Source organism: Amphiura filiformis, chromosome 1, assembly GCF_039555335.1.
Source record: "Amphiura filiformis chromosome 1, Afil_fr2py, whole genome shotgun sequence".
In the NCBI taxonomy this organism is placed as follows: domain Eukaryota; kingdom Metazoa; phylum Echinodermata; class Ophiuroidea; order Amphilepidida; family Amphiuridae; genus Amphiura; species Amphiura filiformis.
Window position 1 is genome coordinate 2,484,676 of NC_092628.1, and position 65,610 is coordinate 2,550,285.

The 65,610-nt window shown below is 38.6% G+C and overlaps 1 protein-coding gene across 2 annotated transcripts; it reads right to left on the reverse strand.

The window, feature by feature from the left end:
- Positions 1–23,846: 23,846 nt before the first annotated feature.
- On the reverse strand, positions 23,847–59,637 carry LOC140169529 (GPI ethanolamine phosphate transferase 2-like). Of its 2 annotated transcripts, XM_072192801.1 has the most exons (15): positions 59,378–59,637; positions 46,444–46,669; positions 44,441–44,709; positions 43,302–43,511; positions 41,708–41,896; positions 40,615–40,756; positions 39,876–40,091; positions 38,254–38,471; positions 37,349–37,579; positions 36,060–36,143; positions 34,328–34,623; positions 33,096–33,284; positions 31,918–32,290; positions 26,457–26,623; positions 23,847–24,194 (listed from the first exon to the last, which is right to left on the reverse strand). In XM_072192801.1, exons 2-15 carry the CDS (start codon positions 46,580–46,582, stop codon positions 23,951–23,953), a joined length of 2,967 nt encoding a protein of 988 aa, XP_072048902.1. In that variant the 5' UTR covers positions 46,583–46,669; positions 59,378–59,637; the 3' UTR covers positions 23,847–23,950. The 2 variants fall into 2 exon arrangements, with proteins under 2 accessions (XP_072048902.1, XP_072048893.1); XM_072192792.1 differs by lacking the exon at positions 59,378–59,637 and having other exon boundaries at positions 46,444–46,750.
- Positions 59,638–65,610: the final 5,973 nt, after the last annotated feature.

A 65,610-nucleotide genomic window follows, 5' to 3' on the forward strand; every position in this document is an offset into this window, starting at 1 on the left:
AAGAAAAAAAGTCAAATGAATTNTNGTCGGCTCTACGAAAATGATATGATTTTCTTTAAAATGGTCTCAAACACATTTCAATTCGGAATAGTTTGTCACCTTGGATGTTGCATTACCTAGGTAACACGAGGAAATAGGTTTACCCTACGGATCTGTATGGACCTTGACCTATTCTGTGATTTTTTTCTTACGTAACAAAACTTACCTGATGTTGCAAATTTTGTTTCAGGTTTTTATCTCTGTGAAGTCAAAAACCTTTTTATCATGTAATGTAAGGAAAACCTCATAATTATTATTTGGCTTATTTAAATTTAAAATATATTTTAAATTTGCACACAAATGTACACTTTATAGAATAAACATTACCACAAACAAGTAGAAAAAGATGAATAGTTTGACAGAGAAACATTTTATGTTAAAAATAGGTAAAAATATATGTTTATATTAGTTCACCATAATAATTCACCATTCTGCAACACTATGATGGCGCTGTAGTTATTACGATATGTAGAGAAATATCTTTCCTGCAATTATCATGATTTAGATTATATTGGTACGGGGATTATTTAAAACTTCCCGATCACTCGTTAGTTTGATACTCAGACTGTACCATTTTGGTTATTTCGTATTTACCGGCAAGTATATGTGTAAGTCATGTAGAGTAGAATAAAATTCCAAATGTACACTTTATAGAATAAAAATTACCACAAAAAAGCAGAAAAAGATGAATAATTTGATATAGAAATATTTTATGTTAAAGATAGCTAAAATATATGTGTATAAATATATTAGTTCACCATAATAATTCACCATTCTGCAGCACTATGATGACGCTGCAGTTATTAAGAAAAATATAATGTTCTCCAATTTATCATGATTATATCAGTAGGGGAACTATTTATAATTTCCCGATCACTCGTTAGTTTGATACTCAGGCTGTACCATTTTGGTTATTACGTATTTAGCGGCAAGTTTATTTGGAAGTCATGTAAAATAGAATAAATATCGTTATGAATTCGGCAGAGTGACGAATCGAGCATTTTGAGCAAATTGAGTTATTGTATGCTTATGATTATGTTTCAGGTGATTTTCTTTAAAATGGTCTCAAACACATTTCAATTCAGAATAGTTTGACATCTTGGATGTTGCGTTACCTAGGTAACACGAGGAAAGAGGTTAACCCCCTCGGAACTCTATGGACCTTGACCAATTCTGTGATTTTCCTATGTAACAAAACTTCCCTGATGTTGCAAACTTTTGTTTCAGGTTTTTATCCCTGTGAAGCCAAAACCTTTTTATCATGTAATGTAAGGAATACCTCATATTATTTGGCTAATTTAAATTTAAAATTTGCACACAAATGTACACTTTATAGAATAAAAATTACCATAAAAAAGCAGAAAAAGATGAATAATCTGATATAGAAATATTTTATGTTAAAAATAGGTAAAAATATATGTTTATATTAGTTCACCATAATAATTCACCATTCTGCAGCACTATGATGGCGCTGCAGTTATTAAGATATGTAGAGAAATATATTTTCTCCAATTATCATGATTTAGATTATGGTATGGGGATTATTTATAATTTCCCGATCAATCGTTAGTTTGATACTCAGGCTGTACCATTTTGGTTATTTCGTATTTACCGGCAAATTTTGGAAGTCATGTAGAATAGAATAAATATCGTTATGAATTCGGCAGAGTGACGAATCGAGCATTTTGAGCAAATTGAGTTATTGTATGCTTATGATTATGTTTCAGGTGATTTTCTTTAAAATGGTCTCAAAAACATTTCAATTCAGAATACCGTAAAACCCCGTCTTCAAGCATATATAGTGGTTTTTTTTTTATAAAAGCTTAATTAATTCGAAGCAAGCGTTAATATACCAATATAATTGATCGGTCTTAAAATAATACTTGTTTGTATATGCTTGGATCCGTAATTTATTTGCTCAAACTCCATAATGGCGACTGGATTAATGTAGCTTTCATCAGAAGCACACTATATGCTTGTAGACGGGGTTTTACGGTAGTTTGTCATCTTGGATGTTGCGTTACCTAGGTAACACGAGGAAAGAGGTAAACCCCCTCGGAACTCTATGGACCTTGACCAATTCTGTGATTTTCCTATGTAACAAAACTTCCCTGATGTTGCAAACTTTTTTTTCAGGTTTTTATCCATGTGAAGCCAAAAACTTTGTAATGTAAGGAATACCTCATATTATTTGCCTAATTTAAATTAAAAATACATTTTAAATTTGCACACAAATGTACACTTTATAGAATAAAAATTACGGGGATTATTTATAATTTCCCGATCAATCGTTAGTTTGATACGCAGGCTGTACCATTTTGGTTATTTCGTATTTACGGTTACCGACAAGTATATAATGTGTAAGTCATGTAGAGTGGAACACAATTCTAAATGTACACTTTATAGAATAAAAATTATCACAAAAAAGCAGAAAAAGATGAATAATTTGATATAGAAATATTTTATGTTAAAAAAAGCTCAAATATATATTATGTGTATATTAGTTCACCATAATAATTCACCATTCTGCAGCACTATGATGGCGCTGCAGTTATTAAGATATGTAGAGAAATATATTTTCTCCAATTATCATGATTATATCGGTAGGTGAATTATTTATAATTTCCCGATCACTCGTTAGTTTATACTCAGGCTGTACCATTTTGGTTATTTCGTATTTACCGGCAAGTTTATATGGAAGTCATGTAGAATAGAATAAATATCGTTATGAATTCGGCAGAGTGACGAATCGAGTATTTTGAGTAAATTGAGTTTTTGTATGCTTGTCATTAGGTTTCAGGTGATCTTTCATTTCCACTAAAAATAATGATAAATCTTACTCTCCGACGTAGATATTGAAATTGTGATTTGAACATGAATTTGACCAAAAGATGAATCGTACAAATCAGGTTGATCTATTGTATAGTATAGCTGCAACTTCCTCAACCACACCAGTTATTTAGTTATATTTAGTTATGGCATGGAAATACCCGAACAATTAAGTTTCCGACGATACAGCTCTTTCAGGGACCCTGTAGATGATTATTTCTAGTATGATTAACTTAAATAATATTTTTTGGGGTCGAAAAAACGCACGCGCAGCCTAATTTTACCTCAAACCGCACATTTTAAGGACACCAAATTTTTACTGGACCCAAATTGCATAAATGGCTTTCCTAGACCGAAAACTGTGTAAGTAGGTATATTATAGGGGCAGGGGTGCAAATTGTGCGAGAGCGGGGAGTACCGCTCCTAGGAAATGACAGTCAAAATTGAGGAAATGATGCCTTGAGAAGAAAAAAGAAAGAGGGAAAAAAGAGGAAGGGAGAAGAAAAATAAAAGAATAGAGGAAGAAGAAAAAGAGGAAAGAAGAAAAGGAGGCGGCCGAGGAGTGAGGTAGAAGATGACAATGAGTCTGGGGAAACATATCTCAGCACAGATGACACGTTAATAGGTGCGGGATGTGAGGCAGTGAAGCCAATGAATGGAAGAGAGGAAATCTCAAGACACTGGTTGTGCAAAATTGTGAGGAAAGGAGGAAGATGTTGGTGTTAGGATATATTGTGGCCCACAAGCATGACAAGAGCATACTGGATACCAGTCAATTGATGGAAGAGCCGACTACCAGGCTGAAAGTACCAGGCCTTGGTGCATTGACAACCAAACGTGAGCTAATATCCGGTACACTGCTGCTAGAATAGCAACTCCCACGGTAAGTTTTGTTCTCACGTTTCTTTTATTAAAAACTGGGCAACAGCTCTCGTATTTGTGATCAGAATTTCAGTGAAACCATTCTCTGTCATCAGCTGTGTGCTGCTAGTCCAGTGGCAAAGTGCATGGTTTTTGAAGGTCATGCATTTTTTGGTGATTAATGTTTCGAACCATGTTATAACTGCTGAAGACCTTGAAATGCCCAAAAAACTTTGCATGATGGCACCTTGTTCCAAAAAGAGTTATGGCCCCTACTAAGTTATACAGAGGTCAAATTCCAAAATTGATTAGAATTGTTAAAAACTACCAAACATACTGCAGTTACTGTCCGTTTTCCTATACACAATACACAGTGCTCTTTCCCATTGACGCGTGACCTCTACAAATAGCCTACGTTGAAAGTATGGGGATATGCCTAGTTAAAGACCCATTCAGTGATCCCAGCGCAAGTGTAAAAAAATTAAAATTGTTTATTACTTGCTTAAAAGTGAAGGATAAGTCATTCAAATTGTCATTTGGTATTTTTGAAATGACACATTTGGCCAAAAATGAAGAAAACAGCAGTACTGACGAAGTTGAAGCCCCATTCATATACATGTAGCTAATTTCAGTATCTAACTGTCAGTATCTAAATTACAGATTCGTGTGAAATGTCTTATTTTGTCTTAAATACACGGCTTTCGGCTGAACCACTCACAGGCTATGTTAGCACATCTATGACAATGACAAAGGTACCAAAATCTGAATTTTCATGATGTTTAGGATCGTCCGGATGAGCAAATCACTGAATGGGCCTTTAACGTCGCGGTGTGAAAAATAACCGGCCAATATTAAAAGTACTCTTCTAAAGTTCTAGAAAATATAGTTTTGTAACATGTCCTATATTTTTAGCTAATTTAGATGTTTGGAAATATGCGTACTTTGTTGTTTTAGTTAATGTTATAGGTAATAGTACATTGCCTAGTTAACGTTGCTGTGTGAAAAATAACCGGCCAATATTAAAAGTACTCTTCTAAAATTCTAGACAATATAGTTTTGTAACATGTCCTAAATTTTTAGCTAATTTAGATGTTTGGAAATATGCGTACTTTGGTGTTTTAGGAAGGATATGTAAACGACAGATAACACCAAAAATATGAAGAAATTATTTCCAAACCGTGTTAAGTCTGCAAACCACCATGTTTCTCATTTCCAAGAACGCTGGTTAACAATAAGCACGTATTGTCTCATTTCGTAAACAAAGACCATGCAGAATTGTTCTCTAGCGCTCGCTTTATAATCGTTCACCCAACTGAAAGTATAATCCCAGCGCATTGCTCCATTGTACGTGTAAAACAGAAACATATGATGTGTGTATTTAACCAGAGAAGATATGATTTAATCAGTTGAGCTGTTTTCAATGAGTGTTATCTTGGTTTAATAGCTTTTAATGGGGTTTAAGTCCTGCAAAGGTCGAGTTGAATTCTACTGTAGACATGACTGCATCATGACTAAAAAATGAATATAAGTATTCATCTGGTCAAAACGATTCAGATATATGGTTATCCAGCGACTGATAAGCAAAATGGTCAGAGGTACCAGCATTTTTCGCTACGTGGTCATAACCTAACCGCTTTTCTAATTAGCAGCTAATTAGAAAAGCGGTTAGAAAACGGGGCTCGTGCATCAGACGCATCAACATCAGCGCGAGTGCATCATTTGGTCTAATTTTTCTCCAAACAAGAAATACAAGTTTATCATAATTATAATGATGTACAATGTATATTCATATACATACCAATTGGAATCTGTCAAAATTCGAAGTGCTTGTAGGAATACTCAATACAACAATGACCTATATAAGTACTATTTGGAAACTTGTCTTCGTCAATTGAAGTGATCCCCCCCCAAAAAACACACCAAACAAACAAACAACAAAACAATAGTGTTTCACAACCATGCATCTGATCATGATATTTTAGTCTGTATGCCTTCCTCGAGGCATTTAGATATTGTTTTTTTAATCTCTAAATGTAATGATGATAAATCTATTAAGTATACATTTTCAGAAAGGAAATGATGACAGGGCAAAAAAATGAGCAGTGCCACCGAGAGCCATTACGGGCCCGGGGTAAAAGGATCGCACGCGGCCCCATTTTTACGGGCCCTCTAATGTATCTCGTTGTTGCTTTTATGAACCCATTAAGATATGCTTTCTTTATTTTTTACGGGGCCATTAGGACCCCGGGCTCGGGAGTAACGTACCCCCCTTAACTCCCTTGTCGGCGGCACTGAAATTGAGCAGTTTTTGAGAAAATCACAAAATTTGATTTTACTTTACTGCCTCGAGGAAGGTATACAGACTATACGATGATGATGTTTCTTTTAGGAGGAACATCAGCTTCGGTTTGAGACGACAAAGACACATTTACGAAATGGATTTGGGTCATTGTTGTATTCAGTTATTTTTGTAAGTTGGGAGATGTGTCAATGCTAAAAAATCAGGTTTAACAAATTGATCAAATTCATCATCGAAATTTTTCTTTGGTCAAAAATATTTTCAAAACCGATGCTTTCAGAAACAGTTGCACACAAGATGCGCCTAATTTGTAAATTTATTTTTATAAAAGGTAATCAAACAAGGAATTCTGAAATTTTAAAGGAGGTCCATGACGTGAAAGTTGATGAGTAACAGAGTTTGGTACAGCCTATAGGTGTGAGGTGAAAACACTTTTTGTGGAAATGTAAGTAACCTAAGCTTCCAGCAACCATGTAATGATGATAATCTATATACTATATTGGTAAAAATTATGTACACATCGTATCAGGCTGTATAATGTGATGCAAAGTATACTTGATTAAACTTATCAAAGTCCATTTTTGTATCTGCTAATCTCGTTTTGTTTCTTTTCTAAGATACGATGTTTTTCATTTTCCAAAATACAGATAGACTTATTATATCTAGACCTATCTGATTATCAAAGTTTACAGGTTAGTCGCGGACATGAGAGCTGCAAATGTTCATTCAAAGACAGGATCGCATCCTATTGCATCATAGACAAAATAATGCAAAATATATGGTATACTCATTTATTGCTTGCATGATCAGACTCGGGTTTGTTGATCTCGATATTCTGTATTAGAATATTCTATCTTGCATAATGGTGTAATAAATTAATTTTGTTTTGAAAAGGAAAATCTTGAGAGAAGGGTTTTGTTTATTTTTTTATTTTTTCTCTGCCGGTATTTCATGTTTGTTGATGATTCTCTGGTCTAGGTGTACTAAGTACTAGTTGTTACTCCTGTTATATGTATATATGTTGGTTCTCTGTTCTTTATTAATATTATTATCATTTATACTTTTTTTTTTTAGGATGGTTGTAATTTCCTATAATATTAGGTGTACACGTATATCTTTTGCAGGCATGGATGATGTGACAAAGAAAACCGACTATGGATAATAATGTAATAGTTTGCTCTTTGAATTGTAGGGTTTACGTGATAAAATGAAACGTAATGATGTTTTTCATTATTTGAGCAAGAAAAAAGTTCGGCATTTATTGCCTTCAAGACGTACACTGGGATAAACAATGGGATAACTTAATAAGGGCCGAATGGGGTTACGAATGTTACACTGCTTGCAATACTACAAATTCCAGGGGAGTTGCAGTATTGTTCAACAACAATTTTGAGTTTCAGATTAAGAATGTGGAAAAAGATAACATGGGGAATTGGATTGCTTTAAATATGAATTTGAATGGTATGGATGTTACATTGATATGCGTTTATGGTCCAAATGAAGACAAACCTGAATTCTATGACAAATTTGAAGATATTATTACTACTTTTGCAAATCCACACTGTATAATTTGTGGAGATTTTAATCTTGTTCAGGATCCAGATAAAGACACTTTTAATTACACTAATGTAAATAATCCACGTGCCAGAACAAAGATCTTGAACTTAAAAGAAACATATGACCTGTGTGATCCTTGGAGAATTTCAAACCCTGAAATTAAACGTTTTACATGGCGTAGAACTAACCCAGTAAAGCAAGCCAGACTTGATTTTTTTCTGTGCTCTTCAGAAATGCTGAATATAATAAATAATTCTGATATTCTGCCTGGTTACAGAACAGATCACTCTTTGATTGTTCTTGATTTAAACTGCGGTGGTTTTAAACATGGAAAAGGTTCTTGGAAATTAAATAATTCTTTACTGGAAGAGGCTGAATATATTGAAACAATAAAATCTTCGATCCAAAATGTTAAAGAGATATATTCAGTTACTCCATACAATATTTATGAACTTAATAACATCTCTCCTGTGGAATTGGAGCTTATGATTAATGATCAGTTATTTTTTGAAGCCTTGTTACTAGAAATTAGAGGCATAACAATAGCTTATTCTTCCAGGCGAAAAAGAAATCTTGACAAAACAGAGGTGAATTTGACTAATTTGATTCGGGACCTGGAAACTGAACTTGATGAAAAAAGTATTGCTGATCCCAATTCTGATGTTCTAAATAACATTAGGACTAGGCTAAAAGAAGCAAACTCTGATTTACAACAGATAAGAGATACACGTTTGAAGGGTTCTTTTATGAGATCAAAAGCTCTTTGGATTGAACAAGGTGAAAAACCGACTAAATATTTTTGTAACCTGGAAAAAAGAAATTACATCAATAAGCAAATGCGTAGTTTAGAAAAGGTAAATGGAATTCAAGTATATTCTCAAGAGGAAATAATGGATGAAGTTAAAACTTTTTATGAAAACTTGTACAAAGCAAAAAATCATGAGGGTTCCATTTGTGATAATCTTATGATTAGAAAGCTTTCGGCAGAAGAGTCTTATGCTTTGGAAGGTAAGATTACCCAAGAAGAACTAAATTTGGCTCTAAAGAATATGAAAAATAACAAATCTCCTGGTTCCGATGGCTTTACAGTCGAGTTTTATAAAACCTTTTGGTCTGATATAGGTGTGTTCCTTCTTCGTTCTATAAATTATGGTTTTGAAAAAGGTGACTTGTCAAAAAGTCAAAAGCATGGACATATTTCTCTTTTGCCGAAAGGAAATAAACCCAGACAATTTATTGGGAATTGGAGACCAATTTCATTATTGAATGTTTCTTACAAACTTGCTTCATCATGTATTGCAAACCGTATTAAAACTGTTTTACCAACTGTTATTAATGAAGATCAAACTGGCTTTGTGGCAGACAGATATATTGGTGAAAATATTCGGCTGATATATGATTTACTTAGTTATACTGAAATCTCCAATATTCCAGGTATGATGTTATTAATTGATTTTGAAAAAGCTTTTGATACGGTATCTCACAATTTTATCAGAAAGACTCTTGATTTTTTTAATTTTGGTAAAGATGTTATTAAATGGTTTAATACATTTTATAGTAAAATCACTTCATCTGTAATAGTAAATGGTCACATATCTAACTCTTTTAATATTTCTGCCGGGTGCCGGCAGGGGGACCCTATGTCCCCCTATATCTTTGTTTTATGTGCTGAAATCTTGGGTTCCATGATCCGATGTAATGAGTCAATTAAAGGAATTGTAATAAATGATATGTCTTTTAAGCTCTCACAATATGCTGACGATACAACCTTAATTCTCGATGGAACTTCCGAATCATTAGAGCATGCGATGAATACATTGAATGATTTTAAAGATATGTCCGGTCTCAAAATCAATGTAAAAAGACCTCTGCAATTTGGATAGGCTCAAATAAGCACAGGAAAGAGCCAATATGCAAGAATTTGAAATTAAATTGGCATTTTGATGGTATCGTTGACATGTTGGGAGTTACGTTTAGTACAAACCTATCTGATATGGTGGATGTTAATTTTAACAAAGCATTGACATCAATGAGAAATCAAATCTTGATGTGGTCAAAACGTAATATTACTGTGCTTGGTCGTGTAGTCGTAGTAAAATCACTCGTACTTGCAAAGCTAAATTATATTGGTCAAATGTTGCCAAATCCAAATTCTGATTATTTTAAAACAGTAAATGAGGAAATTTACAAATTTATTTGGCAAGGCAAACCAGACAAAATTAAAAGGGAGCAAATGACGCAATCTTATGAAAATGGTGGTGTTAAAATGCCTAATGTTGTAAACCATTTAAACGCTTTAAAAACATCTTGGATCAGAAGAATTGCTTTTGGGGAGCAAAAATGGAAGCAACTTTTTTACTTCACAGCCAATATAACTCGGGATGAAATTTTCATGTTCGGTACATATAGATTTAAAGACATTAAGGATAGGATCTCAAATAAATTCTGGTATGATACATTATCCTCCTGGTCGCAGGTTATTTGTGCTTTCAATAACCAGAATTTGGACTATAACTCGATTGCTAGGCAATATCTCTGGTGGAATGATAAAATAATCATTGGTTGTAAACCGATCCATTACAAACATTGGAGTTTGAAAGGTATTCTGGTGATAAATGATCTTCTTGATGACAATGGTGGCTTTAAAACATTTGATTCTTTTGTGCAAACCTATGATATTCATACCAATTTTATAGAATATTATAGTATTATTCATGCAATTAAAGGTGGTTTCAAATTTAAGCAAAAACTAATGAAGCAAGATGGTTTTGTAAATCCAATTGTAATGGATCTGTTAAAGCCAAACAAAAGGGATGTAGATTATTTTATGAAATTTTGTTGAAAGTTCAATACAGATCTCCTACAGATAAGTGTAAATGGCAAAGTGAGTTAATGTGCAATTTTACAGAAACAGAATGGAAAGACATTTGTAGTCGCAATTTCAAATTTACAAATGATGTAAAATTAAGATGGTTTCAGTACAGAATAATACACAGAATTCTAGGAACAAATGCAATGTTGTTTAAAATGAATAAACGTCAAAACGATCTATGTGCATTTTGTAATGAAGAGAAGGAGACGTTATCCCACCTTTTTATCAAATGTCCAGTTTCGTCATGTTTCTGGATCAAAGTACAAATATATGTAACAGAAAATACCTCCCATAGCCTATTTGTTACATTGACCCCACTAGATATTATGTTTGGTAAAGATGGTAATTATCTGAGGAATTTAATTATTGTGTTAGGAAAGTTTCATATTTACAAATCAAAAATGAACGAAAGGAAACCCGATTTGATCATTTTTAAACAAGAACTGAAGTATTATTATAATACGCTAAAGTGTATGGCTTCTTGCAATTTAAAAACACACATTTTTGATAAACTTTGGGAAGGCTGGGTAAACATTGTCACGTAAGCCTTGTATAACCCTTTTCATATATTTCATGTTAATACAATTTCTTTTCCTGCCCTGTAATAATTATTTATGCCTTTAGAAATAATTTCTTCATTGTATACCATTAAATATTTCATTGTTGTTTGTGCTATATAATTTTTTTTTCTCTCTAAAAAATCCGGTAAATTTTATACTTGTATAGCATTGGTAATGTAAGATGTGTTGTGGGAGCTGGTGGATCCATTTTGTATGTTTTTTCTTTCCCACCACCAGCTCCAAGTTAAGTACAGGGAATAAAATTTACGGAAAAAAAAAAAAAAAAAAAAAAAAAAAAAAAAAATAATGCAAAATTAGTTAGCAAATTACCGAATAGGGTGCAACTTGCGGACTTGAGTCCAATCCTCGTTCGCGGAGTTAAGGGTTAGGGTTTTGGGTTGGGGTAGGACAGTCTTGTAATAAGACTAGTAGAGTTGCACCCTATTCGGTAATCGCTACTTAAAAAAGGTACAGGCAGCTAGTTCCTCTCAAAGACAGTGCCAAAGAAATTTCTACACTTTTTTGTCCATACCAAGTACCATTCATTTTGAAAAATGCGGCTGCAACTTTCCAAAGAATGGTAAACTACGTGGCAGACACAGATGGTTGGGAAACTTAAAATGTGGATGATTTGATTGGCAAACTTGAGAACAGCACATGGAATAACTCTATCAACTGTTTAAAGGAAGGGAAAAATAACTGTCAACAATCGTGAAATTATTCCAAAAGAAGTTCGAGTTTAGCGTTTTGTTATGCTAGATTTCGTAGCCATATCTTAACCCAAAGGTATCGTTCCTAAGTATTGATTATTTATTTACTTGCATTTTAGGTGTGCTAAAATGATGGTGGTGGGTAACAAATGTCAAAGATGTCACAGGTTTAAGTGATGCGTCCAGTGCATGCAGTTGTAGTAGTTGTAGTATTTGTAGCTGCTGCTTCCCTATCCTTCATTCCTACACCTCCTACTCTCTTACTTATCATAACTTCGCTTCATGCTTGCTTGCTTGAGACACTCCTATGCTGCAGATCAATTCAACTTGCCGCTAGCTACAGTGCAACAAGGCATAAATGCCCTAAACTGCAATTTTGGACAGATTGACACGTAATTTAAAATCTAGATTAAAGTGAAAGATGTCACTTACAACATTTTTTAATCAACCTCTGATCTTTACTAATGTTGCAAAATTTCACACATTTTCATATAATTAACATAATAATAAGAAATGTATGAAAAAAATGAATTTATTTTTTTATCGCAAAAATTAAATATGTTATAAGAATCAAACTTACAAGAAATATTGACTCTTGTCAAATCCTACAATTCTGTCAGAGAAAATCTGCATATTTGTATTAATTTTTTTAATTAATGGACATAATTAATTAATTAATAAATATTTTTTCCAATGATTTACCATAACTCCAAACATGTCAAGAAATATGTCAAATTAAAGCTAATGTAATGCTTTATAAATTGGTCAGAGCACATTTTGCAAAATGCATTTAGTATTTTAGTTATAAAATTCCAAACATTATATTCCAAATTTTTGCTATACACGCACAGGAGCTGTACTTTTAAAATCCGCGCCTAATGAATAATGAGTCTTTCACTCCATTGTTAAAGGTCTGTGCTCCCTGTTGCATTATAGAGTGACCAGGTCCTAGAGTGATGGTTTTGCAGCAGATGAGTGTTCATTCAAGCCTGTCAAGGTCAGTTATTAGCCACTTGCTGAATGGCTGGGCATTATAAGAGCTATCAAAGAGATGCCTTATGCAGCTGCCAATCACAGTAGAGGTTTGATAACATTTTGTTAAAAACCCAAAAGTGATATAAGGACAAAGCTGTGCATGTTGGTACTTGATTGTTTGGATTCCTATATGTTAAAAATCCCTTGTAGTAGTATTTTTGTATGTGTAGTGAATTTTGTTCATAAATTATATAGCTTTTAAATTTAGGGCATTTATGCCCTGTTGCACTGTAGCCCGTAAGGCGAAAAGAGAAGCAAAGTCTTCTCCTGCCAGTACACGGCCCCTCCTTACTCCTGCACGACCTCCTCGATCCTCGTGGGCCATTACCGGTAACTAGTATCTTGCGATACCAGACAGACATGCCCCGGGAGACATGCAGCGTATCTGGGAGCAGCAAAGGGCCCTAAAGGTGTGATACGCAGGCGTGGACACGCCCTGGTTACACACCAACCTTTGCTCCAGCTATGGGTCAAATAGTTAAAGTAGTTCACTACCTTAGGCGATCTGGGATCCTATCTCTAATAATCGGCACGAAGGCGTGATGAGTACATCATTGATACGGGCAGTGAACACAAACAGGGAGTCCTGGGACCTGTGCAGATTGCAATCTCTGGTTGGAGACAGAGATCTCAATAGCAAAGGGTGGACGAGAATGACAAAAAACCTGCTCATCTTCCAACGACCACTGGACAAATTGGAGAAGGCTAACTCCAATACCAAACCATACTTTAGGCATGGTAGGAGCTACGACCACAGTATTAATAGCAACAGAAAAACTATGACGGCACAACGTAATAACACTAGGATTAGAGTCCCTAATTCTGATTTTGGTTCTCCTGGTGCAGACATCGATTTATCAAATTTACAAGAACAGCGATACAGAGAAGAACTTGCTTCTAATCTGATCAAATATGACATAGACGTTTTGGGAATTCAAGAGCACCGCATCACACACGATGAGCCAATTAGATATGAAAAGGTTCTAGGCAAAACACTAATGACATCATCAGCTACAAGGAATAGAGCTGGATAGGGGGAGTAGAAGTGTTACTCAACACACATGCTCAAAACTCTAGCCAGCATTAGATCAAACACCGACCGAATACTAATTGTTCAATTCCAAGGGAATCCAGCAACAACGATCATAATCGCCAACTGCCCTACCAATGTAACAGAAGACATCATGGAGGGGGATTATGACAACTTGAGACGAGCCATTGACTCTATCCCTGCTCATAATCTCTTGATGGTCTTACGAGATTACAACGCTGGAATTGGAGAAGAGGATGCTAGATTCACACATCATGAAACAACAAACAAGAATGAAAAAATTCTTTTGGATCGTCTCGCAACTGAGAAGAATCTCCAGGACCGGATTTACCTTTTTGGGGGCCCTGGGCCAGGTCAAAATTTGGAGGCCCCAAACGTGACGTGAGGAAGGCATGTGCACTCATGTGGCCAAGTTTTTATATTCTTCTTGGGCATTTGCGCGAGAAGCGCGTTAAAAAATCTCAATTTTAGACTATTTTAGCCCAATTTGAAGCTGAATTTGGTTATATTATAAGCCAGTGAGCGCGAAGCGCGCAAAATTTTGCAATTTTTGTACCCTATTTTGGCCCAAAACATGGTGTTTTTCGGCTAAAATGGAAGATGCACACTGCACAGGGCAATTTTGGGGCCCATCTGGCCCTATTTTAAATCCGGCCCTGAGAATCTCATCACTACCAAAATGTTTCAAAAGAAGAAGGGCAAACTATGGACGTTTGTAAGTCCTGGTGGAAACCAGTATCAACTTGACTACATTCTTGTCCGATAGAAATGGAGGAATAGCTTGCTGAATTCCGAAGTATACAGCACTTTTGCAAGTGTTGGCACAGACCACACAATTGTTTAGGCAAAAGTGCGCCTGAGTCTTGGGAAAAAGCAAGACTGCTCCTAGGAGAAGGTAGACTATGCCATAGTCGAATTTTGAGAAATTTTGAAATAGGCCTATGTTATCAATCTCGATAATATAATGTAATAAATAGTCTATAAACAAATCTAGTTGCCCTAGATGTAGGCATTCTAAGTGATCATTTGTGTCCTGCCTTACTTTTGTTTTTTAATATTTTTTGAAAGAGGGCTCCCTTCATGCCTACCAGTGATTTTCTAGCAGTCTGTTTTATTTTGGATAGAATTGCTCACGTTCACGAAAAATACTTGGGTATCAAGCTAACAGAGGGCGTACGGTGACTGAATAGATCAGGAAAATCTATCAATTGTGCACACAATCGGAGTTTTTAAAAATGCAAATGTAATTCTGAATATGCACAATGGCAAGTGGACTACGGAGAAGTCTAAGGAGAAGGCAGTATGACTGGAAGCTTCTAAGTACTGATAGTAACCTCCAGAAGCGATACACCATAGAAGTACGAAACCGATTCCAGTCATTGGAAAATACAAGCGAAACAGCCACAGAGAAGTATGAAAGGTTAATAACAGCCCACACGGAAGCTATGGAAAAACTGTGCCAGTGAAGAAGAAAGCACGTAGAGTACGCTTCTTAAGCGATCCAAGAGTGACAGAAGTAAGAGACAAGATCAAAAAGGCGTATGAGGTGTATCAGGATAAAACAAACGAAGATCACAGACTCAAACAGGCAAAGAAGAGGCTTGCAGATGCATACAGCCAGGTGGAGGAAGAAGACCTTAGCACCAAATTAATAGAGGTGGAAATTGTCCATGACAACAGTAAGCATGGCCAGAGTTGGAGACTCATAAATGACAGTACAGGCTGATTGGCATTTACGAAAGGACAACTGGAAGGCAACACCCAGAAGGATAGAGTTGATAAGTGATACAACCATTTCAAGAACCCATTAGGAAGTTCCCCCCTGACATTGATGAAGATATTCTAGTAGTCTTGGAAGAACTCAACATCAAAACAGGACTTGTAGAACAACATACTGCAGTTACTGTCCGTTTTCCTATACACAATACACAGTGCTCTTTCCCATTGACGCGTGACCCTACAAATAGCCCTACGTTAAAAGTATGGGGATATGACTAGTTAACGTCGCTGTGTGAAAAATAACCGGCCAATATTAAAAGTACTCTTCTAAAGTTCTAGAAAATATAGTTTTTAACATGTCCTAAATTTTAGCTAATTTAGATGTTTGGAAATATTCGTACTTTGGTGTTTTAGTTAATGTTATAGGTAATAGTACATTGCCTAGTTAACGTCGCTGTGTGAAAAATAACCGGCCAATATTAAAAGTACTCTTCTAAAATTCTAGACAATATAGTTTTGTAACATGTCCTAAATTTTTAGCTAATTTAGATGTTTGGAAATACTCGTACTTTGGTGTTTTAGGAAGGATATGTAAACGACAGATAACACCAAAAAATATGAAGAAATTATTTCCAACCCGTGTTAAGTCAACAATCATTATGTTGCTCATTTTCAAGAATGCTGGTTTACAAAAAGCACGCCATTGTCTCATTTCGTGAACAAAGGTACACATACCATTGTTTCCTTTCGTTTCCTTTATAATCGGTTACCCAACAGAAGCTATGAATACCAGCTTTATTGCGATATCGCACATGAAAACAGACACTTGTGCACAACCAGAGAAGATCCGATTTAATCAGTTGAGCTGTTTCAATGAGTGTTATCTTGGTTTAATAGCTTTTACTGGGGTTAAGTCCTGCAAAGGTCGAGATGAATTCTACTGTAGACATGACTGCATCATGAGAGGAGTACGAAAAGGCAAGAATGGCATTGGTGGAAGGAAATGAGCAGTGGCGAATATGACATACCACCAAAAGTTCTTAAGATATGTGACTTAGATGATATCATCCTAGAATTCTAGTGTAGCCGTGGAAATGCAAGAGCAGTGGTCTATCCTAAACATAGTATCTATACCCAAGTCTTGAGATCTCTGCCAAGCTGGAAACTACAGGGGATTCAACAGGATGATCCACAACAGTATCAGACCAGAACTTGATAAACACCTGAGAAACACCCAAAATGGATTCCGAGTTGGTACGACCACAATCGGCCATATTCTTGCCTCGGAGACTTCGGAGACTCGTCGAAGGGATCAAAGTTAACAAGCTTACAGCAATAATTACCTTCATCGACTTTCGAAAGGATTTTGATACCATCCACAGATGGAAAATGCTGAAAATTTTAAAGCTTACGGGGTTCCCCAGCAGCTTGTTAAAGCCATTGACAATATTTATGCACAGACAAGAGCAAAAGTGATTTCACCCGACGGAGAAACAAACCTCTTCGAAATACTGGCCGGTGAACTGCAGGGCGACACTCATTTGTAGTGCTACTGGACTATGCCCCGAGAACAGCAATAGAGGGTAAGGAAGAGGAGCTTGGATTCCAACTGGAAAGAAGAAATTGGTCTAGAGGTTGTTACTGACTTTGATTTCGCCGATGATATAGCATTACTGACAGAGGAAATAGATCTTCCAATGTTATCAGATAAGATCAGGGAAAGAAGGACATGGTTTGCTGGTCACTGCTGTAGAAGCAAGACAAAGCCTGTATCTAAACTAGTGCACTGTATTCCGAAGCACGGGAAAAAGAAAACAAGAAAGGCCTGCCCTAACATAATCGACATACTAAAACAAGACACCGGAATTCGCCAGCGGAGTACGTAATGTTACTATGTCAACGGGATTATGCGCGTGAGTCATTAACCACGATCGAAACAATCACCACAAGGCATACCAAAATAGCGTGATCCGTAACCAAGAGAATTACGTAACCATTTCGATGCTGAATTGAAACTACTGACATGACAACAGCAATGCAAGACAGGAAGATATGGAGGGCCATCACAGTTCGAGGACACCACTCGAAATAAGCAGGTAAGCAAAAATGACTTAATTAAGGGCTGGGGTATGAACGTTTGGACAGTATTTATTGTGGGACATTAGAGCACATCAGACATATCGAATTGCATTCTGAATACGAAGAATGTCCTTCTGATATCAAATAATTTTGATTTTTGAAATTCGCAATGTAATACACATTTTATGGCAAATCATTAAAATTGATATTTTTGATATTTAACAGTACTCGAAGTAAACTTTATAAATCTGATGATTTATACTTAAAGTGTATGTAGGTGGGATGAAAAGCCGACGATCAATTGAAAATTTTGACCTTTCGTATTGAATATATGGATTTTTTTTCCAAAAACACCAAAAAAATTAGGTCTTTTGGGAAAAAAATCCATATCTTCAATATGAAAGGTCAAAATTTTCAATTGACTTCGGCTTTTCCTCCCAGCTACATACACTTTAAGAATATATCATTACATTTATATAATTTACTTCGAGGACTGTTATATATCAAAAATTTGAAAAATATCAAATTTTTATAATTTGTCATAAAATTTGTATTATATTGTGATTTTCAAAAAATGAAAATTATTTGATATCAGAAAGACATGCTTCGTATTCAGAATGCAATTCGATAGGTCTGAGGTGCTCTCATGTCCCACAAAAAATACTGTCGAAACGCAATAAACGCTCATTCTAGATCCCTTAAAATAAATTAAAATATTCTTAACTTATACTTGATTTTCTCTGTTTCTTTTTTTTTCAATGTAACAGTGTTCAAATTGTAACTTTGTAACCAAAGGTCGTACTGACATGGGGTTTTCACTAATAGAGCTTTGAATACCCTGCAAATATGCAAGAATCCCAAGATTGACTTGGGCCTACTTCAGACTGATTTTGCTTGATCTCATCACATATATTGGTTTCAATTCTCAAAATCAAACTAAGATGGATATTCCATGTGGCATTAATACTCAAAATATCCAGAGCTATATTAAGAACCACTGCACCTATACCAGGTTTGTTTGTACTCATTTCAATGCATTTTCATGCTGATTCCATTATGAACATGAAAATGTACAAACTTTTACAACAAAATTTGAAACTTGTCAGCAGTTGAACCTGTGTTTAGAGAGTTTAACATTTCCACATGTAATTACTGCTTGAGGTAATGTTGACAGAGAATACATCAATAAGAGTCACAAATAAAGCCATTGGAATAATCTCAAATACCGTTTAAAGAAGTCATTGGCTCCCTTATTTATTTGCAAAATCAAAACTAAAACCAAGCACCATATCCTTGAAATATACTTGACATTAGCAATAAGACCTTTGCACAATATGTAAAAATATTTCAACAACTTTTAGTAGTATTTGATTCTTTCTTTGATAAAACAAAATTGCATACAGGTAATTAAAGCATAGATCATCTAAATACATGTATGATCTATGATTAAAGAGTGTTTTCCCAAACTCACTTAATCCACCACTTGTAGTTTTGAGATAATGCTTGGGGAAAAACTGTTCTTCATGGGCAGACATACATTTCAAGTAAGTTCAGTAGGTCAGGCATTTTTTTCTTTTCAAAATGACTCTAAAATTCACTCTCGTTTATATCAAGGATCTGCTTTAGCTACCACCATCCAGTTTTCAGAAACTCAAAAACTCTGATTTACACATTAACAGTTCCCAAATTTTCACATTAAAAATCCCATATTAAGATTCAAAGACACTAGCATTTCAAGATTAATTGTTAAAAAAATATACTTCAATATACATCTCACATAAATCTGAATCTGGCTCTCCAAACTTTTTACGCATTGATCCGGGGTATGTAGTCACTCACAAGTGTGCAAAAACTTTTTCATGCAATTATATATGCAAATTACCTGGGAGGAGTGCTGCTACACTACAGGGAAAGGAGGACATGGTTTGCTGGTCACTGCTGTAGAAGCAAGACAAAGCCTGTATCTAAACTAGTGCACTGTATTCCGAAGCACGGGAAAAAGAAAACAAGAAAGGCCTGCCCTAACATAATCGACATACTAAAACAAGACACCGGAATTCGCCAGCGGAGTACGTAATGTTACTATGTCAACGGGATTATGCGCGTGAGTCATTAACCACGATCGAAACAATCACCACAAGGCATACCAAAATAGCGTGATCCGGTAACCAAGAGAATTACGTAACCATTTCGATGCTGAATTGAAACTACTGACATGACAACAGCAATGCAAGACAGGAAGATATGGAGGGCCATCACAGTTCGAGGACACCACTCGAAATAAGCAGGTAAGCAAAAATGACTTAATTAAGGGCTGGGGTATGAACGTTTGGACAGTATTTATTGTGGGACATTAGAGCACATCAGACATATCGAATTGCATTCTGAATACGAAGAATGTCCTTCTGATATCAAATAATTTTGATTTTTTGAAATTCGCAATGTAATACACATTTTATGGCAAATCATTAAAATTGATATTTTTGATATTTAACAGTACTCGAAGTAAACTTTATAAATCTGATGATTTATACTTAAAGTGTATGTAGGTGGGATGAAAAGCCGACGATCAATTGAAAATTTTGACCTTTCGTATTGAATATATGGATTTTTTTCCAAAACACCAAAAAATTAGGTCTTTTTGGGAAAAAAATCCATATCTTCAATATGAAAGGTCAAAATTTTCAATTGACCGTCGGCTTTTCCTCCCAGCTACATACACTTTAAGAATATATCATTACATTTATATAATTTACTTCGAGGACTGTTATATATCAAAAATTTGAAAAATATCAAATTTTTATAATTTGTCATAAAATTTGTATTATATTGTGATTTTCAAAAATGAAAATTATTTGATATCAGAAAGACATGCTTCGTATTCAGAATGCAATTCGATAGGTCTGAGGTGCTCTCATGTCCCACAAAAAATACTGTCGAAACGCAATAAACGCTCATTCTAGATCCCTTAAAATAAATTAAAATATTCTTAACTTATACTTGATTTTCTCTGTTTCTTTTTTTTTCAATGTAACAGTGTTCAAATTGTAACTTTGTAACCAAAGGTCGTACTGACATGGGGTTTTCACTAATAGAGCTTTGAATACCCTGCAAATATGCAAGAATCCCAAGATTGACTTGGGCCTACTTCAGACTGATTTTGCTTGATCTCATCACATATATTGGTTTCAATTCTCAAAATCAAACTAAGATGGATATTCCATGTGGCATTAATACTCAAAATATCCAGAGCTATATTAAGAACCACTGCACCTATACCAGGTTTGTTTGTACTCATTTCAATGCATTTTTCATGCTGATTCCATTATGAACATGAAAATGTACAAACTTTTACAACAAAATTTGAAACTTGTCAGCAGTTGAACCTGTGTTTAGAGAGTTTAACATTTCCACATGTAATTACTGCTTGAGGTAATGTTGACAGAGAATACATCAATAAGAGTCACAAATAAAGCCATTGGAATAATCTCAAATACCGTTTAAAGAAGTCATTGGCTCCCTTATTTATTTGCAAAATCAAAACTAAAACCAAGCACCATATCCTTGAAATATACTTGACATTAGCAATAAGACCTTTGCACAATATGTAAAAAAATATTTCAACAACTTTTAGTAGTATTTGATTCTTTCTTTGATAAAACAAAATTGCATACAGGTAATTAAAGCATAGATCATCTAAATACATGTATGATCTATGATTAAAGAGTGTTTTCCCAAACTCACTTAATCCACCACTTGTAGTTTTGAGATAATGCTTGGGGAAAAACTGTTCTTCATGGGCAGACATACATTTCAAGTAAGTTCAGTAGGTCAGGCATTTTTTTCTTTTCAAAATGACTCTAAAATTCACTCTCGTTTATATCAAGGATCTGCTTTAGCTACCACCATCCAGTTTTCAGAAACTCAAAAACTCTGATTTACACATTAACAGTTCCCAAATTTTCACATTAAAAATCCCATATTAAGATTCAAAGACACTAGCATTTCAAGATTAATTGTTAAAAAAATATACTTCAATATACATCTCACATAAATCTGAATCTGGCTCTCCAAACTTTTTACGCATTGATCCGGGGTATGTAGTCACTCACAAGTGTGCAAAAACTTTTTCATGCAATTATATATGCAAATTACCTGGGAGGAGTGCTGCTACACTACATTGCACATTACTGTTTTAAACAAAAATGATTCCAGAACATACCAGTTACAGAACATGCAACATAATCTATTTGCCTTCCACAAGTCAATGATGTCAAAGCGTGGAGGTTGTTGTTTTATGTGCGTCTCTACACACTGCTTTCCAACGCTTGTGTATATGAATACATGAATACAAAACCCACCCAAGTCCATGCTTTGGCCAAATTGAGTTATGCATGGGAAATTGCTGCTTATACAAAGGCCTATCATATGTATAAAAGTTGAACCCAAATCCACCCTAAACGTGCGTCTATTGAGCATGTGAAATCCAGCATGTATGTATGTATACCCAGCATGTATGATACACATTGGTTTTTTAGTTTTCTCAAAATCACTTTCCATGGACTTGGGTGGGTTTTGTATTCCGGTATTAATATGCATACCAGCTCTTTCATTCAACACAGATCAATTTAATGTTGTGACAACCAAATTTAGCACTGACGTCACTGACTCAAGGAAGGTTAAGTGCACTATAATGAGGATCAGGGGATTTTATACAACAGAAAAAAAAAAACATGTTGCTAAGTCTTGTAGGCTGTTAGGGCCTTTTTAAAGGCATGTTTGATATTTTAGAAAAAGGCCAATAAAATACCCCCTGATGGGTTGCATTTTTGGAAACCATGATGTTTTAACTTATTCTTTATGATCTCCTAATGGTATCTATAAAGGTGGCTTATTTTCACCACAAAATGCACAGGTCTTATATCATACTGTACACAAAAAGTATCTGTATACTTAAAACAAAAATCATTTTTGAAAGACACTAAAACTAAATTATAAAATAAAGTGGTCGATAGATGGAAAATTTTGTTTGTGCATATTTTGATACCTCATTTGGCACGATATAACTTTATTTCCTTATCTTAGAACAATTTGAATAAAACAGAGAGCTTTACATTGACTTTCCCTCAAAAGCATGCAGATATTGAACAAAGCAGAGTGAGCCTTCATCTGTCAGGCTCTATTGCACCCATAAGAAAAGACAGCGGAAATCGCCTTGAAGGAGGAAATATCATCCAAATTGGTCACTTTTGAAAATCTAGCTTTTGTCATTCAAATGCGTATAGCCTTGTTGAAGAATAAAATTACATCATGCCAAATGAAGTATTTTGTAATTAAATTTTTGTGTCCTTACGGAATTGCTTTGGTTAAGTGTACAGCTATATTTGTGCCCAGAATATTTGCTGGCCATTTTGAAAAAGCACCCGAAGACACCCTCCCACAAGACTACAATTTCGGCAACATGGTTTTTTGTGTTGTTTGAGACCACCTGAACTGATATCTAGATATGTGGTGGCAGGGGTATAGCAAGTGGGTGGCCCGGTGGGGTCACTCAACTTGCAATACTGACCGCACGATCGTTACCAAAATCAAGGAAAAAGGGTCATTTTTAGGGCATGTCCATGGACAAAATTGTCCGTGAAATTGGAAAAATAGGGGTGTTTTATTGCACAAATGTCTGCGAAATTGAAAAAGGGGTTCTTATTATTTTCTCCTGATCCCGTGGCCAGATAAAAAAATCACAGGAATAAATGTTGTTTCCTACTTTGTACTCATCCCGTGATCAATATTGTTCTCGGTTCTGATTTATATGCAAGGGGTACTACTTGAATTCTGTGATGCCCTTGTTAATTACTGAAAAAACACATTCATAGGCCTAAAAATCCCTTCCTTGAAATGTTGAAATAGGGTCAAAATTGCAAATGTGTCCTCGGAATCTATAAAATAGGGTGTTTCAGAGTACCATTTTGTCCTTGTTTTGGAGTAAAAAAGGGGGGAAAACTTCATGATTTGTCCTTGAAATCGACTGCAAAAGGGGTAATTTGTACTTGTGGTAGCACGTCCTATCGTCCCCCCTGCCAGGGAGTGACCCCACCGGGGTGGGTGGACGAACTCCAGGGCTTCCGATGGTTCAGGGGCCCTGAGCAAAAACGAAAATGAATTAAGGGCTGATAAAGGAGATGTCAAAAGGGCGTTGCACTGCTCCTTGTCCATAGGCCCCTGACCCCGGGCCCCTGAGGCTCTTACAATGCCCCTGTAACAGATATCTAGATGGGCGGTGGTGGATCAGCACAAATACACACAGGACTTTGTATGATGACAAGTTGCTTCCCACCTAAACTACAAAGTTTTCAGCGTCTCCTTATATCCACATATATGTAGCATAAACAGGTGGCATAGAATACCCAGTGTCAATATGATAGACAGGTATGTATCACTAGCTTCATATAATAACTTAGGTGAGAATACACTCCAGACAAAGAGATGATAACGTTCTATTGTTACTAGTATTGTGTACACTGCTATAGGTAGTGCTCTGCTTAAGGCTAAGGTATAACATGATTCCCATATTGCTGATATGTATCTGGAAAACAAAATTCAAGAGAAATATTCATTGTAGGATTCAAATGTTATATAAATATACTCATGGTGCCACTTTTATGTTGTACTATATTCAACATTCTATTACCCCCACGACTCATTATTCGCGCACTGTGATTTGTTGAAACGCGTCACGTGACAGACCATTAATTAGCGATAAAGTGTCAAGGGCAACAAACTTTATGTTCTTCTATCATCACAGCGCACAGCACACTGCTTATGTAGGGGAGAATGGAATGCCAGGGGTGTGTTATTGTATGTGCATACCTGCTTATAGGGGAGAATGGAATGTTAGGTTGTGTTATTGAAATGTGCATACGCTTTGGCTACGCGTATGCGCTCCACCTTGAGGTAAACAACTTGAAATATTTGGGCAAAAATTTTTATATTTTCTCTTTAAATCACACTATCTTGTGGTAATAGAATAGAAATAAAGGGTGCAGCATTATCCTTTACACGCATAAATAATGTGTCCTCGGCAGTAAAAGCGTTTAAATAATGGGTTCGGCTCGCCTCACCCATTATTTACGTTTTACTGCCTCGACACATTATTTTCGTAAAGGATCATGCATTACCCTTTATTTCTTAATTATTGGGCTATTCAAGTTGAAATCCCCCCCCATGGATGACAGCCTAATCTGCCACACAGTGTGCATGAATTCAAATGGGGTTACCTGGTTGACTCCATTTGAAATATATGCGTGTTGGATTAAGGTCATGTCTTCCATAGGGGTGTATGGATTTCAACTAGAATAGCCTATTAATAATGCCCCTCTTTTATTTATTTCCCCATAAAGACATTCCTAACTTAAATCTGTTTCCTGAGATGCATTAATCACAATATTGCATGGAAAAAATTAAAACTGTCATAAAATTTTCCATAACATTTTTAATTAGAACTTACTTATGCACCTCAATGAAGTTAAACTTGGTATTTAACCTTTTCTCTCCTCCTTTCCTCCCTTTTCTCTTCTCCTTTTCCCCCTTTCTCTTCTCTTCTCTCCTCTCCCTATTTATACAATCAATCTAGATATCCAAAATTAACATTTATTATGTATTACTATCATTAAACCATGCTAATATAACGATAGATTGTCCCACAATCTCAGTTCTGTCTCTGTGTAAAGGAATACACAATATACCTAAAGTAACATTAAATCCCTCAGTTCTCTCCAAAATCTGCTTCTATATACTCACAAGCTAATACCCTTCATCACTCCACAAATATAGCCACACACTGTTGCATTGTACAGACCTACTTGTGATTGACCAACAAATTACTAACCGGTCTGGTACACAGAGACTATTTGACTTTGTAACAAATCTGCCTTCCAAATAATTTTTAAACTATGTACGACTACTTTGGTGTCAATTATGAAAGGCTCACCCCATTGCCAATCCTAATATGGTAGCACATAGCCCAGGGCTGCCACTACAGAAGGCGGGTATGGGGGTGGTGACACCCCCAATACACAATTTTGTCGGCAAATGTAGTCAAAGCTAGGTTTAATTGTCGGCAAATTGCAAGAGTCATAATAAAAGGTTAATGTGTTCAGAAATTGTGCTATTCATTACGTAATAGTCCTATTGTAAATGTTATAGTAGTTACTTACTAAATTAAAAAAATTGGTCAAAATTTTTTTTGACTCCTACCCCTCAATTCACAAAATAAATCCGTCGGCAAAACATGCTGTACACCCCCGAATCATATTGGTCTAGTGACACCCCTGACATAGCCCAGTCCCATTGTCACTTTGCATGCATAGTTTGCAAGTTAGCCACTATGTTATTAAGAAAAGCCTGTTCAAATATCGATTGGTCATTGATTGATCGGGGGCAATCCAGCCAAGTAGCCGCTTATATGAATGGGAAGGCAGTGAGACCACGGACATGATACATTGAAAACTCACCAAATCTGGGATTGGTAAAAGAGAGAACTTCTCATCCATTTATGAGTAATGGAACAGTAACTCTCTACAGCTTCAGAGAGTCGGTGTTTGGGGTGGAATAACAATGGTATAATCTGCATTACCAGTCGCTTTCTATGGACCCGAAGAAGGGTGTAAATGGGAGATGGAATTTACTTGGTTACCAGTAGCTTGATTTTGCAGTAGAAAATATTGAGAATGCTGTGCTAGTAAATTTATTACTGGGCCAGTAGCTCTACAATCTCAATGGCCCAGAGGGCCAGTAGAAAACAGAAACCTAAGTCAGACCCTGATATGTATTCCATAGTATAACATACCTATCACTATAGTGCTGTGTAATATAGACCATCAACCTCAGTATCCACAGAAGATAACCACTATATGTTGCTAGGAATGTCAGCCCTCCAGCTATGATAGCATTATAGGATTCCAGCCCTATGTATCCAGCTGATATATCTATGGTTGCTAAGCTAATGGAGTTACCCTGGAGATAAAGAGAAATGCACCACTATAAGGTAAAATATTGGGATATTCCATTTGAAATCCAAACTGCCCCTGTGAAAGATTTAGCTCAAGTCTTTCAGAGAGGGGGAATGGGTTTCAAATAGAATAGACAATTGGGTAACTTCCATTTGAAATACGCACTCCATTTGTGGAAGATAAAGGTAAAGCCATATAATAATAATAATAATAAATAATAATAATAATAATGGAGGGTTCTTAGTAGGCGCACAATCTTCAAAAGAACTCAAGGCGCACAAACAATAAAGACAAACAAGTTACATATGTGAATCCGGAAAAGCACGAAGAAAAAGATGAGTTTTAAGTTGCTTTTTGAACTGCGTAAGCGAATGTGTATTCTGGAGGCTGTTTGGGCGAGTTCCAAACAGCCGGGCAGAAATGAAAGGAGCGTTCACCAGCCGATTTTAGATTTACACGGGAGATTTCAATAATCTTTCAGTAGAAGATCGAAGTGATCGAGCTGGTTTATGCGATCAGAAGCGTAGCAGACAGATAAGTTGGTAAAGTATCTTCAAAGTGCGAAAAGCAAAAACAGCTAACTTATACTGAATCCGAAATTCTAATGGCAGCCAGTGAAGCTCATATATGACGGGGTGATATGCTCATACTTCCTTTTCTTCATGATTAAGCGGGCGCGCAATTTTGTATTCTTTGAAGTCTGTTAAGTTGGTCAGTGGTGATACCAGTCAGGGACGAGTTACAGAAGTCAAGGCGTGATGTAATAATTGAATTGACAAGACATGATGTAGCTTTATCAGACAGATAAGGCCGAATACACCCAATACGTCTTAAAGACAAAAATGATGAGCGGCAAACTTCACTGATGTGACTGGACATGGATAACGTTTGATCTAATCTCACCCCAAGGTACTTAACAGACTCCTGTATTTTGATATCAGAATTCAAAATTGTGATGGAATTACTAGCAACCTGCTTAACACGCGAAGTGGTGCCCACAATCATAACCTCGGTCTTATCTGTGTTTAGCATTAGCTTATTGCTGTCCATCCAACATAAAATGTCACTGATACATTCCTGAATTGCGATCTTAGTTACCTCAAACTTCTCAGGAGGACCACTTTGAAATACAACGGTATCATCGGCATACTTATGGAAAGAGCAATTGTGAAGATTGATGACATCTGAGAGGGATTGGGAATATAATGTAAACAAAACTGGCCCCAATACAGAGCCCTGTGGAACCCCGTACAAAAGTGGGCACGGATTTGAAGTAGAACCATTAACAATGACAGATTGGAATCTTTGTGACACATATGAATGAAACCATTTAAGAACATTGCCACTGATACCGAAAGTGATTTCAAAGGCGTCTAAGAAGAATTGAGTGGTCAAGCGTATCAAACGCAGCACTGAGGTCAAGGAGGGCAACGAGTGAGACAAATTTCTCATCAGAGTTTATGAGCAGCCGGTCCATGACACTCAGTACTGCGGTTTCAACACTATGACCCTTCCTATACGCAGATTGATTTATTTCCAATAGGTTATTGTCAAAAAGGTGTTGCTGCAATTGACGAAGAACCACTCTTTCGAGAAGTTTTGAGATAAACGGTAGATTGGATACCGGTCTGAAGTTCTTTAGATTATTACAGTCAAGTCTATGTTTCTTAAGAATTGGAACTATAACAGCCTCTTTAAGTTTAGATGGAACAAAACCTAATAGAAGAGACTCGTTAATGATACGAGTGATTAGAGGAACCAGGCTCTCGGCACATTGTTTGACAATATATGTCGGAAGTGGGTCCAGGATGCAGGTTTTATTGGGCATTTCCTTCATCATAGCAACAATATCCTCTTCACAAACCAGAGAAAAATTATCAAACACTGGACCATCATAAATAGCAAAGCATGGAGGCTGGCAATGCCGAGAATCTAATTCCTCTCTTAGGCCTGTTATTTTGTCAGAGAAGAATTGGCAAAACTTGTCTGGCAATTCATCTACAGGAATATTAGATGGGAGGGCACGAGATTTTGATTTGCCCAGAAGCTCATTTGACACATTGAAAAGTTGTTTGGTGGAAAAGCCGACAGAGTCTATTTTACTTCCATAGTAGTCTTTCTTCGCGGCAGTAACATGCTTGATAGTATCGTTCCTAGCATTAATATACAACTCTTCGTGAACAGACAGTTTTGTCTTGCGCCAGAGTCGTTCGGCACGTCGAAGCCTACGTCGCGCATTCCTGACTTCTGTGGTGAGCCAGGGGCGGATGGTCTATCCTTAACACTGCGAGTGGTCAGCGGAGCATGCTGATCGAGTGTCTGTCGGAGGGTATCATTATAGGTATCAAGAAGACTATCGACAGTCAAGTTATTCATGCTAAGGGACAGCACAGACAAGTCCTCTTTCAGTTGATCTGTATCAATTGCCCTCAGATTTCGCGAGGTCACAACACGTTTAGCAGGAGCAGGTCTTAAGATGATAATCTGTCCTAAAATAGCAAAATGATCCGATATCCCACGATAAATACGAACATCATTAAAAGTTATAAGAGATCTTTCATTCCGTACTACGGCCCAATCGAGAATATGATTCTTAATATGGGTAGGTTTATCTACAAGTTGCAAGAGTTGAAAGTCGGATAACACAGCATTAACGCGTTTCACACAAGATTCATCGGGCTCATCGAAGTGCAGGTTAAAGTCACCAATGAATGACAAATCACTGTTTGAATCAGCGTATGAGGAAAGCATATCGACAAAGTCGCACATGAAACCATTAAAAGTTACATTATTCTTCTTGGTATGATGGATTCTATATAAACAAATGCATGTAACTGAAAGTTGGTTAACACACAACTTCATTTCAACACTTTCAAAGGAAGAGTAGTTCAACGGAGTAAATTTGACATATCTGGATAAGTTGGATCTAATGATAAAAGCAATTCCACCTCCTCTTTTTCCGCAGCGTGGGAAAGAGTAAGACTTGTAACCATGTGGGGTCATTGTACTTTCATATGCCTCATCACCTTCAGCGTATAGCCACGTTTCAGTTAACATTAAGATGTCTAGGTCATTATCGAGGATAATTTCAGAAATGTCATCAGTAGCTACATCGCGACATGATTGAGTATTAAAACACATCCATTTCAGATGATCACGATTAATTTCCATAGGCTTACCATTTTTGCGGTGGTAACGTTTACGTGGTAGGCCAGTGCCAATTTCTAGCGATCGAAGTTTGGAAGCCAAATCTTTAGTCAAGCGTGCAGGTTGAATAGCGATCAATTGATCACGATTGTATGATATTCGTTGCTCACGATCAATGATGGATGTCAAATTACTCGGCCTTGGTTCAGCTTGAATTGGTCTGGCATGTATAATGGCGTATGCAATATAGGTATGCATCGTGAAGAAAATAACACTGCCAGAACCAAGAGATGGTATCGTGCTAGAACCATAAAAGATGACCAGGAGAATGAGATCGCCATGGCAAACCATATATCCAAAATTCACAGAGCAACACACAGTACAAACACCAAAAATAAACGCAAACAGGCGGAGCATGAGATCGCTCAAACCTCGCGGCAAGCGACCCAATGACCCAAAAATATACAATAGGCATTCAAAATAATCAACCCTACCCAATTCCATTTTAAAGGGGTATTTTGTGATACAAAGCATCATCCTCCCACTTTTCACAAAAAAAGTTGAGATTTTCATACCACTGGAAACCTCTGGCTACATGATGTTTATGTACAAAATTTGTTTGCAGATTAATTTGTTAAGCAAAAATATCGTGAAATTTTGGGAATAAGCTTTTTTCGTGGATATCTAAGTACCACTGACAAATGTCATAAAAAGCAGATGCTAGGATCACAAAATACTCCATTAAGACTTTTCTTAAATCTTACATAGAGGCATGTAAATGTAATAGCCAATTTCCTTCAAGTGGCTGCAGCACCTTAAGTGCACCAACATCCAGCCCTTGTATGTATGTGTAAATAGAATTATGATAATAACTGCGACCAGAATAATACGCAATTACATCACTACTAAACTTGAGGTGAACTAAGGTATAGTATGTACATGTATATAAGCACAAACATTTGGCTATTCCAGTTGAAATCCATACACCCCTAGGCTATGGTTGAAATATTTACCCCCTGTGTGAGAGGTTCAGATCATGTCTTCCATATATAGGGGGTGTATGGATTTCAACAGGAATAGCACATTTGCCAGGTATGTGAAATAATTGGGAGGAATTTGAATTATAATAACAATAATTAAAAGGCACTTATAAAGTGCCTTATGTTGAAGACCACATGCACGTTTACACAAAACACCAAAATACTTTAAACAAAAAGTTATTATAAACAGTTTTGCATGCATCTTTAAAAAGCAAATCAATATCTAGAGATAAAGAAACTAAATTGCATCTGACAATCAACTCCCTACAGCCAGTGTGATTGGTTGGTAGTGCGTAAAAGGAAGGCTGCATCTGCTGCCTTCATCACAGATATTAGCCAACAATGTCAGTACTTTTACAAGGCAATGCTGTGATCCGCTGCAATCACAAATTTCAATCATCACGATAGCTCCAAAATAAACCGTTACTGAGTTTGATTGAGAGGTGACGCAGATGTGGACGAGTTTCTCTATCTCTGGCTCCGATTATATTCATTATTATGTTTTGATGAATCCAAGTGTGTGAAAATATTGGATCCAACACATAATAATGATAAAATTGGATGCTTTTCGCCCAATATTCATTGGTCTCGCTATGAGTTTTAAAATATTGGACTTGACTACGTCTCGTCCAATATTTTAAAACTCATAGCTCGACCAATAAATATGGGCTCAATCGATCCAATTTTATATCATACCATATTTCCTTGAATAGTCGCCCCCGAGGGCATTGCGTTTTCCAAAAAGGGGTGTTTGTTAGAGGTCATTTTTAAAACGATAATTCCCATTAAATCATCAGGTAATCTTAAAACCCACACTGAAATGATGTACTTAGGAACGACAACTTCCGGGCTCACTTCCAGGTTTACAACCAGATTTTACCGACGCCATTAGCGATCATGGGTGCACCTTGGTAAGCTTACTACACAACATAGCATGGTAATATCAGCATTTTTTATACATCTTGTTGAAAAAAGTGGTTTATTTGAAGGGCGGCTATTATTTGAGGAAATACGGTAACTAAAAAATATTTTTAGACAGTTTTTGCATGCATCTTGGGAAAAAACAGTTCCAATAAAAATTTAATGATGTAACTGTGAAAGACCCACTTACCTGAGAAGAAAATGCCACCTCTGCCATCCATATATGGAGTAAAGTCACTGCCCATACCTTCAACTGTAACCATGGTAACAATATACCCACAATGCAATATTGAAGTAATACCAACATGGCCGCCAGTGCACTATTATGTGGTCTAAATAGAAGTGTCATTAACATAATACCAAGAATATATTGGTCCATTGTATGGTCTTGTAGTAGTGCAGTTCTTTCTGCTTTTGTAAAATCATGTTCTGAATGATGAAACGGTCCTTTTGCGGACAGAGTTTTCTGATATTTTCTATATAATATTGTCACATGGTTGTATATAGTTCTTCCCATAACTATTAAGATTAATAAGTAGATTAAACGAGCTTCATATATGCCTCTGTAGAAGAAATATGGGAGAAAACAGAATAAAAACTCCTCATCAGATTACTGACATTTTGATAAAGATCTACTGCAAATATTAAATACCATCAGCACCAGTCTTACATGCTGGTAAACATTGATTAACTCTCTCCACATGTGTATCAACTGCAGATAACAAGTCTTAATTTTTTTTTTAATTCACAAATTTCAGAACTGTAAATTTTCACGACCATATTTGGAATCAGCATGAGAAATGCATTAATAAGAGTACAAACAAGCCTTGTATTGGTTCAGGTAGCTCTTGATATTTCAAAGCTTATGTTGAAGCCTATAGCTAGCATGAAGAGCATTAAAGACAGTAGTCCAATAGAGCACCATGCTTTTGATAACCGTGCAGCCTAGCTATGTCACATACAAAATACTCGCACATCTTGGGATATCAAGCACATTAAATTATGTGTAAGAGCATGTGAGGTGTATGCAGGTAATACAGAAAATATTACCCGCCTGTTTTATGTCATTTTTATCCAAGTGCTGTTTGGACAATGAAATGACAGAATTGATATCAACTAAAGGACAATAAATATCCATATTGCTGGGGAAGGAGGAATTCACAAGTTCTTTTCAATATGAAAATTTTCCAGTAAAACAATGAAGCAAACTAATTGTTACACATACATGTAGGCAAATTAACGGGTGAGGGGGCCTAAAATTTGAAGAAATGTTTGTTTTTAATTATTTTTGCATATTATTAGCTGGGAGAAAGAGGCTGTCACTTTCTCCATTACCCCTGGATGCAAACATACATATAAACAACTTACTTTTGAGAGGAAGGTAGACTAAAAGGCAATGACACGGCTCCTGTGCTAAACCTGTACCAGTAGACTCCTCCAAGGTGTAGTAATAATGCTATTCTCATGAATAAACTCTGCTTGTGCAAGAGACTAATGCTGTATATGACACAGAATGAGCTCAGCATTATGAGAGACAAATATAATCTGTTCTCAGGTCTGTATAGAAAAAGATGAGAGACATCAATCAAATCAATCAATCAATCATGCAGTTAGTCAATCAATCACAATTTTATGGGAGAAATAAGCCTCTAGATTTTGAAGTCCTGAATGCTTGAAAAGGGAAAAAAAACACAAAAATATTTCAGAAAAAATACAAAAAATGTCACCACAAATTTAATACGCTAACCACTAAAGGTATTGAGACACCTTGCATGCTAGCAATTCTAAGCTATTAGCAATAAGAGGCGCCGCCAGCGGATTTGCGATGTAATCGTGATGTATCATGGGAAAAGGTTAGACATCAAGTCCGGCATGTCTGAATATTACCATGCTATTACATAGGAACACGTGACAATATTTTTTAGTTTGTCAAAATAAAGGTGTTACACGCGAATCGATACTCAATAATACTTAATAATGTGATTTGAAATGTGCACAATTAATTTTTTCTCTATCGATTTGCGTGTAATACCGTTATATTGACAAACTAAAAATATTGTCACGTGTTCCTATGTAATAGCATGGTAATATTCAGATTATGCGGACTTGGATGTCGACCTTTTCCCATGATACATCACGATTTTTCCCATGATACATCGCAAACCGCTGGCGGCGCCCTTATTGCGAATAGCGAGAATTGAGAGAAACTATTTTGAATCTGTTGAACTGCTGTTCATTTATGTAGGATACATGTATACTTATTTAAACTTGGTAACATTATTTCAAGCTTTGATCAGATAACTGAACAACTATTTCTAAAATATTGGTATCTGAGAGGCAGGGCAGTAATATGGAACTATTTCAATAATAGATATTTCTTCAGAATATTATTAGTTGTCTTTTAATTTATCAAATGATTAATTGATAATTTTGATCAAACCAATAGGCCTGTTGTGTGCTAAATGTGCACTGATATGGGGTATTTAAACAAGTTTAGATCAGAAAGCGTGCAGAGGGGCGCTAATTAGGTTGCATACAGGACACAGACTAACACATACATCCCTAAATAGAATGGTATAGAATATCTATTATATACCCACCTGACAAGCCAATCACCGATATCCGGTTCATTCACCCATTTAATCCCTGTCTGATTCCATGCTCTGAGCCCACGACATAAACTACATACTGCTACCACTGTTACAATGATCTTGACCTTTCTGTTGATTGGCTCTACACTGACCACAGCCATGAGGGCAAAGGTCATGAATAAGGTCAAGGTTAGGAAGTACCATGTTTGGTGTTCTTCCTCCACAAAGCTACTGGCCAGAAGAGATAAAGTATGGATGATGGTGCCTAATACAAGAAGCTTATCCAAGTTTGTCCACCCTTCCATCTGAAAGAAATATATCAAATACAGTGCTCAAATGAGTTAGGCCCCTGTTCCATTATAAGCAAATCGTGCCCTTTTCTCTTATCTTTAAATAATGGTTAATATATGTGTTACGAGTTTATAGAAATTATCCTTAAAATTATTTTCAAACTCATAGTGAGACTAATTCATAATGCACATAAATTAGCATCCAATTTTATCATTGTTTTGGATCCAATATTTTCACACACCTGGATTCATCCAAACATAATTGATTTATACTGGAAATGTGAATGAAAAATCCCTCCAAAAAACCTTAAGAATGTGAAAAAAAAAAAAAGAATGCTGAGACAAACTCCCTATTTTTTGTCTTTAAGGGATCTGGAATGAGCGTTTTGAGTGTTTCGACAGTATTTTTTTGTGGGATATGAGAGCACATCAGACATATCGAATTGCATTCTGAATAAGAAAAATGTCTTTCTGATATCAAATAATTTTCATTTTTTGAAATTCACGAAATAATACAAATTTTATGACAAATTATTAAAATTTGATATTTTTCACATTTTTGATATATAACAGTCCTCGAAGTAAATTTGATAAATCTAATGATATATTCTTAAAGTGTATGCAGCTGGGAAGAAAAGCCGACGATCAATTGAAAATTTTGACCTTTCATATTGAAGATATGGATTTTTTCCCCAAAAGACCTAATTTTTTTTTGGTGTTTTGGGAAAAAAATCCATATCTTCAATACTGAAAGGTCAAAATTTTCAATTGATCGTCGGCATTTCATCCCACCTACATACACTTCAAGTATAAATCATCAGATTTATAAAGTTTACTTCGAGTACTGTTAAATATCAAAAATATCAATTTTTAATGATTTGCCATAAAATGTGTATTACATTGCGAATTTCAAAAAATCAAAGTTATTTGATATCAGAAGGACATTCTTCGTATTCAGAATGCAATTCGATATGTCTGATGTGCTCTAATGTCCCACAATAAATACTGTCCAAACGTTCATACCCCAGCCCTTAAGGTAAGATGATATTTCTATTTACCAGCTCTTTTTGTACTTGTATCTGGATTCAATGACTCATAGCCAGTCTGTAAGATGTCTTACACTTCCCACAATGCATTTCTTCCATTTCAATTTTCTGTACTAATTTGCTATCTAATGCAACATGGGTCATTAGTGAGCAAAAGGTACCTCAATGAACAGCACATCCAGATCTTGCAAAATATGTTTATTTCATGACTATCAATCCATGTTTAGCCAGTCTATTCTCAAGTTGAAAACAATGGAACCTGTACAAAGTTACAAAAGCTTCATTTGATATATATCGAGGTGATGTATCGTGTTGCAAAGGATTCTGGGAAGGGTAAGATATCTCCTCTGACCAATTGTGTATTCCACCTGCAATTTGTAAAGATAATACATGTACATAACTTACCACAAATAAGACATTCTTCAACCGTGAGTCTAGTATACATGAGGACAATAGAGCACCAAAGGAACCACACAGAAATACAAACACCTGCAAAAAAAGTAGGATGTAATTAAAAAAAATCATCTGAAGTGTTGGTTTGTGTGTTTGCAGCTGTTTGCATATCCCAGCAAACAAGGACTGACATGCAGAACAATAAACTGTTGACTTCCAGAAACCGTAAACATCCATGGTTTCTATTCCCCTACAAGCGTATTGAAAATAACGTAACTTAATTTACATACGATGTCAACCATGTCTTGTTTGCCAATGTAGGGTCAGGTACTCAATTGGATTGTAATATGTCAAGTGGGTCCAATGTTTGGAGCTTAGCCTCGGGCATGGAATGTCCTCAGACTCATGAAAATATTCCAGTGCGACTTTGGTTGTGCGCCATGAGCGCGACTGATTATTGGCGACTGTACCATGCCATTCTTAGTCAGTGGGAGTGGTCTATTACATAGACACATAATCTGATTGGACAATCGCATGATTTTGGGCGTTGTCTATCAGGCCGTAGACGACCCCACGTCATCATGAGTGTTGATAACGCATAACACGCTCATAGAGGTTCGCGTATGTATCGCATTGTATGCGTAGACAGTGCGGAATACTCGCACACGCTAGCAGTACGCGCAACAAGAGATGTGAAGTTGTAAACAAGTTTCTTTCATTTTAGAAAAGGGGGAGTTTTTTTTGCTTTAAAAATAGTTTACAGTTATTAAAATAATATTTAACTGACTAAGAATGAGAATAAACGATAGAGATTTTTATTGTGCCTATCCTCTACCCATGATAGACGACAGGCAGGTCCAATATTACTACGATAAAAATTTGGACCTGCCTGTCGTCTATCACACGGTAGAGGATAGTCAAAATAAAAATTCCTATCGTTTATTCTCTAATTGTACCGCATCGTTGTGACAAGATCACGCTATGAAGATGTAAAATACATGTGTTCAATAACAAACTAGGTCAAAAGGTCAATTTGGACACAACTGCAAAGTTTGGTTGCAAAGTCAGATACTTATTTAACACATAAGTCTCTAAGTCGCCAACAAAAAACGTTGATGAATGAGGGCACCAGTCTAGCCTCACCCCTAAAAGACTTATGGTTTAATGCTAAGTTTTCCATGGCCAGTACCCGAGTTCTGTGAATCAGTTTACCTAAGGCACTCCAAGGGTTATATTAGCGGTATGGCTTATAGTTATCTCATATTCGACCCTATACAGAAATCACACAATTAGTACAATACCTGTGATATGACCATAGCTCTCCATGAGCCTATACACAGTAACTCACTACTCTCTCCATACGCTGTAGTACACACCATCACCTGTATCACCATGGTAAAAACACAGCAGCCAACCACAAGAGACATAAGATGACAGTCTGGACCAATCAGAAGGCTTGATGGTAAAGATCCTCGGATGGTGTGAGTGTGAGAGGCCCAAGTTGGGGTGCCAATTAGCAACATCAACAGCACCTGCAACAGCAAGTACACACATACTTCAATATTTGGACAAATTAATTTGATATGGAATCGGGCCATTCCAGTTGAAATCCATGCACCCCTGTGGAAGACATGACCGTAACCTGCTATGCAGGGTGTGTAGATTTTATATGGAGTCCTCATCCAGGTAACCCCATTTGAAATTCATACTTCCTGTGTGGAGGATTAAGGTTGTGTCTTCCATAGGGGTGTATGAATTTCAACTGGAATAGCCCATCTTAACTTTCACAAGGCCAAACTTTATAAGGATCAAGCTATGTTTGGTCTGCCAAACTAAAATGGCCCTGTATTTTACTGACATTTAAAGGTAGCACACAATTTGAAGATCAAGATATATTGAAATATTTAGTGATGATTTAAAGGCTTTCAGAGGATGTTAGCTATAGAGGGAGTAGTAGGGTATAGAGCTGAGGACTTGCATTTCAAGAACGCATATTTAGGTCCTCATTGTACATGAGATCCTTGTTGTTGGTGTGTTGGCCAGTTGGAGTCCTCTGAAGAAATGGAAGGCAAAATCACTTGACACTAAAGTTTACAGGGCACACAGCAAACTATTTAGGAGGTAAGCTATTTTCCCTCTATGAAAGACACACAAAAAAGGTGGAATCTCAATTCTCCCTTTTTAACTCAATGAAGTCATAGCCTACCTGCCATATAATAATGATTCCACAGCCCATAGCATGGACATCATATCTTGTCAGGGATGATGCAATTCTTTCCTTCATTCCTGCCATTGCTTTCAGATATAAATCAATAGCTTTACCTGCCACTTGGTCTGTGTTGATGGTACTGGTTGTATCACTTGTATGATGGAGCCAGGAATGATGGAGACGCACTGCATGCTGGTAATGATGCAGACCTTGTTCTGAAAGTGGTAGAGCCAAATGTAGGAGGAGAAGAGAGGTAAAATTACAAAAAGAAAGCAAAAGAAGAAACAATCAATCCATCTGAACCCCTAATTTCAGCGCTGTACATTGATCGTAACCCTAAAACCCAACTTTTTACTGCATAATTCTGCCACTGAGTTTTACCAAATATACATTAACATCACTCAATCCTAATCCTTTAGTTTGACCTAACTGGCACAAAATGTCAAATTTTAATATTTGCCCAAATTTTGGAAATACAGACAAAAAACATGCATTTTTTAGGGTGTTTGTGTATTCTTTAACTATATATAGCTTACGCACTTGTATAAAAACTAACTATGCATTTGATTTTTGCAAAGGTGCATCATAGTCTCTTTTATAATCAATTATCAAAATAAAGACAAAAGAGTGAAATTAAGCTTGATATTTTAGCCTATACATTATGAATACCTGAGTGGAAGAAGGGCCCAACTCCATTTTACAAAAATGAGTTTATCATATTTTAAAAGACCTGTACCGTTGCCATTGCAACATATATCATTTCACATGTATGTTATAATGTATGTTCATGTACCAGTACTGAAGGTCCCCTCAAGATGAAATCAGTCTGTAAAACTTTTCCAAATATTGTGTCTTTTGATAATATCTCAAAAAAAAGTTTTGATGGAGTTGGGCTCTTCTTCCACTCAAGTATTCATATCATTTTGAATGCTTAGACCCAGCCTGTGATCTTACGACTTGGTTCATGTCTGTGATTTAAGTGACAGATAGTCAAGAAACATGCAAATAAGGATTTTAGGCTCCTTTTTCCAAAAAGTTGATTGAATATGGAATTTCAACTTTTATTCTCAATGAAGTTGAACTAAAGGAAATAGGATTGAGCTATGTTTCATCTGGCATATCAAGATCACATTGTTTTAATTTTAAAAAAATAGTTCCGTATTATTCTGAAAATGGGAGTAGTACCTGTGATCCGACATAAACCAAAGGTGGAACACCATGCTGTCCACAAAATGACTCCCCTGTGACCTGGCATTTATCATTTACATCTTAATTTTGGCACCACACCATGTTTTTGTCCTTCTACCCCTAAATTACACAAGTATGTTAATGCCCTACCCATAATAGGCCATGAGCTATCTCAGCCTCCTGCTTCTATGAGTGGAGGTTTTCAATTCCTGGCCAATGGTGAATGACAAACATTTTGGCTTTTCCAGTTGAAATCCATACACCCCCCCTATGGAAGACATGACCTTATCTTCCACACAAGGAGTGTACATTTCAAATGGGGTTACCTGAATAGGTGACTCCATTTGAAATATACCCCCTGTGTGGATGATTAAGGTCATATCTGCCATAGGGGCTGTATGGATTTCGACTGGAATAGCCCATTAACTCACCTGTACCAGGAGCCTCTACATTTTCCTGAAGAACCATCGCAAGTTGATGGCAGTTAAGCTGCAGCGCCCTCATTTGTTCCCTCAAAGAAAAGCTATGCTTGAGTACGCTGGTGATACCACGCCCTAGACTGTTTTGTGGTATTGGTAGACCAAGGAGCAGAGAGAGAGTTGGCACAAGGTCAATCTGCTCTATGGGTTCAGCTTGAGGCTCTGAACCTGCAACAATGAAATAAAATAAAATAACAGTTACACAATAAATAATAAGTACGGTTGTGACAATGAATGAGAGTGTTAGTGACAGAATTACCCTGCCATTATAAAAAGAGTTCAGAACTAACTTTGGCTCTGTGGCTAATTAGTATATACAAGCATACTATATATAGGCAGAAAAGTCCATCAATATGCTATCCTGGCAAGTCCTCTGACCACAATGTTTTTAATTTTATTTTATAGATTTCAAACCCAAAGGCCTGGTCAGCCATTTAAGATTTTGGCTTTGGGCAATTCCAGACATGATCTTAATCTTCCAAACAGGGAGAGCACATTTCAAATGGGGTTACCTGAATGAGTAGGTTAACTCCATTTGAAATTTGCACCCCCTGTGTGGGAGATTAAAGTCATGTCTTTCATAGAGGGTGTATGGATTTCAACTGGAATGGTCCATTCCAAGCACTGGCTAAAAGTCTGTCTAAATTTGAAATTTACCAGTATGTAGGAACTTGCATTTGTATACATGTACCTTGCTTGGTTTTGAATGCTGAGCTGAGGAATACCAAAGGAGTTTCAATTTCTTGATGTGATGCCCCACCATGACTACCAGTCTCACTCATACCATGGTCACCACAAAGTACAAATAATGTGGGTTGGTTTCGGTCTTGATCCTGTAAGAGAGAGATATGCAAAATAATGATTAGTCCTACCTGGTGTAGGTATACAAGAGATGTTTTAAGTTATTGATGATCCTGAGTAGTCAGAGATACTCAGGCAGCAGGCTTGTATATCACAGCATTTTATGCAAGCTGAAAGATGTTACCGAGCAAGCCTGAGAGGATCTGCATTCATAAAGTTAGGGTACAGAGAAAATCATCAAGAAATGCATATGCCAACTTCCTACCTATCCTTATAAGTACTTGCCTGGTCTATAAAAACATATTTTGACCAAGTTTCAAAATTTTGTATCGCCATGAACTCTCGTAGTCTGAAATCATGTATTATGAAGTGAAACCAGAAATAACATAGAGTCTGAATTTTACAGAGCAAACAGTGAATAAATGGTGCATACCTATTGGCAAATCAGCAGACCAAACGAGACCTATGTACAAAGTTGGTTTGCTGTGTACCCTGTCTTTTACAATATGCTATCATTTAAAACTGTAGGTCCAGCTGGCACAGATACAGCTTTATAAGTTTCGAGCTGGTGCAACAGAACATTCTGACCCTATGCTATGCATATGCCATTAACTGTTAACATTAACAGCAAACCTCGCCAATTTTTCAAAACACTGTTCATTTATGATCAAACTTTCTTGATTGTGCAAGTGAAGCTTTCTCTGTTGCAGGCCAATTACTTTGGAACTCACTTCCGCAGCATGTAAGATATGCCGGCTCAAGTGCAGTTTTCAAAAAACTTTTGAAAACTCATTTGTTTTAATCTGAATTTGTATTTTTGCTTTGTATTATATTTCATGTGGTAATGTTTGTTGTATATTGTATGGCGCCTTGATCAAACTGGATATTGCGCCTTATAAGAAATTGTTGTATGTATAATTTCCTGGATTCTCAATAAGTATATTAAGACAAGCTAACAAAGAAAATGAAAACAGAGCCCATACCTTGACTAGTAATCTCTGATGAATTCTCTTGATTATGGTGTCCATCTCTCTCAGTTTGGGTGGTACCAGTGAACTTTTTGGTCCTCCGATATGCCCTATGTGATCCAAACCAAGGTAATGTAGAAGGAGCATGTCCCATTTGGGGTTCTCAAGTGCCACATTGATGTGACGTGTCACATTGTTGTCAACCTGTTTGTGAAAATTTATCGGTAAAAAAACATCAATTAATCAATTACATTAAACTAATCAATCAGTCAATTAGGCAAATTTGTAGTAAAACAATTAATTTTGGACATAGGATTTAGGTTGCTGAGGGAAAAATGAACAACCTGAATTACTGTGTCAGCTTAAACCATACATTCAAATACCAAGGTCTTAGGCATTGGTTTGCATGATACCAAGAATGACAATGCAGGCTCACACCTTGCACATCATCACCGTCAGGTCAATAATTACATTTGTACAGACGGGATCACATGGAAATGTAAAATGCACCATCAAGTGCTGGATTACAATTAAACTGAATTAATTAAAAAAATCACATTATTTTTGGTCGATTTAAAAACGTTTTGGTGGAATTGCAGTTAAATCAATGTGTTGAAAGAACATTCATAATCGTATCTTAGTTAATTGAACTTCCAGTGAGTTAATTGAAAACAAAAAACTGAAAACATATTGAATTTTCTGCTGTTAGCAACATCAAAGAGGGTACTATTGCTCATATGAGTATGCGCAGATCGTAAGAATGTGTCATTTCAGCTAATGAATGGAAACGCTGTGGTAATCGGTGGTATCTCATATATCATACAGGTATTGTGCTTAGCCTGTGTCGCTTGGCCTATCTCGAACAAAATCACCATGCGTAACTGTTTAAGAACTAATGAATTCAACCAACTATCACAGCAATTTTTGACACGAAGATATAGGGTTGATGACGCTGTGCCTTGCCAACCATCAAATATACACATGTCTCACTTTTTCTGGTCTTTCTGTCATGATATGAGATCAAAGTTTGTGAACATTTTGAGCTAAAATAATGAGGTAAAATGAAAGAAACCCACTTAACCGCTAAACTGTGGAGCTCTATGGGGGTATTGGCAAACAAACCCGGGGGTCACTGTTTTAATCAAAAACTCTTAAATTTTACAATTAAAGCACTTCAGGCTTAGTCTTTTACAGGGTATATACATGTAAGTACACCATTGGGTATTATAATTATGCAAAAAATGGAAATTAAACAAAATTGAGAGCATCCTTGTGAGCAAATCACAGCTTATTGCTTTTTAGCTGGGGCCAAACTTGTCACCTGTCTCTATTCAAGATGAGAGTTTAATTTCCTGGTTACCATTCAGGTAACCCCATTCAACTGGAATAGTCCAATGTATGACATTATTATGTTTTGATGGATCCAAGTTGTGATAATATTGGATCCAAAACATAATAATGATAAAATTGATGCTTTACGCTAATATTTATTGGTCTCGCTATGAGTTGTAAAATATTGGACTCGACTACGTCTCGTCCAATATTTTAAAACTCACAGCTCGACCAATAAATATGGGCTCAACCGATCCAATTTTATATCAATATTTACCTCAGTATAATCAGTGACAAAAAATGATGTGGTCCCATCTGCCTCAGCAAACTGTCTTGGAAACAACCTCATCCACGTATCATCACCATAGAATAGTATGGTCTTACCATGCATGTGCATCTGGGATATGAGGTTATCATCTAATAACTCATTGGAATTCAAGTTGAGAACGACATCAATGAAACCAGGAATGGTGCCTGTGGTGAGACCCTGTAAGACAATCGTTCTAGTTGGTTAATTCCATGATATAATCATCTCAGTAACCAATCAAAATAGGGCTACCAACTTTAAAACTGCAGTGCTGGAACATCTCAGACAAGATAAGCAAGAAACCCATGCGCACACCAATTCCTACAGCATTGTGTAGTATATACTACAGATAAGGTACTAGACTGCGCTGCATTCCTTTTTTTTTTGGTAAACAATTCATACGTTTCCATGCATGAAACCATTTAAAATCTATGACAAAACACATCACATCTCCAGTGACTGCCCTGCCCAGAGAAAAAAGGACTGCGGTAGTTGGATATGACCTGTGTGACCCACCATATCTTAACACATAGACTCAACCTCTTTCATCTCCAATCTGAGATGAATGTTAATGAAGTAAAAATCAATGTGGGTGGTAAATCTTAACCAATAACAGATAGGCAAGCATACATGTTTATGCATTAGCCCAACCCACTGTATTCACTGAACCCAACCCACGTGGGGGTAGCTCTATCTGGGTCAGGTAATTCAGATTTCCTTTACAAATTAAGCGTGCATTGTTAGCCGTCCAGCGTATTATTTGCACAAGGTCCATTGTACACGCTTGACGTCGCGCACGTATAAGCGATGGTTAAGCTGTCAAAGGAAATCTGACTAAACCACAGGATATGTGCATAAACAACCAATACTGCATTTTTAATGAGGTAACATCATAGCCACTATAGAGTGCATAGTTCATTGTAATTTCCAACTACAGTGGACCAGTTTTCTCATGGATAGCTGAGTTGTTGAATCAGAACAGGAATGATGAGTTTTCCATGGTCAGGTCAGAGAGATTAGGGAATGATAAATTAAACTGGTCTACTACAGTAGACTAATAAGGTACCTATTTGTATGCTTGAATCCTCAATTATGACATATTTACTAACCTTAATTCTAGGCATTGTCACAGTTGGTGGATGTGCCTTGGCCATAAAACTTAGCGTCTCCTTATTCGCTATAAGATTCCTCAAATATGGCATATCTTTCCTGTAGGCATCGCCCAAGACAAAGTCTGCTCTGAGTGCATCAATTAGCATAATAACTAGTCTCCCATAGACTGGTTTGATTGGCATCTTCCCTGATCCCATGGGAGGCTTGTCAGCAGATTGTGGAATGGGTTGAAGAATCTCGGCAGTTCCATTCTCATAAAGAGGCTCTGATTATGGTATAATGATAAAATGATAATTAATCATAACTCATACATGTACACTCTTATATCAAAGCAGCCATCAGAAAAGCGGTTAGAAAAGTTTGTGGAGTGCATGGATTGTTTAAAATGTGCACTCCGTGTACTACGCGCAGTGCTTTCGCACACGTTCACGTGCTGTAGGCTTGATTCATTTTTACGGGCAGGTTGATGCATTTACATTTCGTTCTATTTTCCAAGATTTTAATTTTGTTATAAATACCAGCAAAAATAATGTGTTTTTTCTTTTTGTGTATGAAATGGGTTTCATGAACATGTATTGCTTGCTGCTTGAGAAATAGTGGTTGTGTGTGAAATTACTGATTGGCTCCAAACAAAGGATTTGAACTGGTGTCCTTCACCGTAATCATGGCGCAGTGCAGTTCATTCAATCAAATGTTGTCAACTTGATCGTAGTGCATTTGTTATGTGTGTGAGACGAACTGTCGCGGTAGATTGCAATCATGCTTTTGTTGAATGCATTTGAGTAGTCCGCCATATTTATGGTATGATACATCATAATATGCACAACCTCTATTAGACAAAATAATGCACTTACGCTGACGTTGATTGCGTCTAATGCACCTCCTCCTTTGGGGATTGTGTATTAGACGCATCAACATTAGGGCACATGCATTATTTTGTCTAATTTCTTTCCCAACTCCTGGAGGCATGTCATGCCAGACATGTCATATACATGTACATGTAAAGCCATGATTTCTCTGTGATATGGAAAAACGGAAAAATTCACGGAATTCGGGGTTTGCTCACGGAAATTTGAAAATGCCACAAAGTAGTGAAAATCTGTGTAAAATATCTAACTTTTGAGTTGATTTGCAAAAACAAAACAAAGAAAAGAGATAATTTAGCAGTAATCCATTAAACAATCCATTCTAGCATTTCTTCTAGGCCTACGATGCAAGATTCTGTCCGATACAGCTATCGGAAGTACACACAAGACAATTGATGATGCTTAATTTTAATGGGGATGTTGAGGGGAGACTACAGTAAAAAGGTACATGAACAGATAATTAATATAAGACAAATTACACTTTTAAAAACATGCTTGTATGGGAATGTATGCACTTTTCAGTGCTTTATAATGCTCTGTGATCACCAGGGGGTGCCCAGAATGTATATACAATGGTCGGACATGTGAAAGATTAAACAGTTGCAGCCTATTGCATATGCTTGTTATACATGTACTCGACAAATTATCCTGGACATTATTTCATGATTTAATTTACACCCTAAATACATATAATCAAAGACCGAATAAAACAGACTAGATTGTGTCTGAGGTCAGGGCAAAGGCACGGCGTGACTGGTTGCTGACCTGCGCAGTACGACATTTACACTTAGTTGACAGAACGTTATATACCCAAACTAGTCTTTTTAATTTTGGTCTTTAAGGGGGTATTACACCCCTGCACAATTTTGAGCCTATTTTTGCATTTTCCTCAAAAATTATAGCGCATTGGTGACAAGTAAGATATGTATATTATAGGGCCAAGGACTGCAACTACTGCACTGGAAATTTTATTTCAGCACAGACAACAGTTGTGGAGTTACAGTCAAAAGTGAGGGAAAACCAATATTTGATCAATAAATCAATAACTACTTGCCTTGAGTTCCTGAATTTTCAGTGCAGCAATAGGCACAAAATTGGCCAGGGGTGTAGTACCCCCTTAATTATAGGCCTACCTGTTGGAATGTTGTAGAATGTAGCTCTTCCTGGAATGGCAGATTTTATAGGAAAGAAGCCTTTGAGGAAAAGAAATAACCCAAAGAATTGCCCACCGATACAGATGAGGAGAAAGAGCAGTCTTGGTATCTCAACCATCCTGAATCAGATGAATCCTTCACTCCAAGTATGGACAGATTGGAACAGGAATGTGGATGACTCAAGTGATGCCTTTATCTTCTTTACCTGTAAAAAAATGAGCCTGAAATCAATTCATTAAAGCCATTTCATTAGCTCTGTCACGGTGACATGGGCACCTCAACCAATTACAGCTTTGGAATATCATGACATAATGTTCACTATTCGTCGTCCGTATTCCATAGTGGCGTATAGTGGGGCGCCGCGAATAAACAACTTTTCGAGAAAATCGGGTTTGAAGAAATGCCAATTTAAAATCGAGTTGTGTAAATCGGACATTCATTATATTTTGTAAATGATGTGAAATTTCTGTAGTAAACTAAATAGATTTTATTGTTATATATTTTTCAAAAGAAATAAATACATACTATTGCTGGCAAACTGACAATAAAACTATACGTCACTATGGAAAAGCGAACAAAACGCAATACCCTAACCTTACGTTAACCGTGACGCCACCTCGGTCGCCGTGTAATCCCTATGGCGTTACTTTTAAATCGTTAAGTATTCCATAGTGGCGTATAGGTCCGATCTGCGACGCCACTATGACATACGATGTTTTTAATTTTTGCCGATATTTCATAATTATAAAATGTGTATAAAAAGTGGCGTATGGTCGATACGCCACTATGGAATACAAAAAATGTCACTTTGTAACTATACGCCACATTTAATTAATTATTTACTAATTAATTAGCTAATTATGACTGATGAGACTTAGAAAAAATGAAAGAGAACATCATTAAAAACATATGTGCCAATTTTCAAAAAAATTACCAAAAATCATTATACGCCACTATGGAATACAGCCGACGTATTGTGCAGATCACGTGGGGGTACAGCAGTAATGCCACACACACAATCTTTGTAGAGCATTTGTTTTGATGAATATTGGGTAAGCTTAATTGGAGGTTGGTGATCAATGGGCATGTTAAGATATTTCCCACGCTGTCAGGTTGTTGACTGTCGATACATGTCGATTGTCGCAAGTATTTTCTTCCGACATGGCGATACACAAAATCTCTATCGATAACAGGCCTATACTGTCACCTTTACACTACCCCTGTTTGAATTCCCTGTTCAATTTCCTTTCAGAAAATGTGTACTTTTCATATGGTGGGATGAATACTTATGTTGACTTTAAGCTCGGGAAGCAAAAAAGGGTGAGAGTCGCAAAATAGGGGCGAGTAAGATGCATGGCCTTATACGTATATATAGCTGTCAAAATTTGAAAGAGTTCCAACTTCCAATCAGGGTTGTCACCAGATTGAATTTAGTGCAGGTAAATTTACCCGACACGTAAAACCCAATAATAATGGTTCAGTTTTAGAAACATGCATATCTACACTTTATTTATGACTCTGAGGTATTGGATATTTACCAAATTGACTGGTAAGTTAATTGTGCACGAAAACTAGTGAAAACCTGGGAGCCAAAATAGCTCCGTATAAGCGGTGTACATGTGTGTATGAGTGTAGCGAATGCTCACAGCTGAATTCCCGGTGACAATTTCAAGAGCCAGGGGAGCCGCTGTGCACGAGTGTGTTGAATTTAATTTTGTCGCTCGCTAAATGTTATAAAGCACTGAGAATTTCATATATTCTTACTACAACTCATAGCATTCTAAAAATTTCCCAGAAAAATCAGACAAAAATGTTCAATGAAACAATGCTACGCAATGTTATTATTTTATTCATACATATGCACGATACTATTGTGATTTGTGCAATATCAATGAGACGGCTAAGTTAGTGAAAATTGACATTTCGTTTTTATGGATTCTGAACGATTTAAATGATGCCCCGATCTGTAATTTGGGGAAGATATTTATTACAGGATAGGGCACAATTAAGGAAATTTTGAGGGGATTCGGTGCATGACACGATAGCCGACGATCCGACCTTAAGGGTAAAAGTACAATTTCTCTATTTTAGTATGGTACCGTACCGTACCAGTTTGTCCCTGAGCGCTGGTTACTACCAACCGGCACCAACCAGTATAATAGTGACAACCCTGGTTCTAATTGTATTCAATGATATAGTTGTCCTGGGAGTAATAAAATGTAATTAAATTGGGGGCTACATAGATTGATTATTTTAAATGTTAGAATCTCATAAAATAAAATGGTTTTGCTAGCAATTCGGTCTGAAGCAGGGGCTATTTTAACGTGTCTCACTATCACGTTCCTGCCGAGATAAAATGTTCGTGCAGTGACAATTAACAATCCGTGTAGATATATGCTTTAATAGTAGACAATGGTAGAGCCTTTCTTACGGTCACATTCAGGTAAAAATGTTAATTTTTTAATATTTGAAACGCACTCTACTTCATCAACACTTTTATCTCATTGCACGAACATGACAGTGAGACACGTTAAAATAGCCCCTGGTCTGAAGACTTTAAGGTTAAATGCAATTGATTTTCAAGGCTTGATTCCAGAGGGGCGTAAGTTAATAATGGAAACAGCCATGCAGAAAAGAATGAACTCACGCGCATACAATAGTCATGATAGTGTATCAATCTGAACTAGGGCCGCCACGGACAAACCGCTGCTCGTGAGTCATCCTATATGTTGCAGGGATAGGGAGGGGGCGACCATGTTAGGACCTTATGGGCTAATGGGGGGGGGGTGATTGTGGGCAGCCGTTTTCGACAATTTTCCTTTGGATTTTCTAAATTTTCAATTTTAAAATTATCCTGAATGATATCTGTCGTGAAATAAATCAATGCTTCCCATGCTATAATAGGCCTAGTAGGCCTATTTATACCCTGATTATGCAATATATAGGCCTACAACAATAACTACAACAACAATAACAAAACCAACAACCAATATTTTGTTAATCGAATTTGTAAAAATATATTCATAGGCCGCAGCGCCTATTAGACTAGAATAGCCTAAAAATTCCTGAATTATATCATGAAAAAAAAGCGGGCAAAAAACAATCAATCGCTGCAGTCAGAAAGAAAGCAACGAACAAGAAAAAGGAAAAAAGTGAGAGAAAAATAAAATAAAATAAGCGGAATGGACCACGTAGGGACTCGAACACGTACCAAATTTTCCAGCTCAAAAGTATAGTATTATATAGTCGAGCGTATAAGACCGGTAGCGCTAACCGATTGAGCAACTGAAGGACATATGAAATCGATTGATCTCAAACTGACTATTATGGAATAGTGCGTAAACAGGCTCTTATGATAAACACGCTCATTACCGCTGTAAATGTCGGAGGTATCGATGACGAAAAACCTCGTTTTTTGCAAAAGTAGCTTAAATTTGGAGTGAAATTCAAATGGTAAAGTAAGCGACAGACATTGGAGAAATAATGTAGGCAGTTAGAAATCAAAATTAACGTTCCACAATCCAGATATCGATAATGTTACATAACAGTGTTTTGTGGTACAAGATTCTCGAAATTTGTTCCCAAAAACGGGCTAATAAAATTTAATCGGTACTGTAATTGGTTCTTCCCCATGGCAACATTATTTCTTTGGTCGATTTGTAGTACAATGCAAAAAAGGAGAAAACAATCACTCGGCGTGGTTTTATACGGAGCGAAAATTTGAAAAAACTGCATGGAGCAGCGTTTTTGATCTTGTGAACATGGTGCGTAAAATGATTTAAACGAAGGATTTTAAAACGGATTCTAAAAATTTGTATAAACACACAAAAATAATGTAAAGATACATCCATGCACCAACATTTGACTCACTGCGATATTTCATTGCTGAGAAAACGCGGTTTTAGAGAACAACTTTATACGTCTTTTATACGTTTTTTATACGTTTCTTTGTATAACCTTAAGGACGAGTAAAACAAAATACATGTTTCTCGTCCGCGTCCTCCTACTTTTTTGACGATTTTTCAAGACTCAGTACACCGGTCGATCTTACCGTTTCCGATGTTGATTAAGATACTTCTTGCATCGATCCCGAGATGCGGAAAAAACCAATAGTCATTTTGTCCCACATAAATGAATAAATAACAAAAACCCCGATCCCCGAGTGGACTCACCCATTCGGTGACGTCACACGATAATCATCCCTTATCCTCCTTGGTTTCTAGATGAGATAGGCGTGTGGATTTTTCTTTACCAACGCTAAGTATCATTACGAACCAAAGGGCCGAGATATACAGTTTGTTTGTTACACCTGAGGTAAAAACCAACCAGTATAGTACGCTAGGGAGATAGTTTTGACGACATTTTCGACTAGAAAAGTGACAAAACGATCCAAAACTTAGCTTGTATGAGTGTTTCCGTTCAGTATCGGACACACGTTTTCAAAATGGCCGCCCTTAGGGGCGCCATTTTATTTTTGTTCTCACGTAAAACAACTATAGCAGACTAGTAAGTTACAATAGATGTTTGTACAGTACTGTGTATACATGTATGGTGAGTGATTATCGCTATGTTTATGGTGTGCTCTATCGTTATATCTTTCAGTGCAGCGTCTGATGACGAGTTACTGCTAAGAGTTCGGTGGGTTTCGAAGGACCAGCCTGACAAATCTATACCAAAAGGTTTTCAGTTTTTCATCCCTTTGTTTATATATTTTTATATCATACCACTACATCAGCGACAGCCACTGTGCGTGTGGGTCTGTTTATTGGGCTTGAGCTTGTGTTCGGGGTAGTGCTGTACGCTCCCGATTACTACAATGTCCAGGCCTTGTCAATCATGCCCTTCCTTGTGGCAGAGTGGGACCCGCATCCACTCTGCTACACCCACAGGGATTGCTCTAAATCAAATAAGTGTGCTTCCTTTTGCATAGGCTTATCGGACATACACTACGAGGATTAAGAAAGTAGCGCTCGTTAAGGTCTCCGACACAGACAGAAGACGAAGACTAAGAAACAGAAGCCTACAGGGAAGATTGATATGGTAGGTACTAGCGCGGCGGCAAGGGCCACGCTAAAGGTAACCTCTGGGGCTCGGTCCCGGCAAGCAGGCGGACCCTCCGGGGACTGCTAGCGAGCCCGAAGGCCTAACAGCCAGCGAAAAGCACTGACTTAACGTCTAAGCTAGTAGCAGGCAGCAGGGCGGTACTTGCCCTAACAGGCGAGTACCAGTCTACCAGTGAGATCTCTAGCGAGTTTCTTGCAGGTGGACACCCGTCTATTGCTGGCGAACGAGCGGGTCTAGCACCCGCGAAGTAGCCGGCGACGGACAGTATGCCAAGGGTACCCCGGGCTTGCCTGGGTTGAATCCTAGCATACAGCGTGCAAACGGACCTCCGGGCTTGCCTCGGCCGGTCTGTAGCACGCAGCGTACCAGTGGAACCCCGGCTTGCCTGGGTTGATCCACGGCACGCAGCACGCCTTTCGTTCCCGCAAGGGTCGAATGAAAACGCGATGCATGGGTTTAGCAGAGACGATACCGGGCTAACGCTTCGGGTGTAGTCTTAGCAGAACCAACTGGGGTTGTCACACGGCAGCGTTCCATGGCGGGACCGCCGAGTGATGCCCTGGGCCTTGGAATGGCTGCCGGCTGTCCTCCGGGACTGGCTAAGCGGCTAATCGGGTTGGGCTCGCAGTCTCTCACGGGACAGCGACCCAAGTGCAAACGGTGGCAGCTACCGAGACGAGCTACGGCTCGACTTCAGTGGTAGCCTCTATGCACGCGCCCATAGCTGCCGTGAGTGGTCCGCCACACACAGCGACCTTGGGCGAGGCTCAAGAGGTTAGGGTAGGTAGTTTGAACAGCCTGGCTGATCAACAACCCACTTATGTCCTCGAGAGCCAGCAGAGCGTGGGTGATCCATTACAGTCAATGGGTCAATTACCCTCTTATGATCGATCACTATCTATTCAGCGGAGCATGGCTCCATTGATTGATACTGCCTATTCAGGTAGCGAGGTGACTGATCGAGGGTATGCACGCTCAGCTACCCGTGATACTAGGCAAGCTCCTTTTAGCCAAGGGACAGCCAGTATAGCGGGGTACCCATACACACGGCTTGATCCTCTAGCGGGAACGCTGTGAGGCATGGGTACAGTGGTGCGCAGCCGGGAGCCCTACCGGGCACCTACGCTACAACCACGCAGGTACCGCAGTACTGCCCCTGGTTACCACAGTCTCTGTGGCAACAGGGGAGGCGGTACTGGTACTGCCGTTCCATGGGGTTTCCCTGGTGGCGGATCCTTTCAGGGTCAGCTACCGACAGGGTATGCCCGTGGTATCCGCCGCAGGGTGGTTTCTTCCACGGTCTAGCACCGTGGCAAGTGCCGCCTAGCGCTGGACAAGCAGTACCACCAGTTGTTACCCCGCCGGGGCGGCGAGGTGCGCACCCTGATACAGCTCAGGGTAGGCCGCACGCTGCTATGGCTAGGGCGACAGCAGCGAGAGCGTGCGGATCCCGGGGTGCTATAGCTAGCATCTCGGGGTCTAGCGGGAGTACTCCTTCTTCTGCTGGTGTTCAGTTGGCTAGCCACACGGTGGCGACACCTCCCTGTCCACCTTCAGATGCCCGTCGTCAGATCTCTTCCTCATCAGAGAGTGAGTCAGAGTCTGAAGGCGAGGGAAAGGAGTCGGAAGATGAAACCAGTAGCGACTCACAGTCTGATGAGGCTGTGCAGCTAGCTTCAGGTATCCTTCCCCGCTTCCCGTGAGGAACTCGCTAGCAATGGTCTGCCCACGGACACCGCTGAGGTGATGAGCCGTGTGGCCCAAGGTTTGGGCCTGGCTTTCTCTCAGGAGGAGTCCGTTCAGGAGGACCAGGGCATCTTTTCAGTAGGATGCCCAGCTAGCGCGGCCCACACAAGGGTCGCCCGCACTTGCATTCCCCGGGCGGACCTCAAGGGTAGGTTTCAGTGGGGCTGTCAGGCTCGCTGGAGCTTCGACGCGCGTGCTTGCACGCTTCCACTGCGTGTTTCGCAGGAGGACTACTGAAACCTACCTCAGGGTCCCTGACATGGATCCAGGCGTTGCCAAGCGCCTGCCGCTGGCGCCAAGGCGCGGGTCGTTCTCCCCCAGTGGGAGGAGGAGCTAAAGCTCATCGATAAGCGAGCACGCCGCTTATCAGAGTCTCTAGCGTCGCTACCACGCTTGCCGAGCACCTCGGTAGGAAGGTAGCGAACGACCACGGGGCAACGTCGGAACTCTTCCGCGAGGTTAATCTGTTAGCGGTGCTAACAGCTAACCTCAACGAGAGTTCTATGGGCCTAGCCCATAGGATGTCATCTCGCCGCCGGGAGAATGCCTGTCTGTCCCTCCAGTCAACTTACGGCTCCGACTTTGCTGAAGCAATGAAGAAGTCAGACTTCGGTGGGACAGGGCTACTCTTTGGACAGGCCTTTTAGCTACGGTGGAGGACCGGGCAAAGAAGGCCACCAATGAGAGCACTCTGAAGAAGTCAGAGGCTGCCCTGACCAAGGGAAGGGCAGTAAAGCGAAGAAGAAGCACAAGAAGAAGAAGTCTTCTAAGCGTTCTTCAGCGCCAGCTCCGGCTTCAGCAGGACGCGCACCACAGACTACACCCGGGCCCGAGGCTACTCCAGCACCTCCCAAAAAATCTGGGAAGCGCAAGAGTAGTGCTGGATCGTATGGCAAGCCCCCTAAGAAGAGCCGTTCTTCTAAGGGTGGCAAACCAGATCGGTCCTGAGGGCACGGCGGTCGACAGTCCATGCCGGCAGGCCTTGGACTTCCACAGGGGATTCCCCTGTGGGCGGCCGCTGTGCATTACGCCCAGAGATGGCATGCCATCTCACCGGCGCCTGGGTATTGTCAGTGGTCAGTGGGGGTTACAGGCTGGAATTTACCAGCCACCCCTCGTCGCGCCTGCACGATTCAGAGGTCCACGGTAGTGCCGCCAGACGGCCCCCAGCGTCGGGCACTACTGTCAGAGGTCACTCAGCTTCTCACGAAGCAAGCGATTGTCCTCTACCCCCTTTCACCAAGGGGTTTTGGAGCACTTTTTTTCTGGCTCCAAAGAAGACCGGCGACTGGAGGCCCATTCTGAACCTCAAGCCGTTGAACGAGTTCATCAGGCCCAAGAGGTTCAGAATGGAGACTCTCGCTTCGGTGCTAGCCTGCCCCATCAAGGGTATGTGGGCAGCATCGCTAGATCTCTCGGACGCATATCTGCATGTTCCGATCGCACCTCAAGATCAGAGGTTTCTACGCTTCAAGGTACAGGGTCAAACTTACCAGTTTCGATGCCTGCCATTCGCTTGTCCACCTCCCCAGAGTGTTTACACTCCTGGTCAGGGCGGTGGCAGCGTACCTGAAGCGCAGGGGAGTCAACATGTGTTGCTACCTGGACGATTGGCACATTTACGGACGCACCCCACTGGAGACACAGTGTCTCGTGGAGTTAGTAGTCCGTGCGGTCGGGACCTGGGATTTCTGATCAACGTCAAGAAATCCAATTTGGTCCCGACGCATGACACCACTATTCTTAGGGGCCCAGATCAACCTCAAGGAGGGGCCGCGGCGCCCTCACCCGAGAGGGTGACGAACAGGGCGAGGGGTGCCCGACTCTTGGCCGAGTCAGAGGGGCACCGCTGTGGCATGGATGAAGGTTTTGGGCCTTATGGCCAGTATGGTAGACCTCGCACGTGCTGCCGCTTTCACATGAGGCCTATACAACTACACCTTCTAGCCTTTTACAGGCCCAGTCGTCACCCAATATCCCTCGCGGTTCCGATGTCGGAGATCGCGCGAGAGGAACTCTGGTGGTGGACCCATCAGCCCAATTTGACTCAAGGTGTCAGGTTTCCTGCACCAGCGGTGCGTCCACGTAGTGACGACCGGCGCGTCAAAAGCTGGGCTGGGGGGCCACATCCACGGGACTCAGTCTCGGGCCTATGGTCGGCCACGGAGACGGAGTTCCATATCAACCTTCTCGAACTTTGGGCAGTGGAGAGAACTCTCCAGCACTTCGAGAAGGTGATCGTGGGATCTCATATCGTTGGCCACGCGGACAACACAACCGTGGTAGCCTACCTCAACAGGCAAGGGGGCACCGGGTGAGCATGGGTGTGCCTGCACGCACTACGCCTGATAGGGTGGTGCAAGGCCAGGCAGATTACGTTGAGAGCGATGCACATAGCGGAGTCACCAACATCCTCGCGGACGATCTGTCACGAGGAAAGGTGTCGGGACCTACAGAATGGTCCCTTGCTCCGCAGGTCGCCCAGACGATCTTCGAGGTGATGTACCACCCCTCGATAGATTTGTTCGCATCTCATCGAAATCATCAGCTGCCGGTGTACTGCTCGAGGGTCGCAGACCCACAGGCATTCGCCGTGGCCGCTCTGGCCGGAGTGTAGATCTCGGTGGCCGCCTTCGCTTTCACACAGATCTCACTGCTCGCAAGGGTGGTGACCAAGATCGGGAGGGAGGATTGCAACGCCATTCTGATAGCACCGTTCTGGCGAAACACCTGTGGTTTCGACCGATGGTGGATCTACTAGCGGCACAGCCGCGAGTACTCCCCGAGTTACCAGATCTACTCCGGATGCCCGGAGGAGAGGTACCAAGTCTACCACTAGAGCACCTGCAGTTAGCTGCATGGCCCTTATCAGGAACGTCGGCGGAGGGAGGCTTTTCATCAGAAGCTGCTTCTCTCATCGCCAGGGGTAGACGAGAGTCTACCCTCCGTCAGACGTATAGTCAGCGTTTGGCTCCCTACTACGCATGGTGCGATGAGAGAATACATCTCCCACTAGAGCCCCTGTGCCTCTAGTGGCAGATTTTCTGACAGAAAAGTTCAGGTCAGGGCTTCAAGCAGGCAACGATAGCCAACTACAAGTCAGCCATTCTCTCGATTCATCGGGGATTTGAAGACGGGTCGACTATCAATTCAGATGGGTCCCTAAGTCTTCTTCTCGACGGTATGTTCAACGAGCGCCTCGCCGAAAGGAAGGTGGTCCCTCCATGGGACCTCAACACAGTCTTGGAGTATATTAAGGGTCCCCTTTTGAGCCCCTGTCAAAGCGACCCTTAAATACGCCACTCTTAAGCGGCCTTTCTTCTGGCGTTGGCTTGGGACGGCGCTGCTCAGAGTTGCACGCAGTCTCAAGTCAGCCTCCGTGTTACTAACAACGGAGCGACGCTGTTTCTTCGCCTCGGATTTCCTTGCAAAAATGAGCGAAGTACATTCCGACACTCGCCCCGCTTCCTACCCAGTAGTGGGCAGGTTTCGTCAATAGCCGAAGACAGGTTGTGGTGCCCGGTGAGGGCGCTACAGCACTACCTTGGCCGAACACAAACCTTAAGAGGGGCTCATGACCGCTTATTTATCACCCACGCAGAACCGCACGGTCCAGCCGCTAAACAGACTCTGGCACGGTGGCTGGTCCAGGTGTTGGTGGACTCGGGCGGCAAAAGACGCTTCGCCCCAAGGCCCACTCAACCAGATCTATCTCATCTTCGGGGGCCTACCATAGGCGGGTCCCCATTGAAGAGATTTGTCAGGCTGTGTCCTGGAAGAACCCGTCGTCCTTTTCCACGGTTTACTACAAAAACGTAAACCAACGACCAGGCGATAAGTTCACCAGGGCTGTTCTGGGGAGATAACATGGTGGTTGGGTATCAGGTGTTTTGCGGACAATCAGAATTCCAACATGGTAAGAACCAGTGTTTCTATTCTTAACCACTGCACTTTCAGTTCAGGGGTTTTTGTCTGTTCACGTAGTCTTTCTGTTTCCGGCCGTGAGGGGGGAAATAGTTTGACCTCGCGATTACCATGCTACCCACTCTCCGATCCTTATCAGATGCTGGCCAATCTTGTACCTCCATCCGTCGGTTACTTGCTAGATCGATCTTTCAGATGTTGATGCAAGAAGTATCTTAATCAACATCGAAGCGGTAAGATCGACGGTGTACTGAGTCTAGTCCCAAACAAAAATGTTTGGTAGACTCATAACCGGTGCGATCTTACCTTTCCGATGTTGATTATCTCGACCCGCCGCCCTACAAGTTTGGCGAGTAGGGGCTGCCCAAGTCGGATAAGGGATGATTATCGTGTGTGACGTCACCGAATGGGTGAGTCCACTCGGGGATCGGGGTTTTTGTTATTTATTCATTTATGTGGGACAAAATGACTATTGGTTTTTTCCGCATCTCGGGATCGATGCAAGAAGTATCTTAATCAACATCGGAAAGGTAAGATCGCACCGGTTATGAGTCTACCAAACATTTTTGTTTGGGACTAATTTCTTTTTATTTTGTAAACTTTCAGTTAGCCTATAACTTGTTGAAAAAGATGTTTCAGAAGTTGAAACTTATTTTACGGCTTTGTAAATGCATAATACATCATTTAAAGCCATAATGTACGATCTTATAATATGAAATTGGTTAATTTTTTTTCAAACCTGATTTTTTTACATATTTGTAATGTTTACACATGGGACAACTTGCACCTAAATGGAATCGGCCAAATTTGTTCTCTTTGTAGGTCAACAGAGCAAAGTTCGACATATTATCATAATTTTAAAATTATGATAATATGTCCTCCCATCTGCATGTTAAATGGCCAAAATAACCAGTGGGGTTTCTTTCACTTTACCTTGTTATTTCAACTTCAAATGGACAGCAACCCTTCCCGGCAGTTATTACTAATATTATTTCAACATTTTGAATAAAGAATAACAAAATTAAAATTAAAATTTGACGGAAATCGTACCTTAAGGTTTTAAGAAGAGTTTTGTGATCACTAGAGGGTCTACCTCTCAAAACAATAAAATAAAAAGGGCCTCCTCCTTTTTCACAGATATCAATCTCTATGTCGAATACCCAAAATATGGTGCCAAATACAGGTATTTAGCGTCGTTTTTCCAATAAAAAATAGAAAATAAAAGCCCTCATCCTCCTAATTTTTAAAACCCGGACGAGAAACATATTTTAATTTTTTCTTGGCCTAAATACAATTTGAATGGAATTTACGAGAAAAGATACCTTGATTTTTGGATTTCATATAGGGCGCTTGCACAAAAGGTTGAAAGGTTGATAAAAAAAATGACCTGCATTGAGAGTCAGCCAAGTGCGGTGGAGGACAAACAAACTATTAATGTATTATCATCCTCTGTGAATCTTTGGCGCGTTATTCAAACCCATGCTTTGTATGGAATATTAGCACTCTGTAGGTGATATTTCATTTTCATGTGCTCCAATATCATTGTTGTGCCTCCAGGGCTAGTGACCCATGGCGTACATGAAACCTCCCTATACTAGCTTAAAAAGTAAAAAAAAACCAACAACATTTAAACGGAAATTTAGCGACTCCCCCTCAACACACTCAGTCACAGACTTTAAGCATCATATTTCGAGGCGCGGAAAGACACCAAATTGGTGTCGTATGACCTTTGACATTCTTTTGTGGTGAGTGACATGGTCTTTCAATTCACGCCGAGTCTCCTTGACAGGCTTGACTATATGCTTCAGTGGTCATGAAAGAATTCAAAAGATAACCTCTGCCCCAATAATCCCAAGCTATTGTACGTCTGAAACTGCACCTCAGAAGATGCATAGTAAGAACTCAGTCCTCAAATGATAGTCATGTGACGACCAAAACTCAAAAGATAAGTGACTGACTATCATTGAGGACTGAGTTCCGCAGTCTACAACACACTGTCAAATCTGAATTTCTTTTTCCACTTGAACATAAAAATCAATTTTAAAACATAAGTCAGCAATTCTTGCATGTTTTACGTGATTCTAGATACAAATTCGGAACCTACCTACATGTACTGGACTTGCTAACTGCTTTACAAATTACATACAACATGATCATATACTTTAAAATTTAAGCTTACCTGACTGATGATGATGATAAACGTCTCCTTCACAAATTAAATTTATATGGTATTAGAAACAAAACCTTCACATGGATTTCAAATTTCCTCACGCGCCGTACCCAGAGGGTCGTTGTCGGGGTGAGCACTTTCGACTTGGACAGAGGTGACTTCTGGCGTTCCCCAGGGTACGGTGCTGGGACCCCTGCTTTTTTTAACCTTCATTAATGATTTGCCCAACAATATCAGTTCAGACATAAGACTGTTAGCGGACAATTGTGTAATGTATCGCAATATTTCTAACCAATTTGACCAGGATCAACTCCAAGATTTACCTTGACACCCTGGCCCAGTGGCAGGATGACTGGCAAATGCATTTCAACACCAAAAAGTGCTTTGTCATGCGGATTACACATGTTCGTAATCCCAAGGTCTATAATTACACCCTAGACAAATCCCCACTGGAATCCACGGCGTGTCACGCTTATCTTGGAGTTGATATCACAAACAACTTAACCTGGAACAAGCACATTAACCGTATTACATCTTCAGCAAACAGATCACTTGGCTTTATAAAAAGAAACCTCTACTCTTGTAATAAATCCATCAAGGAAAATGCATATTTCACCTTAGTTCGCCCACTCTTGGGAGTACTCATCTACAGTTTGGGACCCCTATACACAGGATCTCACCAATAAATTAGAAAAAGTTCAACGCCAGGGGTCATGAGGTTTGTCGTCAATGACTACTCCAGATACAGCAGCGTTACTGACATACTCACCAACCTTCAATGGAACTCACAAATAGAAGGACAATAAGCAGATTAACTGTTCTCCAGAAATCACGACAGAACCTCCTCGCCCTGCCGGTAAATGACCTCCTACTGCCGGTCCGACGTCAGTCACGGCACCAACATTCCAACTGCTACCAAGTAATAGCTTCAAACAAGAACTGTCATAAATGGGTCATTCTTCGGTAAGGTGCACTTTTGAAGGTTTGGAAAATAGACATTTCAAAATTATTTTTCTGTTAATTTTTTTACAGATTAAGAAAGAGACATGTCTCCAGTGTAGTAAAAAAGTGTTTGGCTCAATAGCAGCTTGATGTAATTTTTTAGCTTTTTCTGCAGCTAATGTCATCTCCATCACCGTCGTCATCTCCGTCACAATTGCAACGAAGTTCAACTGATACCAAAAATGTGTCGCACATTGAACATTTGTTTTTTACCTACAGAGGAAGGGAGTATAACCAAGATTATGCAATACCGTATATCATTACATTTCCAAACGTCATATCCGTCACAAAATTGTGACGGATATGACGTGATGGTATATTACTTAAATTAACAAACTTACGACCCTAGTGGTACAACTATAACATGCACATGGTCAATAAAGGAGGTGAATAGAAATAAACGTACAACTGTTGTAATTTTGAAAAAAGTAAAATAAATAATGCGAACATTTTAGATTTGAGAAGCGTTTGGAGATGATGATTAATAAAGGTACCCACCCGTATGAGTGAAGAAATGGTTATAGTTTTGATGAATTTATTGCGCCAACATGAGGAAAAAATGTCTAAATGAATTTACTGCATATTGACTTGTGCTCTCTAGGTCAAATAAATGACCTTACAAAATTAGTAGTTTTCTCCAGGCGCTTTAAAATTTTCGTGATGGTAGATGACGCAGACATAGGGGACAGGAAATTTTAGACATATAGGGTGAAATTATTTTTACTCCTGGCTATGAAAGATGTGTTACAATAACTTTTTCTACAATATACAATAAATAACTTGTCATTCCCGGTGTTTTTTACGATGCTGAAGTTATCCACTAAAAGATATCAGCATCAAAAATTTTGATGACCCCAATCGGGACATGGGGTTTTGGGGGTTGTGACACCCTGTATAAGCAATTTTCTCGAAAATAAGAACTTCTTTTAATATTTTGATGTTTTGAGATATAAAAGGAACGTCAGTACTAAACAACTGCAAAAAATAAAATTCGAAATCATGTTTCGTATTTTAGTTATGACTCCTGAAAGTGGAGGGACTGCAATCGTGCACCTTAGCGAAGAATGACCCAAATATTAATATAGCTACTTTCCACAAACAGTCAAAGACTGGAACTTACATGTACTACCTCACTCAATAACTACAATAGAAGACATCAAGCAATTCAAAGCAGCTGTCACAAACCACCTCAACCAGCAAGACTAACTATGCGCACACCACATCCTGCGTGTATGACTCCACCAGGAGTGTTATGCAGTATCACTTCAGATTCAGATTCAGATCTAATCTAGATTCTTCTAGTATCTTACAGCTAGCCTATTGCATAGTCCTGCCAGCAAGACTTCAGTCTTTATCATAAACATAATGACATATACGGACCTCTAGCTAGGTACGACGAGTTACAGTTACTGGAACTAATTGCATATGGCATTTGACTCAAACTCATAGCCTGACATACAAAAAAACAACACTGCAAGTTATGTGATCAAAAGTACAAGTACCTCTACATAACTACAGAAGAAAATAAATAACCAAAAACACGAAATTCTATGTGCAAACAGCTGAGAAATATGGCAAAATATTACGGATTGTTATTTGCAGCTCGTAATTCGTGACTGCCACTGCTGCAGCCTGTGTGAAAAGACGCCCTCAGCTGGTTAGTATGGATGGCGGAAACCTTCAAAATACGCCTAAGAATACGCCTAAGAATACGCCTAACCTTAGACGTCTAAGATGCATTCTTAGGCGTCTAAGATGCAATCTTAGGCGTCTAAGAAAATCGCGGTAGACTTAAATCAACGAATCACAGGACCAGAAATCCCAAACAACCAATCATCTTAGGCGTATTCAATTATTGACCAATGAAATCTTAGACGCCTAAGATTTTACACGCCTAAGAATTCTTACACGTCTAAGATTGATATTTTAGTGATGGACGGTATCACCAATGTGATTTTCTCTGAGGACTTGCAGCAAAATTGATTAATTGGTTTGATTTTATTTTCGTTGGTTTGGTGTGCTGTTTTGGTGTGGCTAGGAGTAGTCAGGTAAAATGTTGATGAGCATGATGACGGCGACGACGATGACGACGATGATGATATGATGAGGATGTTGATGATGATGATGAAAATTAATACACAAACAACAAAGAGGAACAAACATGCCTAGCATATATTTATATACCTCCATGATTCTATTTTTAACATAGCAAATTTGACCTCTTGTCTTCTTGCACTTTGCAGACTGAAATTATGCATATCTGATCTCTTCAATTATAAAAGACGATTTGGCCTTGGCCCGGGGGCCTTAGCGAAAATATGTCACACGCTGTTCGAGTTATAAAGACATAGTTGGTTGACCTTATAATGTGTGTGCAGTAATAACTTGACCTCTGAACGTATTGGATATAAACACATCATACCCTACACCGTCAGGTTAACTTTCTTGTTGAATGGAGGTATCGAGGTCTCTTAACTGTGTATTTTGGCTCAGTCATACCATACCTTGGCTCGTTGGATTCGTCTACGTGTTAAGAAAAAACATACATGAAAAGTGAGCAGGGTGACATCATAGACACGTGCTCTTTGTTTAAGCATTACAAGTAACATGAGTGGCAAACATTAATGTTTCATGAAAATTTCATACTAAATTTAATCCTTCATCACTGCCATCATCATCACCACCACGACTCTAATAATCATCTGACATCATTTGTATTATCCATCATCATCATCATCATCATCATCATCATCATCATCATCATCATCAACAACAACAACAACAACAACAACAACAACACCATCATCATTATCATCATCATTTACACTATAGCCACACAAATAGAAATCTTACATTAACTGCAAGTCATCAGAAAAACAAACTATTTAAAACAAATTAAAGTTTTATCAGTTTGCAACAACAACATCAGCTGCTAGATTATGTTCAAATGAAAAAAAACCTATTATGTAAAAAATACATTGTTCAGCCTGAATTGTCAAAAAGTGGCTGAAAAGAACAAAACAATGGGCCATTGTGCCGAAAGGTGGGAGAACATGTACCCTATCCCCCTCCCACCCCATCACCCCCTTTCTCTTTGGGATTGACGCGGTGGCTATGGAGAGAAAAGGAGTTTATTAAAAACACACCACCCAGCCATTGTTCGAAATATTCTCTAACGCACAGCGTCCGTTGTACGTTTTGATCGAATTTGCGATACCGTCCATCACTAGTCACGGTCAAATGGTCAATCTTAGACGTGTAAGAATTCTTAGGCGTGTAAAATCTTAGGTGTCTAAGATTTCATTGGTCAATAATTGAATACTCCTAAGATGATTGGTTGTTTGGGATTTCTAGTCCTGTGATTCGTTGATTTAAGTCTACCGCGAATTTCTTAGACGCCTAAGATTGCATCTTAGACGCCTAAGAATGCATCTTAGACGTCTAAGATTGCATCTTAGACGTCTAAGGTTAGGCGTATTCTTAGGCGTATTCTTAGGCGTATTCTTAGGCGTATTTTGAAGGTTTCCGCCATCCATAGGTTAGATCATCTATAAAAAAGAGATTTTCAAGGATGGTACAAGGTGTCCCATAAAAAGGGGATTATGTTATATTTGGCTAGTTAGCATTTGGCTAGTTAAATTCAAAATCAATAGAGGGCTTCCTAGTTAAATGTTGGTCGCTCAGGCTAGTTAAAATATTATCCCTTAGGCTAGTTAAATTTTTGTTGCCCAGGCTAGTTAAATTTTTGTCCCTCAGGCTATATTACCCTTAATGTTAGTCCCTCAGGCTAGTTAAATGTTCATCCCTCGGGCTAGTTAAATTTTAGTCCCTCAGGCTAGTTAGAATTTGGCCCTCTGGGTAGTTAAATCAGATGACAATTAATAAAATTGAGTATACCAATCAGATGGACATGAGTAGGCCTATAACACAAAAGCCGAGGTGATGGTCTGGGATGGGCAGGTCCCGGGGGCAGGTCAAACTCCAAGGGAACAGGCAGGAATTTTGATATTTCAACACTGCTAAATACAAACAAGACCAATTTGCCTGATCATGACATCATTAGAGCACCGTCCATGGGTAGCTTGATGGACACACAATTAACTAGCCTGAGGAGCCAAAATTTAACTAACATGAGAGACCAAAATTTAACTAGCCTGAGGAACCAAAATTTAACTAGCCTGAGAGACCAAAATTTGACTTGCTTGAGGGACAAATGTTTAACTGTTTAACTAGCATGAGGGACAAAAATGTAACTAGCCTGAGCGACAAAAATTTAAGTAGCCTGAGGGACTAATATTTAACTAGCCTGAGGGACAAAATTTTAACTAGCCTGGGTGACCAACATTTAACTAGCCAAAATAGGATGCCCCCGATCTATTGATTTTGAATTTAACTAGCCAAATGCTACCGTAACGGTAACTAGCCAAATAGTTATCCCCCATAAAAAGGTGTAGAAAATGAAACCCATTTTGTGATGGTATAACATAACAATGTAATTTTTTTCAGATATTATTTATTCACCATTCTTGTAATTGTCTGCGAAGTTTCAACTCCGTATCTTAAAAGAAACTTCACTTAAGAGCGCAAAATGACAAGGGTGTCACGAATGGCTGAATTTCCGAATGGCTAACCATCAAATTATCGCACAACAAAAGTTGAACACAAATGTTTTGTTTTCATATATTATTTTCTTAATACTTTTTCTTTTTCTCTTACTTTTTCCATGGTTTCACTTATTGCACAAAAGAAAAATACTCTGCACTGAAAATAAATCAGAAAATAAATCAATTTTTGAGTAGTTGCATATTTTGTGACATTTTATTTATTTTCTGTGTATTAAAAAATAACACATCTATCATGTATAATTGCTATCATTATCAAACATTAATGTCACTGGCAGACTGTATAAAACATAGCTATATGATCTTACTTCCTTTATTGTTAACTAAATAGTTGAGTTGAAGAATAATTCATACTTTTAAGAAATCAAAAATAGGCATGCAGTCAAATTCGATTTCAAAGAACATCATAATTCATAATCTGATGATATCCTTGGACAATGTTAACAATTTTCTGAGTAAAAAATATAAGATTATACGAGGGTTGGTCAATAATATCCCGCAACTATTATTTATCTCCGCTCATGCATGACTTTGATGACTGTTACTTACGATCAATAAAGTTTGTACCTTTGTCTTTCAAAGCACAAAACAATTAGCATTAGAGTACCTTTAATTACC

Bases quoted from the DNA above. Each gene is read 5' to 3' on its own strand.
- LOC140169529 (XM_072192801.1), bottom strand. From the start codon at position 46,582: ATGGTTGAGATACCAAGACTGCTCTTTCTCCTCATCTGTATCGGTGGG. The intron at 43,512-44,440 runs GTTAGTAAATAT...ATTGTCTTACAG, and splicing joins TGACAATGCCTAGAATTAAG to GGTCTCACCACAGGCACCAT. The intron at 34,624-36,059 runs GTAAGTTATGTA...TATTTCTTTCAG, and splicing joins TGAAGAATGTCTTATTTGTG to ATGGAAGGGTGGACAAACTT.